Source organism: Dipodomys merriami, unplaced genomic scaffold, assembly GCF_024711535.1.
Source record: "Dipodomys merriami isolate MVZ:Mamm:240054 unplaced genomic scaffold, mDipMer1.0.p SCAF_1587, whole genome shotgun sequence".
In the NCBI taxonomy this organism is placed as follows: domain Eukaryota; kingdom Metazoa; phylum Chordata; class Mammalia; order Rodentia; family Heteromyidae; genus Dipodomys; species Dipodomys merriami.
This window is the reverse complement of record NW_027202923.1, coordinates 1-72089: the sequence shown is the minus strand read 5'-3', so window position 1 is coordinate 72089 and position 72089 is coordinate 1. Positions and strand designations below refer to the sequence as shown.

Here is a 72089-nt window from a genome sequence, read left to right as displayed (position 1 = left end):
TCTGGAGCAGAGAGCAGGAGGCAGTTGCTCATCAGAGCCAGAAAGCACAAAGGGAAGATGCATACATTCAGTCGCCTTTCTGTAGCTGCACGAGGTTGGTTCCAGGACTCCGTGGATTCCAAAAACACAAGAATGTGCAAACATTTTTTAGTATAAAATGGTGTCGTATTTGCATGTAAGATATGCACGTCTTCCCATGGCCTTTGATCCAACTCTAGATTATAGTACTTAAGATAATGTAATCTTATGTAAATATTTTTCAACTGAGTCATTTAGGGAGTATTAACAGAAAAAAAAATAGTCTCTACACATTTGACAGAGACACCATTTTCCCCTGATGTGTTCAGTCCAACTTTGGTTGAGTCGAAGGATATGGACCCAGATACCTTTTGAAAGCAAAACTTAACAAAACCTTGGTTTGCTGTTACATTTTGAAACTGAATGCTATATGTAAATGTCTTGTTTTTTGGTTTTAAACCAGTCTTGGGCTTGAACTCAGGGCCTAGGCTCTGTCCTTGAGCCTCTTTTCCTCAAGGCTAGCACTCTACCACTTCAGCCACAGGGCAGTTTCCAGCTTTTTCTTTGTATATGGTACTGAGGAATCAAACCAAGGGTTTCATGCATGCTAGGCAAGCACTCTACCACTAAGCCACATTCCCAGCCCCACATCTTGTTCTTATAATGGTTTCTCTAAGGAAGTGAGAAAATTGAAGGATGGATACTATTGCTTTGAAAAGCCCCATGTACCAAAATCTCCAGCTTATGGTTTTCTGACTGGCCATTGCTTCTCAAGAGTCAGCCTCTGTCCCTTTGTCCCCTGCTTAGAGGATGACCGTCCCTCCACCACCCTCTCCCTCCACACAAAGTGAATACATCTCTCCTTCTTATGCAGAACCATACCCTTCTTGCTACATTCTGTCCTCTGCTTCAAAATCGTGGGGCTGTGTCTAGCTTAGGAGAGAAGCTTGACTTGGCTAAGTGAAAATTCATTTGCACCCAGAGGGCCATTACGGTAGCAGAGAGAAGAGCACTGCAGAGTGCATGGTTTATGTGACAAGTTTTCAAATTCTGGTTATTCTGAAAGGCAGCACCATCAAAGAGGCCCATGTGCCTGTATGTCACGCTCGCGGGGACAGCTTGTATAGATAGCCTGCCAGGCCTGCCACAGGAAGCGGTCCCCTTCAAAATGAGCTGTAAAAGGGCTGCTGCCTGTTTTCCTCCCTGGTCACTGGTCTGAAGGGGGGCAGCTAAGAAGGTAAAGAAGTCTTCCCCCAGCCCATTGCCCACCTATTGTCCTTGGTATTCCTCACTCAGCACCCTGCTGACAGTTCTGTTCAGTCTCTTCTGCTCCATTCAGTCAGTCTCTCTGGTCCCAGATCTCAACTTACTTTGTTCTCTCCTTTGCCTGCCAGAGTCCAGGATCTTCCTTGGTTCCCACATTCTGTGTTGTATGAATGAGGCTCAGCTGCCTCTGTCTGTTTAATTCCTCTACTATCACAATTCTCACATTTCTTGTTTTATTCGTATATATTTGTTCTACAGCATAATGGGGTTTGTTGTGATATCATACAGGAAAATACCATACTTTTTTTTTCTGTATGTGTCCTGGTCCTTGGGCTTGAACTCATGGCATGGGCGCTGTCCCTGAGCTTTTTTGCTCAAGGTTAGCACTCTACCGCTTGATTCACAGCTCCACTTGCAACTTTGGGGTGGTTAATTTGAGGTAAGAGTCTCACAGACTTTCCTGCCTAGGCTAGCATCATACTTTGATCCTCAAAGATCTCAGTCTCTTGAGTAACTAGGATTACAGATATGAGCCATGGGTAGCCATGGCTACTTTACTGATGTTGGTCCCTCCTATTTCCCTCCTTGTCGTCCCCTCTTCCTTCACCTTGATACCTTTTCTCCTTTCTAAGAGTTTCCTTTCAACTTTCAAGAGTCCTCACATTGAAGGAAATACGTGATATTTTTCTTTCTGAAAAATATGGTTTCCTTCTAGGTTATTTTACTGGACATAAAAATCAGCAAGTTCCACCCAGTTTCCTGAAAATAATATGCCTTCCTTCCTTCTTCCTTCTCTGCCTTCCTTCTTCTTTACAGTTGAGTAAGACTCCACTATGTATACCTACCACATCATCTTTATCCATCTGTCAGATGACAAGCACATAGGCTGATTCTACAACCTAACTATGATGAGGACTGACTGCCATGGATAAATAAGTCTGTGCAGGGATGTTTAGACATGATTGTATCTTCTCAAGAAATCTACAAATTCAGAGCCGGTTGGTGCTTCTCTATGGAGATGTAGAGTGCCTGTGAGGAGCCAGGAAGTCCAGATACCAGCGATGGATCCCCTGGTGGGAACAAAGGTACTATTCCTCAAAGACACTTCCTGATGCCCAGGGCTAACAGGCCCAGCCCTGAGGTGTACCACTGCAGACCTAACTGTTCATCCTGGCCTAGCCAGTGTCCTTCTTTTGGATGGAGTCTATTACATGAGCTTGGAGGACACAGAACTTTTGGGAACCACCATTATTCATGCTTACTGGCTGTCACAGCTCACCTGCAGGAAGAGAGAACAAACCCAAGACAAACCAGAGAAGCAGAGGCAGTGGTAGCCAGGATGCTGAGGTCAAGGGTCAGTGGTCCCCAGAGGGGCCATGGGGACAGCCTTCCTGAGACCCTCTGCTGGATGAGGGTTTCCTTTGCCAATGTTGGTTTTGGCTTTCCAAACTACTACAATTGCTTCAATTATTTTATGCTTCAATGGTCACGAGTTGGTTTGCTATCGCTTAAAACTCAATGGAGCCTAATTAACCAAAGGTCCAGAATTTGTCTTGACCTTTGATATTATGAATTGGTGTTAGAAATTGTGCCAGGCCCAAAAGAAATGGAAACAGACATGGTGGCCTCCACTCTGGAAGATCTCAGAAGGTAGGTGAAGAGACAGGTCAGTCATTCTCTATCCTTAGAGTTCCAAGTTCCCGGACTTCCCACCCAGGTCTCGTCCTGGCCCACAGGGACAGCGGCTGGCTGTCCCCAAGCCCATGTTAGGGTCATAAAGACTTTTTGGAAGCCAGGCACTGGTGGCTCAGGCCTGTAATCCTAGTTAAAACTCAGGTGGCTGAGATCTGAGGACCATGGTTCAAAGCCAGCACAAGTAGCAAAGTCCATGAAACTCTTATCTCTAATTAACCACCAAAAGCTGGACGTGGAGCCATGGCTCAAGTGGTAGAGCACTTGCTTGAGCATGAAAACTCAGGGACAGGACCCAGGCCCTGAGTTCCAGCCTTGAGACTCAGTAAATAAGTAAGTAAATAAATAAATATCTTTTTAGTCTTATGCTCTTAGGAGCATGGGCAGAAATTTTCAAAAGCTTCTCTGTGATTTCAATGCCCTTCAGATAAACTTCATCAAATGTCAAGAAGATCCAATCAGAGGGTCTGGAGAGTAGCAAGTGGATGTTTGTCAAACACTGCTGCCAAGTAAGACTACCCTGCAAGGCCATTACTGTCCTTTCTTCTTCCTCCTTATCATAAGCTGACTTTCTAAATAAGCTTCCATATTAGTGAACAGAATGAGCCAAAGGTAAGGACTCATGAAGACAAGGCAGTAAAAGTACTCAATAGATTTCATTTTCACTTAATTCCTTTCTATGGAAGATAATTGTAGAACCTCAGGTTCCCAAGAGGCTGGTCTTCCAACAGCAGTCTGGCCACCAAAGGTCGGGACCTGCACATTTAAGGCTACATTCACTCATTCCATAAACTCTTCCATGCAACAGTGAGCCAGCATTGTAGGTGTGGTCACAACCCATGCCCTCAGGATATGACAATCTAGTACAGGGGTTTTCAAAGGGACAGAGGTCCCAGCAGCACCTAGAAAACTTTATAAGTGCTGTTCCCTAGATTCTACCCCAAGGTGCTTTTAGAGCACTGTGGAGATTGACAACCTCTGGTCTGCAGCGAGAGGACGATGGATGCTCAGGGAGCTCTAGGAAAAGTTGAGCACATGATGAGAGAAGACTGTTCAAGGCCCTCTCTACTAGACTAGGAAAACACACAAAGTTTCCTCAGGGACACAAAGCTCCGCTCAGACCTGACAGGTCATGGCAACTGGCCACATGATAACATTGGGAAGATGGAAGAAAAGAATACAGCCAGGAGTCTGTGGTTTATGCCAGTAATCCCAGTTATTCAGGAGGCTGAGATGTGAGGCTCAAGGTTCAAAGCCAGCCCAGGCAGGAAAGTCCATGAGAGACTCATGTCTCCCATGAACTACCAAGAGACAGAAGTGGAGCTGTGGCTCAGATGATAGAGCGCTAGCCTTGAGCACAAAAGCTCAGGGTCAGCACCCAGATCCTGAGTTCAAGCACTAGTACTGGTATCAAAAACAGAAACAGACAAAAAGAGAGTTCTGAAGAAAAAGAACATTCAGTAAATTCTGTTACAAAAGTCGGGGGAGGTGAAAGGATAGGGAGAGAGCCTGGTATGTTAGGAAACATCAGAAGGAATTGCCAAAATAAAAGAGGAAAAAGTAGGAAGCAATAAAAATTGAGTGAGGCGAGGTTAAGCAAAGATCAAACCAAGAAGAAGAAGAGGTGGTGGAAGATTATTTGATCTGTAATCCCGAAGGCACCATGAGGTCGGCTGCCAGGGACAGAAGTCACCAGATATGCTGGAAACACAGCAGAGTCTCTCTTTCTCTTCAGAACAACAAGTCCATAAATAGGACTGGCCTGGAATAACAGCCGGCTCCGGTGTACAGATGAGCGTGTTAATGATGGGTCATTTCTCCTTCTAAAATCTTGCCTCTACCTGGTCACTGTGTGAGATATTCAAACACGTCTCTCCTCAGGAGATCAAAGCAGCTGCCATCTTCTCATTAACCTTCCCTCACCATCCCTGAAGAAGACAGAAAGGCAAATTAGATTAGGGGACTTTTAAAACACTTAACATTTGAAAGACTTGTCCAAAACTCAGCGTGATAATATGGGGAGACACCAAGTTCTGCAAGTGCTTTTGGTTTTTTGTTGTTGGTTTTTGTTTCTTTGTTTGTTTTATACCCCTGTCTAGTCTGAGGCTTCAATTCATCTCTAAGATGACATTGTCAAGAGGTCAGCTGAGAATATGTCTGCAGAGATGGCAGCTTGCAGATTCAAGCTAACCTGTCCGTAGAAGAAAAAAAATCAGAGGAGAATGAAATTGCTTTTTTTGCTCAGAGAAACTCTTCAATTTGTGTTTCAGGGTAATTGTTAATGCATAAAACTTAGCTGTGAGAACAAATCAAAGAAAGGTTGGACAAATGGGATTGCATGAAGTTGCAGAGCTTCCGCATGGCAAACGACATAGCTAGCAAGATCAATAGAAAGGCCACGGATTGGGAGAAGATCTTCACTAGCCATACAACAGACAAGGGTCTCATATCTAAAATATACTTGGAACTCAAAAACTTAAATCCCCCAACAACAAATCCTCAAAGAAACAACTGCCCAATAAATAAGTGGGCTAAAGACTTAAAGAGAAACTTCTCTGAAGAAGAAAGAAGGATGGCCAATAGACACATGAAGAAACGCTCAACCTCCCTAGCCATAAAAGAAATGCAAATCAAAACAACATTGAGATACCACCTCACCCCAGTTAGAATGGCTATAATCAAGAACTCTAATAACAACAGATGCTGGAGGGGATGTGGACAGAAGGGAACCTTACTTCATTGTTGGTGGGAGTGTAAACTTGCTCAACCACTTTGGAAAGTAGTATGGAGGTTCCTCAAAAGACTCCACATAGAGCTCCCCTATGACCCAGCAATCCCACTTTTGGGCATTTACCCAAATGTTTACAAACAAGACCACACTAAAGCTACCAGCACAACTATGTTTATTGCAGCATTATTTACCATAGCTAAGATCTGGAACCAACCCAGATGCCCCTCAGTAGATGAATGGATCAAGAAAATGTGATATATATACACAATGGAATTCTATGCCTCCATCAGAAAGAATGACATTGCCCCATTTGTTAGGAAATGGAAAGACTTGGAAAAATTATATTAAGTGAAGTAAGCCAAGGCCAAAGAAACATAGGTCCCATGGTTTCCCTTATTTGCAATATCTAGTATATGTATGAGTCAAGCTGAAAAGGTCAGATAAGGTGATGTTAGGAAAATGAACCCTAAGATATGTATTTAAATGTTTTTTTTCTTTCATGCAATTGTTTCTAACTCATTTATAAGATTATATCTTTGTTGCTTTGTATGTCCCTCCCCCACAGTATAAACCCTGCTTTCACAGTATTTGATGTCATTATAATTTGTGGAGGGGAAGGGGAAAAACGAAAAACAGGTCGTTTAAAAAAGGATACAGGTGGACCCGTTGCAGCAATGAGAAGTACAAGTTGTCATGTTGAAAATGAACTTTACAACTTTGGTGGGGGAAGGGGGGATTGAGTGGGGGGGCGGGGGAGGCTGGGAAGGGATGTGAAGGGTAAAGAAAGGAGTCTACAATGCTTGATAGGAAATGTACTCATTATCTTGCCCATGTAATTGTAATCTCTCTGTACAGTATGTTCACAATAAAAAAAAAGAAATGTATTCATATACTAGATATTGCAAATAAGGGAAACCATGCAGAAAAGGTCAGATAAGGTGATGTTAAGGAAATGAACCCTAAGATATGTATTCAAATGTTTTTTTTTCTTTCATGCAATTGTTTTTAACACATTTATAATATTATTTCTTTGTTGCTTTGTATGGCCCTCCCCCACAGTATAACCCTTGCTTTCACTGTATTTGATGTCAGCATAATTTGTGGAGGGGAAGGGGAAAAACAAACCGTTTAAATAGGGATACAGGTGGACCCATTGCAACAATGAGATGTACAAGTCGTTACGTCAAAAAGGAACTTTACAACTTTCGTGGGGGGCGGGGAGGAGGACGATGGGAAGGGATGGGAAGGAGAAACAAAGGGGGAGGATACAATGCTTGATAAGAAATGTACTCATTATCTTGCCTATGTAATTGTAACTCCTCTGTACAGTATTTTCACAAAATAAAATAAATACTAATAGTTTCTGTAAAAAAATAAAAAATAAAAAATAATAAAAAAGAAATGTACTCATTATCTTGCCCATGTAATTGTAACTCCTCTGTACAGTATTTTCACAATAAAAAAATTAAAAATTAAAAAATTAAAAAAAAAAACTTATCTGTGAGAGAAATGCTTGGCTCCTGGGTAGAAGGGGTAGGGGTGGGGAAGGAACTGGGCCAACTCTTCTACTACTAACAAAAATCACCCTAGACTGTTTTTACTTTTCCCCTCAATGGGTGAGTTGCTTATCTAAAGCTAAAACACTGGTGACTTTGATCTGACCTGATGAATTGTTGCTAACCAGCAGCCACATTGGCTGTATTCAGTTTTGGTCAGTCAACTGTCTTCCATAAGCAAGAGCCAAATTCCTCTATGACCAGAACTGATTTTTCTCCCATCTTTGCCTCAAAGTACTTCTCACCTGATCACTGGAAAAACAGGTGTGAGGGCTGGGCTCAGTGGATCATACTTATAATCTCAGCTACTTGGGAGATATCAGATGTAGGATACGAGTTCAAGGTTGGTGCAGGCATGAAAATAGTTAATGAGGGGGAGGATGGGAGGGGATGAGAAGGGGAAACAAAGGAGGAGGCTACAATGCTTGATAAGAAATGTACTCATTATCTTGCCCATGTAATTGTAACCCCTCTATACAGTATTTTCACAATAAAAAAATAAAAATGAAAAAATATTTAATGAGACACTGTCTCATAAAACCAAGCCAGTGCATCTCTGTAATCCCCGCTACAAGGGAAGCAGAACTAGGAAGAAAGCTGAGTACCAGCGTTATCATGGATTCTAAGTGCAACGCTTGACTTGATTAGAGGGTGACACAAAGTTACCAAGCATATCTATCACTCCTGCTCAATCTTTTTCCTGACCTCAGGCCCTTCTCACCCTGCATGCCCTGCTCTGTGGAGTTGGAGCAATGACAGCTCCTCCCAGGGCCACTGTGGGCCTTCCCTGGAATGTCACTATGTCCTCTCTGTCATTGGAAACCTGCGCTGCCCTCCTGCCCCATCCATGCCCCGCCATCTAAAGAGCATTTTCCCTGGGAGTGAACAGTCCAAGCTGAAGATGGATTCTGGCTTTATGTCTTCATGCTTTTCCACATGTTATGTGTTCACCCCTATTTTGTCAACTCTTGCCCAAACAAATGCTGCCAGTGTCCCCCAAGGTCTAGCAGCCTAAAGGACTGATATTGGAGATACTGGGGTGATTGTCATATTTTAGAGTTGCTCTTTTTCAATCAGGGGTCTGAACAGAGAAAAGTGAAGCTTCTAGGAGGTCATCATTTTCCCTCTATTCTACGTCTGATTGGGGTGTGTAACGTGTTGGGGGGGTGACTAAGAGCGAGGTGTCAGGAGTCACACCCTGGGAGGGGCAGACTGAGGTCTGGACAGGGGCTCTCTCTCCCTTCAGCCCTAGAATTCAAAGAGCCCCAAGGCAAGAATCCAAAGCAAAATTACCAACACACATTTTGCTTCCCATCAAGTGAGGTTCAATTTAGACCAGGATGATGTTTCTGAAATTCCATTTAATATAAATTTTGTTTTGTATGAGCTAACAGATGAGGTCTAAAGGCTGCAGAGCTAAATGGGCTTCGCTTTATATCAGAAGTAACATGGGAAGATGACAGGCTTCCAGGATCCTAGGAGGAAGAGAATAAAGTCTATACTTAGGTATTTTTAAGGTAAAAGAAACATAATTTTGAACTCTAGGGGCTGCTGATCTGAGCTTGTTTGTTTTGTCCTGGTCCTAGGACTTGATCTCAGGGCCTGGCCGCTGTCCCTGAGCTTTATTTGCTCAAGACTAGCACTTTATCACTTGAGCTACAGCTCCACTTCTGGCTTTTTTATAAAAAAAATTCATGGTAGTAATTGGAGATAAGTGTCTTACATATTTTCCTGCCTGAGTTGGATTCAAACTAGATCCTCAGCTCTCAACCTCCTAACTATATAGGGTCACAGGTATGAGCCACCAGTGCCTGCCCCCTCCCATGCCTTCTTTGATAGCCTCTACAAGGCTGCCCTTTAGTTCCACCTTGACCTTGACCGTGTCCTCCAGAGTCTAACTCAGTTACCAGCTTAACCAATAATCAGTCTGAATTCTCATGGCCATGTTGGAGAACATGCTGCCAAGCTGGACATCATCTCTTGTATTACACAAATGACAAGCGTATGCACAAACACAGCCAAAATGCTGCCAATCTCTGGCAGTTGAGGAATAAAACAAGAGGAGCCTAAGAGCAGACAAGTTCCCTGTAATAGTGTCCGATGAGAAACCATTCCTCTTCCATTTGCAATCAATAATTAACAAAAGAGCCATTCCTGAAATTTTATCTTGATGGCCTCAGAATTTAGCCTGCCAGAATAAGTCATAGTAAGAATAAGTGGTCCACATCATTAACTTGCTTTGATGTCATTACCTCTGCCCTGTATGTGTTTTTTTAATGATATATCAATGGTGCATACCAAGGAAATCTGAGTTTCGCTGAGTGACAAGCATTCTGCCTCCCCAGAAACCTGAGCATTCCTCTGCCACTTCTGATTTCATTCCATGGCCACTGACATGCAGATGAGCTTGTTGCAAAAAATGGAACAAGCTTGCAGCCACTGTCACCAGAGGACTGTCAACAGACAAGACCTGAGATGTCATCAAGTCAGCTGGTTCAAACCTCTTATTATATGATGAGAAATGGGAGGAGAATGAACTATATTAAGAGGAGCATTGTCACCAGATGCTGGTGGTTCATGCCTGTGATCCCAGCTACTTAAAAGGCTGAGATCTAAGGAGAGTGGTTCAAAGCCAGACTGGGCAAGAAAGTCCATGAGACTCTTATCTCCAATTAACCACCAGAGAACCAGAAGTGGTACCGTGGCTCAGAATGGTAGAATGCTAACCTTGAGCAAAAGACCTCAGGGACAGTGGCCAGACCCTGAGTTTAAGCCCCACAATTGAGAAAAAAAACAAAAACAAAAAAGGGAGTGTGAAGCCCGAACAAAATATAACATAGCCATTTTAGCTTAGATTCTATCCTGTTAAGGCACTATAACTGAAACTCCAGGAACTGTATCAGCAACTCCCTTTGGGCCCAAATTCCAGGAACCTTTACAGTACCCTTTACGGTACCCTTTACAGTAAATTCCACAAAGTAGAGCTAAGTTCCAAATGTTCCTGCAAGATAAAGACCACTTGGTTGCAGCTCAGATCATTTCAAAGAGCATCAGCCCCAAGAACCAGCCAACCCCCAGTCCCTGGTCGGTTCCTGCACGAGTTAAACTAATCATCTTTTAGAATTATTTTATGAATTTCCCATGGTGTGATATGATTTGCTATGTGATACTATGGTGTATAGAATGCCCCAGAAATCCTGTAAAAACCCTGCTGAAGGAAGGGTCATGGCTCTCAACTCTGACCTGCTGGCGTCGGTGATCGTTTTAAATCCAGGCTGGAGCTTGTAATAAACAACTCTCATGTGCTTGCTTCATTATTGCCTATCAATTGCTTTGCTGAACTCTCTTGTGTTTTGTAGAGAGAATCATTAGAGACATTTGCTTCCGAAAATAAAATTACAGTAGCCAGAAATCACAGCATCCTAACCAACAGTTTTTATCTCTCAAACTACTACCCTGCATACATACAAAATATACATCACCCTGAGTAATCGCCTTGCATTGTGAATAATTAGATATGTGACTCCATAACTGTCCAGGTCAGACAGTCCATACCAGCTGATCCTCCCTCCCAACTGAGGGAAGGGTTCTCTGCCAGTGTTCTCTGGCCAAATGCAGGGAAAAGCCTTTTATTTCTGTCCCTGCCAGCTCCAACAATTCCACACTGAAATCCCCAACCTGCTCTATGTTGGAATGCTGGCTCTCTGCAGAGGTTTAAACCCTAGGACCTCTCCCTGGCCTTCTTTCAGCCCTCAGCCCCAACCACTCATCTGTGCACCTGACTCCTGCTTCAACCCACCTGTACCCCCACCCCAACATCTCTGCTTAGCCTTGTCCTGCAGCAGCTGTTCAGCTCACTGCTGGCTCACAGCTGAAGTACAAGTGAAGAACTTTGGTTCTCACCTCCCAAGGCAAATGCCAGCCCTCTGACAATTCCCAATAGTTTATTTCTGCTTGGTGACAAGCTGGGGGCAGATGCTGGGAATTGTGCCTGAAATGGTTCTGAATTGTGCCAGAAATGTGCTGTGTCTCAGTGGTAGAGTACCAGCCTTGAATAAAAGAAGCTCAAGGCCAGTGCCCAGGCCCTGAGTTCAAGCCCCAGGACTGGCAAAGAAAAACAAAACAAACAAAAAAAAACTGAAAATTTATGCAGTACAATGATCTTTTTTGCTAAAGGAAAACAATAGCTGCTTACAGAGCAGAAGAGCCTTTCTTTCAGAATAGTTTCTCCATGAACATGTAGGGTATATATCTCCTTTAGGATTCTGTTTTTCTATTTTCAGTATTTTTCTCTAAAATGCTCCTTAAGGGCTCACTTGAGTTTACTGCCTGGCCAATCTGGGTGATTTGGGGGCTTGAGTGATGGCATTTTATGTCCTGTCCATTCAAAAGTGACTGCCTTTCAGATAGGATTGTCAGCACATGCAGAAGCATGGTTTAATGATAAGGTCTGGCACAAAAGTGCTTAAATGTTTAAGTAGCAATGAATATTGAAACAGCCCAAGAGTGACCAAAATCCGTGCAAGATTTGGGGTTCTTGTAAACACAAGGGGGAGCCATAGCCTCTAACCATGAAATCAGGCACTTCAATCATTGCCTGGGGTAGTCTGCAAATGGGGGTGCAAGTGCATGTACCCTTTGTTTTGAAATTGTATTCCATGTTTCTTAATATTGTGTTTGCGTGGAAGATTTATTTTTTTCAAATTTTAATACCCAATTATGAGTTTGTTAATATTTAAGTCAAATTAGCATACTTCCAACTTGCATACACAGCCACACAGTGTTTTCATCAGGAAGAATGAAAGGAAAACAATCTGAGACGGATATATTTGTGTGTGGGTGTGTGTGATTGTGTATGTGTATTTACAAAGGCTAGCCATATTTGTATATGTGTATTTGTGTGCACACATATGTGTATTTATGTTAATATTATGTCTATATAATATATATATGGTGTATATGTGTGTTTATATGTATTGATTGAGACATTTCTCTATTCCTTGGTCTTTATATTATTCATCTCCTGCTGCTCTTTGCCTAAGTCTGCAGACTAATGGCAAAATAAATATGAATTTTTTTTTTGGTTGGTCGTGGGACTTGAACTCTAGGCCTGGGTGCTGTCCATGAGCTCTTCAGCTCAAGGCTAGGACTCTACCATTAGAGCCACAGTGCCTCTTCCGGCCATTTCTGTTTATGTGGTGTTGAGGAATCGAACCCAGGGCCTCATGCATGTGAGGCAAGCACTCTACCACTGAGCCACCTTCCAGCCCCAAAATATGAATTTCTGTTGTAGGTTTATTTGGCCTCTTTTGCCCCCAGCTGCTAAAATAAATCTGTCAATACTGTTCATGGTCTCCGCTCCTAAAACAAAATGACCTAAAAGTAACACAGGGCAGAAAATTCTCAGCAGTGTGAGGCTGTGGGCAACCAGGTACAGGAAAATTCAGACACTTGGCTGTGGTGACTCCTGGCACTGCCATCCAGACATTAATTTGTTTGTTCCGGGACACCCAGAATTTCTCTAGGCTGCTCTATTTCCCTGTAGTGAATAATATTGTATATTTGTTGTTAGTTGGTGAGATGACTAATCTTTTTTTTCTTTTCATGTTTGTGGTGAAAGTACTGGGTTTGTATTCAGAGTTTGGGCCTTGCTAGGCAGGCATTCTATATCTGGATCCACACCAATAGCACTTCATGCTTGCCGAGCATCTCAACTATTTGCCTGGACTGAGCTCCCCCTACTTTTGCCTCCTATGTAGCTGGGATGACAGGCGTGTGCCTAGATGATTGGTTCAGATGGGGGAGGGGATCTCACTAACTTGTTTTTTTGCCTGGGCTGGCCTAATATCTTTATCCTCCCACATTTTTACCATCTGAGTAGCTGGGATTACAGAAGGGAGCCACCACACCCATCCATGACTGCCTTAATAGAAAGAAGCTGATGGAAGGCTGATAAACTCAAGTCATCTACCCACAGGACAGTCTGGGTTGCTGGGCAAGATTCACCTATGCCTAGCTTCAGTCTGCAGCATCAGAGCAGCTCCAAAAATGAAGCCACAGCTATGTTTATTAATGCTGTGTGCGTCTTGACCTTGACTGCACCCCTGGATGAAACAGCCCTCAGTGGATTCAACATCCACACTTTCTGAACCAAAATACATCACTTGATTCAAAGAGATTTGTGAATTTTGGGATATTGGGGGAAAAATGAGTGTTGATATTTGTGAAATCTCTTTAAAAAATGCCTTCCTTGTAATACTTCCAAAATTAATATACAAATTCAATGTAATTCCTATTAAAATCCCATTGACGTACATCACTGAAATACAGAAAACAGTCCAAAAATTCATATGGAACAACAAAAGACCTAGAATAGCCAAAACAATTCTAGGGAATAAAGACAACATGGGAGGGCTATCCATGCCGAACTTCAAACTCTACTACAGAGCTATAATAACAAAGACAGCATGGTACTGGCACAAAAACAGACCCGAAGACCAATGGAACAGAATAGAAGATCCAGAAATAAATCCACAGGTCTACAGCCAGCTGATATTCGACAAAGGAGCCAAAGATATACAATGGAAGAAACACAGCCTCTTCAACCACTGGTGCTGGGAAAACTGGGCAGCCACATGCAGAAAACTAAAAGTGGACCCCAGCCTATCACCATGCACCAACATCAACTCAAAATGGATTAAAGATCTTAACATTAAACCTGAATCTCTGAAACTACTGCAGGACAGAGTAGGAGAGACACTTGAACTAATAGGCGCAGGAAGGAACTTCCTGAACAGAGTCCCAGGGTCACAACAAGTTGGAGAGAGACTCGACAAATGGGACTACCTTAAAATAAAAAGCTTCTGCACAGCTAAATCTATCACAACCAAGGTAGAAAAAATATTTACCAGCAATATATCAGACACAGGGTTAAAATCCTGTATATACAGGGAACTCAAGAAACTAATCCCTCCCAAACCTAACAAACCAATTACTAAATGGGCAAGGGAACTAAAGAGGGACTTCTCAGGTGAAGAAATAAAAATGGCAAAGAAACACATGAGGAAATGTCCATCATCCCTGCTGGTGAAGGAAATGCAAATAAAGACAATCCTGAGATACCACCTTACCCCAGTCAGAATGTCCCACATCCATAAATCAGCCAACGACAAATGCTGGAGGGGATGTGGTGAAAGAGGAACCCTATTACACTGCTGGTGGGAATGTACACTTATACAACCACTTTGGAAAGCACTCTGGAGGGTCCTTAGAAAGATAAAGATTGACCTCCCTTATGACCCAGTAATACCACTTCTAGGCATCTACCCTGAACAACAGGAACCAATATAAAAGGACACGTGCACCTCCATGTTTATTGCAGCACTGTTCGCAATAGCTAGGATATGGAAACAACCCAGATGCCCCACCACAGATGAATGAATACAAAAATTGTGGTATCTATACACAATGGAATACTATGCAGCCATTAGAAATGACAAAATAATGGCATTTGCAGGGAAATGGATGGAGCTAGAAGGAATCATGTTGAGCGAGGTAAGCCAAGAGCAAAGAGACAAACGGTACATAGTCTCCCTGATAAGTGGATGCTAAAACCAAAACGTTAGGTGATACGACAGAACTAACAGGACTTAAGAAACAAAGAACTCTGAACCACTACTAAATATCCCCATGCTGCTGATCACATGTATGGGGTATATGTGTACAACTTTATATGTTATAGACTGTGATAGACAATTTGCTCCAGGAAAGTTAGAATGAACTTGTGACTTTAAATGAGCATCATTATTCCACAATACTGTGAAATTTGGGAAATTATGTAATCACTTAATCACAATTTTAAAAAAAAGAACCTGGGGAAGGTTGGGAGGAAAGGGATGGTAGGGGGAAAACAATGGAGGGGGTAACAATGCTCAATAGGAAGTGTACTCATTACTTTATTCATGTAACTGTAACCCTCTGTATAGTATCTTTACAATAAAAAATTTAAAAAAATGCCTTCCTTGGAAGGAAAAAAAAAGAATAATACATTGCAATAGATTTTTCTACCTAAGAAAATCCCATACATGACTTAGAGCCACATACTTCCCCATGATTGGCGAGCACAGATCCAGGATCTATAACTCCCTGGCCTTGGCGGTGCCATCCTTTTATGTACAGTGCAAAGTCTCCTTACCCCCCTACATAAACAAAGGCATTCCTTTCAGTCTGATGGAAAAATACAAGGAACACATCATTGAGCAAAGGCTCGTTTCAATCAAATCTGGAGGAATGGTGAGTCACAACAGGCCTGGAAATCTACCTTTTGAGTTGCACAGTCACATCTGGATGGGTTTATGTTTGATTGTGTCTCTTCTTGAGAGGACCAGAGCGCTGCTGAGAAACCAGAGAATTCTGCCAGCCCAGCATTGGAGGGAATAGTCAGTAGACAGCAGAGGACAGAACGCTGGGATGGCAACATCTGTGAGCCAGGCCTCTGGAGAGCTGGCTTAAATCTTGCAGATAGAAAGTAGAAGCCAGAAAAATAAGGTATCACCTTTGCCTGATTCAGTGGGAACAAATACCTTCCTGAGCAGTCCCCAAATCTTGTAGACATGAGAACTGCTCCACCCATCTTCATGTAGAAACACTGCTCCAAAGAAGAGTCAACCAAAAGATCAGAATGACTAGTCATAATGGAGCCATTTGGCAGTGTTCTCAGTTCTCCATCAAAAGGTCATTGGAATTGCAAACAGCTGACACACATGCCAAGTTGTTTGCAGGAAAAATTGCTTGTCACAATGAAGTCCTCTTGTCTTGGACAGGTTTGCTCATCTGCTTGTTTGCACAAAAGAGAATGAAGCAGATGTTCTTCATGCTCTGACATTAACTTGAAACCAACAGACCCTCTGGCATTAGAGGTCTGAAGTCCCAATGGGCACCTAGGAACTCGGGAGGATCTGGTCCCCCCAACCCTAGCCTCTCATACCCCGTCCATAGTGAAAGAGGAACCAAGATTCATCTGAGTTGTCTTTGTGTAAAACAGGTTAAGTGGTGGTTTTTATAAATCTCCTAGGGTTTTCTCACTACCTGGCAAGGTGAACTTGGACTGTGGCAGGAGAGTCATAGATTTGGTGAATTCCAACATAAGTGACAAGCTATTTACAGTTATTATGTGACTCTAAAGAATGGACGGCTTTTCTGTGGATTTTTTTGACATTTAAAAATAGAGTATTTTTGAAGGGCATGATTTCAGACTCACTTAGCAGTTTCACTTCTCTAGCCTGGACACTGTATGCCTGGGTTCCACAGCCACAAATTCAAATATTTGGAAGACAAAGTAAAGTGCATCTGAGCTGAACATGTATATTCTTGTCATTATTTCCTAAATGATGTGAAAGGGCAACTATTCACATGACATCTGCACTGTGCTAGGTAATCTCAGCAATCTACAGATGATTCAAAGTGTTCAGCTCATATGCAGTGCTAAACTGTGGGGGGCAGTAGTGTAGTTGTGGAAGTGGGAGGAAAGGGATGGTAGGGAAAAACAAAGGAGGAGGCATCAATGTTTGATAAGAAATGTACTCATTACCTTGCTCATGTAACTGTAACCCCCCTGTATTTTCACAATAAAAAAACTTATAAATAAAAAATAGGCCTAAAAACAAAAGCAGACATCTTAACATTAAAAATTAGCAAAAGTCCTGAACAGGTATTTCACATGAGGAAATGGGAAAAACCAGTAAACTTGTAAAGATGTGTTCAATGCCATTCATAGATTATGAGATGCCAGTTCACATTCATCATCGGGAGAGGAGAGAGAGAGCAATGACCAAAACCACACATGAACTGTGGCTACAAGGTGCAATGGCTTTGTAAGTCTATTATCTACCAACCAGGCAGAATTAAACACGTAAGACCCAAGAGTCTCTGTGCTCTAATCCTAACAATGTATTGTTCAGTCTTCTGTGTATTGTAAGCACTTCATATGTTTTCTGAAATCATGACAGCTCTACCCAAACAAATTAAAGCCCAGGCATCAAGCTGAACACAGTAGTTCAGCCCTCTAATCCCAACTATTTGGGAGATAGAAATCAGGGATATCATGGTTCAAAGTCAGCTTAAGCAAAAAGAAATTGACAAGTCTGCATCTCAACCAATGGCTGGGCTTGTTGATTTACACCTATTATTCCCAGCTGTGGGGAAAGCACAATGGCTGGGTGCAGAGGAGCCTGCCTGTCACCTCCAGAAATGCAGGGAAGCATGAGAAGGAAGATTGCAGACCAGGTTGTCCCAGACACAAAGCAAATCCTACCTCAAAAATAAAAGGGGGCTGGGGGCCGGTGGCTCACACCTGTAATCCTAGCTATTCAGGAGGCTGAGATTTGAGGATCACAGTTCAAAGCCAGCCCGGGCAGGAAAGTCCACAAAACTCTTATCTCCAATAAACCACCAGAAAACTAAACGTGGCGCTGTAGCTCAAGTTGTGAAGTGCTGGCCTTGAGCTGGATTGGTGAGGGACAGCTCTCAGGCCCAGAGTTCAAGCCCCATGACCAACATTAAATAAATAAATCAGTGAATAAAAAGCGCTGGAGGCATGTCTCAAGTGGTAGAGCAGCTGCCCTGCGAGCACAAATCCCTGAGTTTATCCTCAGTATTGAAAAACAATGAACAAACCAACAAAAAAGGGCATCAATATTTTTCATCTCTCCAGCTGAGTCCAAGGTACAGCCCAGTTTTCCAGCCAGCTATACACTGTGGTCATGGCCTTTCACCTCCCTTTAAATTCTGGTGCACAGAAGTCCCAGAAGTAATGGGCCATGAGAAGCACAGGAAATAAAGTCTCATCTACTCTCTGTCCTCAGCACAATACATGCAGGAAAGAGCTCCTTCCTCTGTTGATGCATATAAAGGAAGCCTTTCTGCAGCCCTGTCAGTCAAAGTACAGCATGACCTGCTCTCCAAAGTCCAGTTGGGTGGTGGAGGTTCGAATGCACTGAGGAGTGGCTTTTCTGTCCTGCAGGGGCCAAAGGCTGGGACACACGTGAGTGAAAGGTCTACACTGAATACATCTGGCAGTGTGTGGCTCCTGTGATCTTTTCTGACACGCTTTCATCTGCAAGGTGAACCTTCTCGACAAATAAGAACTTCCTCTTCCTTTTCTAAGTTTTCCAATAGTCAATATAAATGTTGGTTGGTTGACCTTGCAATTCAATTGCAGTCTGTCTAACCTAACAATTGTCAATGGAAGAAAAGAAAAGTCTGTTTGGGTTTTTAATTTTTAAAGATATCCTTTTGGAATTATTAAGAAGCTTTAAAATTTGTATGACCTACCTTGGGAGCTAAGTTTCTCACCAGTGTTTCCAGAATGCAAAGAAGTCATCCTAAAAGCTTTGGAGAGAAAATGGCTTGTAACTATTCCATGCATAAAATCCTGTGGTCCTTCAGGTGGACCTGTTGCAACAATGAGAAGTACAAAATGTCATGTCAAAACCAGCTTTACAATGTCGGTGGGGGGGGAGGGGGGTATAATTGGGTGGGGGGAGGGGGGAGGCTGGGAAGGGAGGTGAAGGGTAAACAAAGGAGGAGGCTGCAATGCTTGGTAAGAAATGTATGCATTATCCTGCCCATGTAATTGTAGCCCCTCTGTACAGTATGTTCTCAAATAAAATAAAATAATATTAAAAAAAAAAATCCTGTGGTCCTGCGCAGAGTAAGACTGGGTTAAAGCAAAGTCAGGTATATAGTAATAATTTTTCCTGTTAGTTGTTTTACCAACTTGGTATCAGAAGCCTTATGATACTGAAAGGCTGTCTAATGGTCTTGAAGAAAAGTCCACAGACACAGAGGGAGAGGCAAAGCAGCAAAGATTTATTAAAGAAAAAGATAAGCAGAGCTCTTGCTGGACAGGCAGGGTCCTCAAGGGAAGGCAGGGCTTGAGGTGCATTGTATTGGTGTTAAGCTGTTCTAGTACAGAGCTACATGACTCACTGAAAGACCCCAGACTCACTGGGATGCTTTCTTCTACGGGAGGGTACCCCACGAACCAAGACTCCAAACCAGCAGATGCAACAAGCAAGAGGATTTTATTAGGCGTTTGCGCAAACGGGCTCCCTGTCCAAGGCAGACTGGAAGCCCGGAGCAGCGGTTTACAGGCCCTTTTAAAGACAAAAACCACAGGATTAGCATAAGACCCCAGGCTCCCCAGGATTGGCTCAGCTTAAAAATTATCATATACTCCAGCAATCATTTTTGTAACACTTGTTTGTTGAAAACTGGTTGGTTCCCTAGGGGAGGCTTCTCTGGGGGGGAGTCCACATAGTTATAGGCTCGCGATTGGTTGACATTTGACCTAGTTTGCTGGGCTGGCCAGATGGTCCTTGTCTTGAGCCCCCTGCCGTGAGTTTTTACACAGGAATTCAGGAGAACATATGCTTTTGTTTTTTATCTATGTTTGCAGACCTTGTCCCTGGGCCTGCATCTGGACTTTGTAACTTTTTAACTTATTTCTGGGAAGGGAAGAGTCAGTGTTAGCACAAGCAGGTTTACAGAAGCAGAATTAGCAGTTAGCATATTGTAAAATGGACATAGCCCCAATTTCAATCTTTCATTCCCTCCTCTTGTCTTTGGACTAATTTTAATCTTAAAATTTAGGGTGTCTCTATATTATCTTGTGTGGTGTCAGTTGTTCTCAATGCTTGGTATTTGGATCTCAGAACTAATAGACGGACTGAGCTGATCTTTTTTTTTTTTTTTTTTTTTTTTTACAAGTCTGTTGAGTATACAAGGTCCGATTGTAACAAAAGTAACAGTACCAGGGCCCTTACATTTTTTTTCCACCAGTCCTGACTCCGTGTATCACAGTTAACTTAATTTTATACCAGCTGCACTTGTAAGCTCCAATTTTAAGACATACTCATACCATCTGTGACATACTTAAACTTTCTGAGGTTTGTCTTAAAGACAATCCTTACTTTTCAAATCCTTTCTTATCCAAAGGGGATACCAATTTTTCTCCAGTTCCTTTCCCAAGGCTTTCTTTACTACCTCCCGATCCCTTTCAGTTTATTATTTCCATTGATAACACACTCAGGTTATTACCATACCAGAGCCAAACTAGGCTGTGACCATAGAGTGGATTTCCAGTCACTATGCACTGAAGTGCCTAAGGCAAGCAAGCCAGTGATATCCTTGTCCCCAATATCCACTGTGGGAAGAGAGGGTTTCTGGATATCACCTAAAAGAATGTCCCACAAGTTCTTAGATTTAGCAGCAGTCAACCAGGAAGCAGACTCAGGTGATGGAATCAGGCAGGAGTTCCTCCAGGTGGCTGTCAGGTCATCATTCCCCAACAGCAGCAGCAGCAGCCCCCGCAGCAGCCCAGGCTCTCAGTGGCTCCAAGGGACTATCCCACCTCATGCTGGGCTGTAAATTCCTACACAGACTGGTTAAAGATACATTGCATAGGCTTGGCAGGCTTTGATCCTGCTGGTCTTTAAGATCTTTAAACAATAGCCCAGGACAATTTACCAAAATCACAACCTTTTTACTAACCAGATATTTTTGTAAATAGACACAGAAGGCTCAGTCTTGTAACCATCTCTGACAGATGCAGTCTCCACACCTTGCACACCTACAACAGTTAACACTATTTTTATGTCTTTTTTTTTATTTTATCTATTTTGCCTCATTTCTCCAAAACTGACTCTGGACCCTTGAACTTAAAATGGGGGTAGAAGAGCGAAGGTCTATCTTCTGTAACTTTTTCAAGCTGACTTCAGGGGCGTTGATCTTACCTAGCCAGGAACCTATAACCTTAGCCTATTTTACAAAGAGGCCATCAGGGTTAGATGTCATTAAGAACAATATTTTGACAACTGCACAGACCTTTTCTCCAGCTACAGCAGTGTAGCTTGTTTAGCACTCTGGTTTGCAAAAGCATCTTCCTAGATGGCTTAGGAATGTGATCTCTAATGATCCCAAACAATGCCTAAGACAGATATCAATAGAAACACACTCTCTGTATTTTTCCTGAGCAGATGAACTTCATGTAACTAGTGTCAGCTCAATTAGAGCTGCCAATTAGAGCTTTTGGCACATAAAGGGGCTGAGATTTAAGCTATTTCCCATATTTTATAACATTAGCTTTTTACTATCACAGAGGACTGGCAAGTGTCTGTCCCTTACAAGGTAGATAGTCATGGACATTAGGCATGCTTACAAACTCTTCCCATGACCTCCCGGCTCTGACCAGTTTTGAAGGGCCATGCACAAGTGACTCTAGGATCTGACATTTCTGCCATCCAAGCAGTGGTTTACTGCCTCTGGATGCTCCTCCATTGCTCCTCCATTGTGTGCATGTACACGTGTCTATAGAAGTTTTAAAAGGAAAAAACACCCCAAAATGACTTACGTTTTCTAACAAGATGATTTTTGTCAAGTTGAAGCTTTTCCCTTTAAACCCACTTGTTTTAAAATATTTTATGTGGACAGTATTCTAAAACAAAGTATTTCCCACACTCTAATTCCAACCAGTTGAAGAAAAGAATGGGCTCATTTCACCAGCAGTGTGACAGCCTGTGGTCTCATGGTGTTTGAAGACAGTGGTGTTTTCAGAACCCACTGAGGGGCTGAGGACATGCTGAGCTCCACACTTCAACCCGGGCTCCTCTGCTGGCTTCCTGAACCTCCCCATCATTTTCTACTGAGTGATTCTTCTTTTATTATATAACCTTGTTAAATATTAAAACTGTGTATCCTTTGCACCCACTTGTGGCTAAATACTGTGCCTTTAATTGTGTTCTGCTTTGAACATATGAGCTGTTTTATTCCCATGCAGTCAAATATATTGATATTTCTATTTGTGATGTAGTTTTTTCCTCAGAGAGTCACTCCACGTCCAGAGATTAAATCAGTATGAATTTAAATTTCTCCTAAAAAGGCAGAAAGTCTGGCTGACAGCCGTGGACTTCTATTTGTCCTTATTTCCTCTGCTTTCAGTGGTGACTGCATGCTGCCATCCACAGCACAGCTGTAGGCTGGGCCCCTTCCATTTCTGATGGGCAGAATCCTTGAAGGCTGATGTTCACGTTAGCTTGTTTAGAAATGAATGAAGGATGTGAAAATGGAACCAGGTAACTTGGGATGGGTGGGGAGGGGAGAGATGAGAGAGAACTATGGGTGGAAGGGGTGGCATTGACCAAGGTGCATTGTACTTATAAACTGACATCTTGAATTGAAACCCCTTAATACAACTACTTACAGATAATAGAAAGGAAACAAAAATAGAAACAAAGAGGAGACCGAGAAAAAAAAAAGAAAGAAAAAGAAGGAAAAAAAGAAGGAAAAGGAAGGCAGGAGGGAGGAGGAAGAAAGGAAGGAGGGAAGGAAGGAAGGAAGGAAGGAGGGAGGGAGGGACAGATGAGGGAGGACAAGATGGAGAGAAGACACAGTGGACCAAAGCTCTGTCAACACAGTTAAGCCACTCTTCTCCATTGGGCCTTGGCTGGCTCTGCTTTCTAATTCTCTCTTCTCTCCTGATTGCTTTCCCAAAAGATGGAACTGCAAGGGGTTGAGTTGTGGGCAGTTTGAGCAGTTACTTCAAACAAATCGCTCTAATTTTATTTCTTTTTACTTGCGGCTATAATCATAACCCTTAGAAAAGCTTAGTGAGCCCCTTGAGTTGTATCAATCTTAAGTGTTTTACTCTTTTTTTTAACCTGCTAATAGCTTGGTGTGTTTGTTGTCTTAACAAAAATGTCCAAAATGTGCTTCTGAATTTTCATTTATAGGAAGCATAGCTGCATTGTTTTGACGTATTATGAATTGGGAATATAATCCAAGGCCCCTTCAATGCCTGAAACCATGGATAGTACCCAATCTTATGTATTCTGTATTATTTCCTATATGTCCATACCCACGATCAAAGTTTAGTTTAGATTAAGGCAGAGGAAAAGACCTATCTGATAGGTATAGGCCACTCTCCCAGCAGCAGATAGCAGCTGAACCATCACCATGCTAAATGAGTTCTGTAGACTAGCTCATTTAATTCTATCCACAGCCACACACTGGAAGTATTCTTTCATACCTATTTTACAGATGAGAAAACTGAGGCAGAGACAAATAACTTACAATTCAGACCAGTACCTAATTGTGGCCCCATATAATCTACCACCAGGGCCTGGAGGAACCTTTGTAGGATGGAAAGGTAGACCAGTATTTTAGTGTATTGTGACAGTCTTATAACAGTGTTTTCATGTTGTTGCTAACCTACTAGAAAAAAAAAAAAAAGATGTATCACCATCATTTCTAAGCCTCTGAATTGCATATTAGCAGTTTTTGTGGTCTGATCACCAGCCACTTGTATATCTTCCAGTGTGAATCATCTCTATCCATCATTTTCTACTGAGTGATTCTTCTTTTATTATATAACCTTGTTAAATATTAAAACTGTGTATCCTTTGCACCCACTTGTGGCTAAATACTGTGCCTTTAATTGTGCTCTGCTTTGAACATATGAGCTGTTTTATTCCCATGCAGTCAAATATATTGATATTTCTATTTGTGATCTAGATTTTTTCCTCAGAGAGTCACTCCATGTCCAGAGATTAAATCAGTATGAATTTAAATTTCTCCTAAAAAGGCAGAAAGTCTGGCTGACAGCTGTTGACTTCTATTTGTCCAAGACTGCTTCATTATAATCAAAGTGGAAATAAACATTCTCTGGGATTTCTAGAATTTGGAAAACACAATTTATAGGCATTTCAAAGCAGCAAATGTATTTTCTTCCCTCTACCCCTAACAAAAAGGGCAAAGAGAGGAAATGCAAATACACATTGCTCATGAGAACTGCATCTGGACCTGGCTTTGAGTCCTAGAATTCTGCTTTGTTGGGTAAATTAAATTGGCTGCCAAGGAAAGAGAGTAGTACGTGGTATTCAGGCAAAGAAAAGGTTTCTTTGCAGGCTGCTTCTGGTCAAGTTGGAAGCCCAAGCAGCAGGAATAAAAAAGGGTTGAACCACAGGCAAGCTAAGGGCAGAAGAAGGTGTGGCCACACCGGCTGGGGATGTGACCTGGGGTGGGGGGAGGGGAAGGTGACTGCCTCCACCTGTGTTGGTTACCTGGGTGAAACAGCTATTGGGCGGAGTCTGAACCAAGAGGAGGGAGGAGTCTGCTCTGCCTTCCCAGGGTGGACCTTACAAGAATCTTATTGACTTCCCTGCCCAGGCTAGCTTGAACCATGATCTTCAGACCTTAGCCTTCTGAGGAGCTGGGAGTGCAGGAGTGAGCCACTGGTGCCCGGCTGCCCACCTCTGTTGGCACTGCAGCCCATTTGGGTAGGCTAAGCTAAAAGTAATTTGGAAGTTGTTCTTTTGAAGTTTAAACTCTAGGAGGAAGCACTGGAAATCAGAATATCTGTTCTCCACATTTACAGATTACAACACCAAATGTCTGTTTACAAAGCTCAGAAATAATCTGATTATCTGACCACAAACCCTTTGTATTCCACTCCTGATTCCTATTCTGTCCTTGCTGTTGGCTGACAAGAAAAAGCTTTGAGACAAACTACATTTTTCCCCACCGTCATTAGGAGTAGAATGTTCTCTCTAAAATGAACATAGCTGTGTTTTAGAGGGAAAGGGCACGGTGATACCATTCATGCTGAAGTCTAAGCCTGAAATTATTTCCGTGTTGTTTTCAGAGATTTCTTCATTTTGTCAATTAAAGTAGGAGTGATGTTGAAAGGGTTGATTTGCTGTTGCTTACAAAAGCTAGTCTTTAAGTGCTTAGAAGACAAATTATGATTAAAACCTAGACACACTAACCATGATAACAGATATGCCCATTTTTTAATAAATTTGTTTTGAATAAAACTTTCCAAACCAATTAATATTCCATTATATGTGTATGCTTTGTTCATTCAATACCATACTTTAATTTCCAGGTACCAATGAACCAGTTCTATTACCTTTAGATTAGTTAAATAAGCCTAGAGTATATTAATTTTAGACATTAAAAACCTACAGCTATTGTATGATCCAATTTTAAACCCTTGGTATTGCAAGTCATTTATCAGCAAACAGTTCATAACTTGGAAGTTACATGGTAGTTTATAATGTTTTATAGGATACTGAGTTATTATGTTTGAAAATAATAATTGTGATGGATATCAAAATGACCAAGTCAAATGAACAGTCACCCACTTCCAATGGCTTTTCACACCACATCGCTAAAAGATACTTAAACAATTATGCTACCACCAATGACAATACTTGAAAGTGCCAGACACATGTCTTTAATGCCAGCTACTCAGAAGGGAAAGAGCAGACAGATCACAAGAAGTTCTAGTGACAAGAAGTTCTTGGGCAAGAAGTTTTTGAGACATCTCTGTAATAAAGCTAGACATGATGGTGCATGCTTGTCTTCCCAGCTAAGTGAGAAGTACAAAGAAGAGGATCATGGTCCAGGTTTAGGCATAAGCTCAAGTCCATCTTGGAAAAACAACAACAGAGGGGAAAAAAAGGCTAAGGACAGGAATCCAACAAGAAGTAGAAGGCCCTGAGTTCAAATGCTCCCCATCGAAAAAAATAAAAGGAAGAAAAGAATGCATGTAAGGGTCTGGAAAGGCGGCTCAGTGGTAGAGTGCTTGCCTTGTATGCATGAGGCCCTGGGTTGGATTCTTCCGCACCACATAAGCAGAAAAAGCTGGAAGTGGTGCTGTGGCTCAAGTGGTAGAACACCTGCCTTGAGCTGAAGAGCTGAGGGACAGTGCCCAGGCTGAGAGTTCAGGCCCCATGACCTACCAAAAAGCAAAAAAACTAAACCCCCAAAAAACAAACCCCCAAAACAGCAAAGACTTGTTGAAGAAAAAGTTAAGCAGGCTCCTGCTAGGCAAGAGGGTCCCAAGAGTGAGCTTAGCCTGGGGTGCGTTGTGCATGAGTGAATAAGGTTCAGTTAGGAGAGAGCTATATGACTCTTGAGATCTGCATCCTTACTCCCTCTGACCAGGTGCTCCATCCTGGATAACTCTGGGGTTCCTTCAGTCTACTGTTCACTTGCAGGTCTTCCATTACCATGGGCCATGATGTGATGCCTAGTGGCCTGCATGTGTTATGCTCACAACCATGGTGCTATGGAGTTCAAGGGCCTGCACACAGGACTTCTCAGGACCATGGTGAGGGATGTAGAACCTCAGGGGAGGGAGTTGTCCTGAGGACCCTAGATGTCCCTTTTTCTGATCTCACTGTGATTGGCTTTTAGAATACATCTCTTAATTCTGAAGCAAATTCGGTTTGCTGTGAGATTCATCTGCATCCCTTTCTTCCCTGATAAAACCCCAAAGCTAGAAGTTTTGCACCCCTCCCCCTGTCTCTTTTATCAGTCATGGGGCTTGAACTCTGGGCCCTTGCGCAGTACTTCAGCTCTTCAGCTCAAGGCTAGCACTCTACCACTCGAGCTATAGGGCTACTTCCAGTTTTCTGGTGGTTTATTGGAGATAAGAGTTTCACGGACTTTGCTGCCGGCTGGCTTTGCCCACGATCCTCAGATCTCAGCCTCCTGAGTAGCTAGGATTACAGGTGTGAGCCACCAGAGCCTGGCTCTGGTGAAGATTCTTGCAAGAGCAAGAACCACACACAAATGTAGAATTTTTTTTAGACAAAATAAATAAATAAATGAATCACTGGGAAATGAATCTTAATAAGTTTCACCACATTCCTACAAAAATTAGGTTACATCTTGACAAATACTCAATTTATAAAAACTCCAAAGATCTTAAAGACAAGCCTGTAGTGCATTATGTGGTATAGGATTGGAAAAAACAATCACTCAGGTCTCTGTGACACTAAATGCCAAAGACACATCATTGGCAGAGTTCTTTTTGAGGGGAGAAAATTTTGCCATAATTTTACCATATGCAAGATAATTTTCCAGTATGAAATCAACTGAAAAATAGTCTCAAATTTGCAACTATTTAAAAATATAATAGCCCTTCACCCTTATTTTAAAAGATGAATCTCAGCTGGAGTGTGGCTCATGTGGCACGGCACCTGCCTAGCAAGGGCAAAGTTCTGAGTTTAATCCCTACCATAGTCAAAAAAAGGTTTTGTTTGCTCTAAAAACATCATGTATTCCATTTAAGTGAAAGAGAAAGTGAAGACTCAATAATGTATTTATGTGCCCATTTATTTATCTATTTATCTATTTGTGTTGGTCCTGGGGCTTGGATTCTGGGACTAGGCACTTCCTCTGAACTTCTTTTGCTCAAAGATGGCATTTGAGCCACAGTTCTATTTCTAGCCTTCTGGCAATTAATTGAAGATGATTCTCATTTACTTTTCTGTCCCGGCTGGCTTTGAAGCAGGATCCTCAGATCTCAGCCTCCCAAGTAGCAAGGATTACAACTATGACCCAACTGCACCCAACAAGAATGTATATTTTTGTGCCCAAGATAGGCTGCAATATTGGGTACCACTTAATTCAAAGACTTACTTCAAAAACCAAAAGCAAATCTCAATAAAAAGTAAAAATAATATTTTTTGCAAAGAAGAGATATACTCCAAGAAATATTTGGTTGTCAAAATCTTAGTCACAAACAGAATTATGTTACAAAAGCCAGGAATTAGGGTGATTATGACAGAAAGGAAAATCTTGATAATTTTCACCTTTCATGTAAAGATGATTTGAACAATTGGTTTTCATTCTGGATCTTGATAGAAGATGATTCTGCTGTTTTACTTTTAAAACATAAAGGTAGCAAACAAGTAACAAAATCAAAACACAGCATGCAACCCTTAGGTTTGTGGTATCATTCTACTTTTGTTTTTCAAAATGCCTCTAAAAGATTTATATTGAACATATAGGATGTTACCTATATGGGATGTTTTTTGTTTATTTTTAATGTTTAGTGTTTTCTACAGTAAGCATATATTTATTCATTTAAAACATAAAATAAAATTTAATTCAACACATACACAAATTAAAAAAAAAAGATGTAAGAAAATTCCCAAGGAGCCACAGTTATTTACCCTGTGAAACTCACTATGAGAAACCTTTCTTATTACATGCAGACTGAATTAAACATGCACCAGAATATAAGTTTTAAGTCAAACATTTAGTTAGAGCTTTGTGGGGAGAAATAAGAACTAAGGGCAAGAGACAGTATATAAATTTAAATCATAACCATGCCCATTTTGCTAATGATTTGGTAGCAAAAGACATGTCTATGTTAGATAACCTTTACCAGTAATTTAGATAATCTTGCTAATAGCTGAGAACACATCACTCACTTATTATTTTTTAATTTTTAATTAATGAACTAATTAATTAATTAATGTATTTATTTTTGTCGGTTTTGGTGCCTGAACTCTGGGCCTGGGTGCTATTCCTCAGCTCATCAGCTCACTAGCACACTACTACTTGAGCCACAGTGCCACTTCTGGATTTTTCTGTTTATGTAGTACTAAGTAATCACAACCAGAGCCTCATGGATAAAAGACAAGCACTCTACCCTGAGCCACCGGGAGGAGTACTGAAGAACTATAGTTAACACCCTCCTCTAAATCTGGAATATTTAAGACTAAGTGTTCTCAATACAGTCTCTGACTCTATGCTCAAGATGTTCAAAAAGGAAGTATCTAAGTGAAAGTTATCTATTCCTGTGTACCGGATTTATGAAGATGTTCCTATTGGAATAGCCTGTGGGAGTGGCTTGAAACAAAACAAAACAAAAAAAGTACCAGTGGGTTCCTTGAACATTTTACTAACCTTTGAGCAATCCATTGCAGCAGCCTTGAAGGCACATTCTAATAAGAAAAGCTGAAATCCATCCTTTGCCTAAGAGATCACTCAATGTGCACTCAATGGGAAAAGAGAAAGAAGTTGGGAGATGAGGCCTGTCCAGAACAGTTGCCTCCTCAAGGCAAATACCTTTCAGCTGTGTACAGTAGCTGTTCTATTCTGAGAGCAAAGGGAGACAACTCAGTCATGCAGAATGTTTAAGATAGGCAGGCAGACAGGCAAGCCACCATCCATACAAATAGTCATTTTTTCTGGTAAATGATTTGGGCTTTTTATGAATCACGTAGCATTGCACAAGAAGTATCTCAAGGTCTGGATGAATTTGTGGTTTTCTTGGGGGAGATGGTTGCATTGGCTTATTTGCCAAGTGCCACTAGGATGACAGACACTCAAACAGGAAGTGAGGAGACTGAAAGGAAAGATGATATGTCTAGAAAGGCTCATGGCCAAAGTGTTATAGACAATGTTTTCAATTTTCAAAGAAAATATGTGCCCATTATTTCAGTTACAAAGGAAAGAAGTAAAACAAACACAATTCATATACAGAGCTTTGATGCTCTTGAGTATATATTTTTTTACTTGGCAAGTAATATCCAGACAGACTTCTGTTCAGAGCTGTTTAACATTTCATTATATGGGTGCACTGAGAATGATGATATCAGTGTGGGAGACCAATGTAGCCAAAGTATGGAATCATACTGAAAAACCAAAGAGTTAAAGCCATAAGGGACAGGCTGGCCTAGGACTGGAAGGGAATGAGTGTTAGCCAGTGCTTGGAAGGATTTGTAGATAGTGGATAACTTGTAAGGTTTTAGAAATTAATAAAAATAACTGACAGGAAATATTGGCCTAAAAATGTGCAACGGGCATTTAGAAAGAGAGACAGATGTGAATAGGAAGTTCACTTATGAATTTATTGCTATTATATTTCCAGAAGACAATTATATTTACCAACATATTCAACACATCCATGTTTTGATTCAACAATTGGTCTGAAGGGCTTTTGTGTTGTTGTTGTTTTTGCCAGTCATGGGGCTTGAACTCAGGCATTGGGCACTGTCTCTGAACTTTGTTTACTCAAGCTAACACTCTAGCACTTGAGCCAAAGTGCCACTTCCAGTCTTTTCTGTTTATGAGGAGGTGAGGAATTGAACCCCTGGCTTCATGCATGCTAGGCAAGCACTCTACCACTTAGCTACCTTCCCAGCCCTAAAGGTTTTCTTTGTTTTGTTTTGGTTTTGTTGGCTGTGGGGCTTCAGCTCTGGGCCAGGGTGGTGTTGCTGAGCTGTCCTGGCCAAGGCTAGCACTGTATCACTTGAGCCACAGCACCACTTCCGATTTTCTGGTGGTTAATTGGAGATAAGAGTCTCACAGACTGTCTTGCCCAGGCTGGCTTTGAACTGTGATCCTCAGATCTCAGCCTCCTGAGTAGCTAGGATTACAAGGGTGAACCACCAGAGCTCAGCACTGAAGGCTTTTGGTCTTTTAAAATAACATTTTAATGTTTTGGTTCTGGATATTGAACCTGGAGCCTCTCATGCTGCACAAGTTCTCTATCACTGAGCTCAAACCCAAATGAATTTTAGGATATTTTTGGAAATAATGAGATAAAATAGAGAATATGTAAATAATAGAAAAATGGTTAAGCTGTTTATGCAAAGATGTTCATTGGATTATTATTGATAATAAAGAAGAATTTTTTTTTACTAATTCATGATATGAAATCCTGTGAAGTAGTTAATTCAGATGAAACTTCATTTATTAACACTGACATGGCTTCATATATGTCACTGAAAGCAGAGGCCAAGAAGTAGTATAATCAGAGTATAATCTTTCGCCTTTACATTCATCCATACCTAACATCTCTGTCAGCTTTTTGTGGCTGTGATAACCTACCTGAAATGAGTGAGGAAAAGGTTTATTTTGACTCATGTGTGCAGAGGCTTCTGTCCATGTGCTTGGCTTTTACTGTTTCAGGGATTGTAGAATGGTTTGTAGAATAGAGGAACAAAGCTGTTCATCTCATGGCAGCTGAGGACAAGAGGATTGAGAGAGAGATACACAGACAGAGAGAGACAGAGACAGAGACAGAGAGACAGACAGAGGGCAGACAGAGAGATATAGGAAGACAGAGACAGAGAGAGGCACACACACAGATGGCTTGGGGTTCCTCAGGGCTCGCCCCCAATTACCTAACTTCCTTCCACGAGGCCACACCTCCCAGAGGCTCTCAATAGTAACACAGACTGCTGACCAAGCCTTCAGAACACCGGCCTTTGAGGGATGCACCACATCCAAACACCCTATCCCATCCCTGTGATTCTTACAAAACTGTTACCACAGTGGTGGTTTGCTTTACTCAAAAAGTAAGGTGGCTGGGCACCCATGGATCACACCTGTAATCCTAGCTACTCAGGAAGCCAAGATGTGTGGTTGGAAGCCAGTCTGGGCAGCACAGTCAGTGAGACTCTTATCTCCAATAGACCACCTGAAAAACCCTCTGAAAGTGGAGCTGTGACTCAAGTGGTAGAATGCTAGTCTTGAGCACAAAACCTGAGGGACAGTGCCCAGGCCATACATACACAAATAAGATGACCAGCCTTACTCAACGGATGTTTTAGTAAATAAATACATGTAATTCCCTTGTTTCCTTGCCATATGGAATGTACTAAAATACATCAGGGGTCTTGTCTTGTTGAAGCACAGTCCCTGCTCCTAAATGACACTAAGTATGTACCTACTAATATCAAATTAGTTCATGTTCAGTAATCTGTGTGTCTATAATATACAGGCACTTGCCAATTCTGCTTTCTTCTATGACAGGAAAGATTTTTCCCCAGGTCCAGTTTAGTCATGTGACAGTCTCTGGCTGGAAGACTCTGCAGTCTCCATGAGACTGGGTCCATTTCTGTATGACGCTATTGCAGCATGAAAGTCACTGGCTTGGAACTGAGAAATCTGACTTCACTTTCCTTCTGCCACTTGATAACACCGTCAGTTGGGCAAGCCACTTAACCTCTTCGGCTATTTCATTTATAAAACGGGTATAATGGAAGATCTTTCCTCGGGTTGCTGTGGAATTGGACTTCAATAAAAGAAACCTTTTCTTTACTTCATTCTTACATCTTCAGATGTAAAGTTTCAGACAGGAATGTTAGTGTCTGCAGTGTTTCATTATTATTTACCTTATTAAAAAGCAACATAGCCACAACACACTGCCTGCCTGGATGCTGAATTCCTTTTCCTTTATAATTAGTCTCTTTGAAATAAACTACAGAAATATCTTTCCCAAATATTACAAAACTTTCCTATTTTCCATAAATGAATATGCAAATGATTATTTAAGATAATGTAACTTTGCCATTAATCTACCTCTTTCTTCTTTTCAAATCCATAGTGTAGTAAAAGAAGGCCTCTCTTCTTTGTGTGTGTGTGTGAGGGGGTGTTTGTGTGTGTGTGTGTACAAAACCCTTTGCTCATGGATATAATATGCTATTTAAGTATTCTGCCTTCAGGCAGAAAACAAACAACCTAGTGATTTTTCCTTACTCTTGACTTTGCTCACTTATGCCCGAAATTCTAGACTCATTCGAGAACAGATTCTCAGGCTTAGAAGAAGTTACTACAGGACACCAGGCCTTTGGAAAGCAGCCCAAGGTGGCTACAAATCAAACAGGTTACATGTTCTTTTTTTCGACAATGTCACTTCTTTTAGACAATGTCACTATTTCTTTCACTTTCCTTCAGTTTCTTCCCCAGTCCCTTCCTGTGAGTTATTTCTCTACTTTTTACAAAAGACATATTGACTAAGGAGTACTGAGATCTTTACTGGGTATTCCTACAATACATTAATAGCCATTATAAATGCATTTTCCCATTGGCTCCATCTGTTGGGCAATTAAAATAAGCTCAGCACTGTCTGAGAGAAGCATTCGGATCCTAACATCTCTCATCTTAGAACTTAGAAGAAAAGACAAAGCCTAAAAAGATGTCCAATGTCACTTGGCTACAAGTGCAGGTGGGATTTCCACCGTGTCCCCCCCAATACCTGGGCCTTGAAATATTCTGCATCATTTCTCTGATAAGAATGGATGGTCAGTCTATTTGTTAACATTTATTGTAAAGTTGGAAGGATTCTTAGGTTTTGTATTTGTTTTAAAAGCTATTCTATTACGATTTTTAGACTCTATTACTACTTTCAAGTAGTTATGCAAAAGAGTTTCAATTTAGCATATTGTAACACCCAAATCTGAGACCCCCCAAAGACACAGAGTAGTTAAGTCCATTGCAAAAGCAAAGAGCCTTTTATTAGCAAGCTTGAGCCCAGACCAACGCCAGCATGGATACAGCGAAAGGCGAGGACCCCGAGCTCAGTTCACACAGGATTTTTTATAATGGGGTACAAACAAGTAAAGGGGGTTTCCAGTTTGACAAATACAGGATTGGTTGACATTTACAAAACAAATAATGCTCTCTTCCCATTGGTGGCTCCTGGTCTGCCTGACCCCAAAGTTAACTATTGGGAACATCTGGTCCTTTCCCAACTTTCCAGCTGCCCTCTGATTGGCTAGTTCCAGCGGTGTTTATCTGGCAGGAGGGCAGGCAGGTGGACATGCTGGTGGTTCCAGTGACTGAGCACACGCAGGACAACCGGCTCTGTGTTGTTTCTGCCCTGCCGAAGGGGAGGAGCTGAGTGAAGCCCCGCAGTCGTCTCCGAGTGCGAGGCTGAATGGAAGCCTGTGCAGAGCTGCAGGCGCTGCTGGCGGCCCCGGCGGCTCCGGGGGGTGAGGTGGCCGGTGGCCGGCCTTCTCCCTGCGCCCTCGGTGCGTGCGCGCAGTCTGGGCGCGGGCTGTGGCCGTTCCCTCTGTGTGAGGTGGGGACGTGGGGAAGTCGGGCCCCGGCCTCCGCGCGGTGGGCGGCGGGCGGGGGCGCGAGCGCCGGCCGGGCGGGCGGGGCCGGCGGTTGGCGGGAGTTCCCGGCGGAGCGCGCGGTGCTCTGCGCGGGTGCAGACGCAGGCTGCGGCCGAGGAAGAGGAGGTGAGAGCCGCGGCGCCGCCCGACCCGCAGAGTGAGTGCGAGCAGAGCGGCAGGACCGGCGGGGAGCAGCGATCCGCCGGCCTCCCGGTGCGCTGAGCCCCGAGTTCGCAATTCACTGCACGTGGGGTCGTTAGGGCTCAGGATGCCGGGAACCCCGCCTCCGCCTCCGCAGCCGCCGCCGCTGTCTGGAGACCCCGAGGCGCCGCGCGGGGTCGCTGACCTCGGGTCGGCGGGGAGGGGAGAAGGCTGCCGGGGCCGACGAGGAGGTGCCGGGGCCGGGGTTCGGCGTGGAGGGCTCCGGGGTGCGAGGGGCGGGGACCGGCGTGGGCCGGTCGGGATGGCGGGCTGGAGGCTCCAGGGGGAATGGAGGGACTGGAGCGGGGCAGGGTCTGGGGAGCGGCAGAGGGGGCCTGGTCCGGGGTGGGCGTGGACCCGGTGGGCGCACCCTGCAGGACGAGGCCGCCGCGCTAGCGTTCCCGGAGCCGGAGCAGAAGCGCGGCCTGGTGACCCTGGGGCGGCTTCGAGAGCTTCGAGGGACTCAGGTCCCAGGCCGAGCCCCTGGCAGGAGCGCGCTAGGAGGCGGGTGCACAAGGCTGGCTGACCACACAGGGGGCTCTGTCTCCAGGGCCTCCCCTCCCACTGATCCTGTCGCCCATGGAAGTTGGTCAGGAGGGTCAGGGGCCTTTGGTTTCAGGAGCAGCCCTGGCTTATTGCCAAAGGGCCTTCCTGCAGCAGGGCAGGTCCCCGCAGGGCCAGCCCAGGGCCCTGGACAGCTCCCCAGGCCTCAGCCTGCACAGGCCTCCCACCTCTGCTGGGGACGCTTGGATCTCACTGTCAGGGGTAGGATGTCCCAGAACCCTAGAGAGGGGGTTGTGGCCCAGAGGCAAAGGCTCCTGCCTGTGACTTGAGGTTAGGGACAGTGGGAAAATTTGAGCATTGAAAGAAGATAGCTAGAAAACAAGAGTAACTGAGTCTGCAATCTCTGGGAGCAATTTAGGGACCTGAGGGCCTGGTCCAGTTCTCTGCACCTGGAGATTGCAAAGGCTGCCAGAAGCTATTGAGGCCTTCTGTGCTCCAGGTTTGCATGGTTCCAAGGTTGTTTCAAGGATTTTTGTCCCATCATTTGTAGAACCGGGGAGCCTGCTAAGTTAGCAGGTGAGATCTTCAGCAGACATACAACACACTTAATTTTAACCCTCAGTAACCTCTGTCCTATGTATTGAAGTGTAGATTGAACAGATCGTGTGGCCTGCTGCTTTTCCCATTACACATGTCCTCAGTTTCTGGTGTGTTTGTTGTTAATTAGGTGAACTGGTAGTCTGTGAAAGAATAAGGATGAGGACTCCAGGTGGGGCTGGGGCTGGGGCTGGACTTGTGGGGAAAGGTAGGAACCAGACTCTTGGGTGGTGTCAGCCAGGGGTAGGCTCAGGCAGCAGTCTGGGGAAACTCAGGACCTGCTACTGGCTGCAGTGCTGGATGGCATGTGTCTAGTACAGCCATGCTGAGCACATCCCATTTTTCTTGTTCACTGAGTTCTCAGCCCAGGGCCTTTGCACATTCTGTATTTACACGTGAGTTGCTTTCTCTTATTTCCATTACTTTAGTCTGCTGAATTGTGGGTTTGCAAAGTTTCTCTGACCATTCCATCTAAAACAGCTACTAGAAGTCAGGTGTCTGTGGCTCATGCCTCCAATCCTAGCTACTTGAGAGGCCAAAATCCGAGGATCTCAGTTCAAAAGTATCCTGAGGAAGAAAGTCCTTGAGGTTCTTACCTCCAATTAGCCAGAAAAAAGCTGAAGTGGAAGTGTGTCTCATATGGTAGAACAGCAGCCTGGAGTAGCCTGAAGCTCAGCAACCACATTTGAGTGTCCCCAACCACCAAGCAGATGGCTTGTCTTAGCAGACATCCTGTTGAAATTGGAAAAGGTTGGGAATTGTTGAACCTGGCTGCCTTTTTTTTTTTTTGTAAAAATACCATATAGAGGGGTTAGAATTACATGGGCAAGGTAATGAGTACATTTCTTATCAAGCATTGTAGCCTCCTCCTTTGTTTCCCCTTTCCATCCCTTCCCATCCTCCCTGCCCCCCCCCAATCCTCCTCCTCCCCTACCAAAATTGTAAAGTTCATTTTCGACATGACGACTTGTACATCTCATTGTTGCAATGGGTCCACCTTGCAGAGCAGAAGGTGCTTGGGACAGCTGGGCACATTCAGTTTGGCTTCTGTCTACTAGGCTAGGGCTTGCAAGCTTAAGGAGTATGTGACGTGATAATACTAATTTGGTTGGTTCAGACTAGCATTGACTAACACATGTAGTAGGCCCAGCATAGGTATGCATGTCTCTAATTGTAACTATTCAGGAGAGATCTGAGATCTGAGGACAAAGGTTTGAGGCCAGCACAAGCAGGAGAATCCAAGAGAACCTTATCTCCAATTAAACATCAAAAAGCCTAAAGTGGAGGTGTGGCTCTCAAGGGTTAGAGCACCAACACAAGGGACAGGGCCTGGGGCTAATTAAAGCCCCAGTACTGGCACAATAAACAGAAAACCAAATGATAAAACCTGCAGTGGAGGTGAGCAGAGGAGAAATTGTTTCACAAAATATACACTGAGGTTTTTTAAAAAAAGTATTATTACCGGAAAGGTGATGTACAGAGGGGTCACAGTTACATAAGTCAGGTAACGAGTGCATTCCTTTTTGGACAATGTCATCCCTTCTCTTGCGTTCTCCCCACTTTTCCCTCTAGTCCCCACCCAATAAGTTGTAGAGTCCATTTTCAACATTGCCTATTGAATACTCCTGCTGTGTTTGTTCACTCTTTGTCCCTCCATTTTGGTGTTCCACCTTACCCTCCCAAAGACAGATAAATGAACAAGACAAGAGGAAAGGAAAATGAAAACAGCAACAAAGGAAAAAAAGATCATTTTTCCTGGAGTTCATTTTGATAAATATTATTTTATATGACCAGATGTACATAGTTGTTGAGCCTCTGTGACCCTCTCCTAAGAATATCCTCCTGGTGTTACTCTGTGCATTCACTCCATCTTATTGACCAATGTATGGCTTGATATGTGGTGTGAGTGTGTGTGTGTGTGTGTGTGTGTGTGTGTGTGTGTGTGTGTGTGTGTGTTTAATACCATGCTGGGATTTAAACTCAGAGCCTTGTGATATTGCTTGGAATTTGTCTGCTAATGCTGGCTCCAGACCTCGATTCTCAGCTCTCAGCCTCTTTAGCAGCTAGAATTTTAGGTAAGAGCAGCAATGTGTCTTTTCTTTTCTTTACTTTTTTGGCCAGTCTTCGGGCTTGACCTCAGGGCCTGCCCACTGTTACTGAGCTTCTTTTGTTGAAGGCAATTAATCTACCACTTGAGCCACAGCACCACTTCTGGCTCTTTCTGTTTATGTGTTAGTGAGGAATCAAACCCAGGGCTTCATGCATGCTTAGGAATCACTGTACCACAAAGCCTTATTCTAGGCCCCTGCTTTTTTAACTCTTTTTAAAAAAATAATCCAGGAACTTCTAGGAATTTATACTTTTTTAAAATCAACTTTGTAGTGACTCTGTGAGAATATTGACATAAGAAAGACATAGCTGTGTTCTGTAGACCACGTCCTGTTGGTTTAATCTGTAAAAGTCACTATTTCTAAAGGTTGAAGCAGCAGCAGTAAGTGTCAGTCATTGGCTTAACTTTAAAAAATGCCTCTTTTGAGGCAAGTTTTTTCTTCTACACTGGAGTTTGAAGTCAGCACTTTGTGTTGCAAGGCAGGCATGCTACCATGTGACCCAGGCCCTTATTTCTTTATTTTCTGTAGTTATTTTTTGAGATAGCATCTCACTTTCATCCCTGTTGGCATGGACTGCTGGTCCTAGGCTGGCAGGTGCACATTGCTGCTCCCTGCTGAATTTTCTGTTGAGGTGGGATCTCAACAACTTTTTGGCTTGGGGCTGACCTGAACCCTTGATCATCCCGATTTTTCTGTCTGCTTATGGAACACAGCAGTGTGCTAGGCCCAAACATCACCCTCCTGGAGGCATCAGAGATCCAAGGACATGCTTTTCACTGTGGTGATACAGAATTACTTAGTTACTGCACTTAGAAGTATATCTGTGTGCTAGTTTAGAACTTTGGAAGTCTTTGGAAATTTACTCTGCCATGCCTTTCGTTTCCTATTTTATGCTGAGCAGTCACTATCTCTGTGATTTTAATTAGATTTGCAGAGACCCTATCAAATCTCTCTTGCTAGTAGCCACAGTGCTGCAATATATGATTCAGTTAGGCATTTCAGCCAGTCAGAACTTGAGACCCTTTATGTAGAGAAGCAAGCTAAGGGTTTCTAACTTCAGCACTGTCCAAAACAAGGATGTGAAAGTTCCAGTGTGGCCTCTGGACATTACCTGACCCCAGCCTTCCGGTATATCAGCATTGTGTTTGGGGAGGAAGCAAAGCTCAGGTGCAGCATGCACAGAGGTTGTTCTGCTCAGTCAGTTCTGAGCATAATTTAGGCTGAGCATAATTTAGCCAGCATGACCCACCTATCATAACCACAACTGAAGCCTACCAGGGTTCAGTTCTCATGATCTACAATTTAATTAACGGCCTGTGTCTTTGCAGTATATCTTCTGATGTTTTGCAAGAGTCAGTGCATGGATAATTTGAGCAGAGTTTTGTCACTGTCCTCAAGCTGTGGGAGGGAAGGCGGGTGACAGGTGAGTGGAGTAGGAGGAGATAGAAGTTCATGTGGGCACAGGAACTCTAGCTCACCAAATGGAATTAACCTCAGGCACAACCTGGCATAGTGGTGAGCGGAGGAATGAATCACATGTATAATAGAAGGAGATGCTGCTCAAGGTTTGTGAGGCCCCCTTTCTTCTCTTCATTCCCCTAACACTGGCCTCCAGAAATGGAGCGAGGTTAGTATTGGAACCACAATTTTAAGAATTGAGGCTACAGTTGGGGCTATTTTAGTTCTAAGAGTTAATAATGTAGCAACAAAACTTTTCCTCAGTTGAAAATGCTGGAAACTTGGTACTTGATGTGCTCCCGGGAGAACTGTATTTCTGCACAAAGAGCAGTATTTGGCAGGATGGTGGGTCCGTAAGCACAGCACATGGGTTGGAGACCCAGTGTGGACTTGATTCTTCCTCTGGGAAGGAACCCTTTACCCTCATGCAATTTGGAAGCCACAGGAGAGTCTGTACATAATGTCCTTATACCTATGGCTTGGAGGGGTGAAATGTCCCAGGGGTATTTGGAGAGCAGATCTGAGCCTAAAGCCAATTCTTTTGATTCTTTTTTCTGCTACCCTTTTTCTTCCTCTACATCCTTGATGTCTGCATGCACTGGTTGATTGCTGGTCTTGTTGGTTTTCCAGGACTTGCCAGCATCAGAGACTAGGATGCTTGAGTCAGACTTTTCCTGCATTAGTTTCTGGGGAGGATCATCATCATGCATGCTGATACAAATGCTCACCTGTGGTTGATAGCATCTGTAACCCCAGCTACTCAAAGGCTGCAGCTGGAGGATTATGAGGATGAAATTGGTCTGGTTCAGCTGAGGGAGTTGCTCAAGTTGCATGCCACCTTGGCTTCAGTCCCCAGAATCATAAAAAAAACCCAAAACCTCAAACAACAGAAATGAACGCTGTTGTTTGTGAGGGATGTGCCCTGGGTTGCCCTGGAAACTAAGGCTACCTGCTGCCACTGAGGCAGACCTCTGCAGAGCTGATTCCTCTTTGGATGTGCCATTCTTCAGATGATCTTGGTTTTCACTTTCCTCTGGGGACAGTGTGCCCATCAACCTAGCCCAGGATAGATGTACTCTGGCATGTGAGCCAGAGTGCAATTTAATTAATCAAAAGGAGAAATATTTGCCATGAAGAACGAATGTGCGTTTTTTTTCTTCTTCTTCTTCTTTTCTGTGTGTGTGCCAGTACTGGGGCTTGAACTCAGGGCTAAGTTCTCTCTTAGCTTTTTCACTGGTACTCCACCAGTTGAATCACACCTCCACTTTGGGCTTTTTGGTGGTTAATTGCAGATAAAGAGTCTGATGCAATTATCCTGCCCATGTAATTGTAGCCCCTCTGTACAGTATGTTCTCAAATAAAATAAAATAATATTAAAAAAAAAAGAGTCTGATGCACTTTCCTGTCCAGGCTGGCTTGGAACAGGGATCCTCAGATCTATTTCCTGAGTAGTTAGGATTACAGGCCACAAGTCATGCTGAAGACAGGAGCATAGGCCCCATGATGCCTCTGGTGTTTCCACCATAGATGAATACAAAGTCTGTTAGGAGGATGGCTTCCCCATGGGGGAGGCTCAGGTCTCTGGTAGCCTTCTTTCTCTACTTGCAGAACTGCCCTTGAAATCGCCCCTCTATTTCACAAAGTCTGGGTCTCAGTGCTATTGACATTTCAAGCTTTTTAACCAAAAAGTTCCCCTCCCCTCTTCCTGGGGTTGGCTTGCCCATTGTTTTGGGATGACCAAAAATGTGTCTACACTTTCCAGATTGTCTTCTTGGGGAGCAGCCTATTCCCTTTCCTGCCCCTGCCTAGCTGAGAACCCCTGCTTTGTTCTCCCTAAGAAGTGAGAGCAGTTGTGTGATATCAGAGCATCTAGACTTTCTGCAGCAGGTGGAAGCTGCGTTTTCATTCTTTGAGTCTAGAAGTAGGACTCCCACGTGAAGGATTCCCACTTGACGGTTTGTCCTTTGTGTTCCCTTAATTTCCCTTGGGTTCTTTGCCCTTTGTGTTGCTTTATTTTCCTAAGGTTCTCCACATTTTCTCCCCATTTGATCGTATCTTGGCTCTTTCCAGGACGCTCTGCTTTATCCTGATGCTTGAGTGGTTGAGCTGCTCCCACTTCTTTGAAACCGAGCAGCACGCACAGCCAACCCCAAAGTTGAGTCTTTGAGTTCACTCTGGAAGCAGAGCAAATCTGGGCCCTTTGGTCTCCTGCCTCTCCCAGGGCCTTTTGCTCTCTCAGGGTTGGGGGTGCTGCTGTGGCTGAGGGTGTGTATGTGCTAATTATCCATCCTGTAGCTCAGAGACAGCCCTGGGGGCCACCTCTGTTTTAATTATGCATCCTGAAACTGGAGACAGACATGAACCCAAAGCCCACCCATCCCCCTACCCCCACGAGCCCTTCTTTGTCGGGGCCACAGTAATGCTTTGATATTCTGGAACTTTCAAGTGGTCACTGGAAACCCTGACTGGATGTCTTTTGATCTCCTCCTCTTATAAAATCACCAATATTCTATCTTGATAACCTTAGCTACTTCCAGTATCCCCTTCTTCCAGCAACCCCACTTCTAAATACAATAGGCAAGTTAAGCACCTTCCTCCAGGTGCACAGCTGCTGTGGGGAAAGGTGCTTTGTGTGTGTGTGTGTGTCCTTTAGGAAAGGTTTCCCAGATGACATTATTATTATATTTTTTGTGGATTCAAAGGCACTCTACCACTTTGAACCACAGCACTACTTCTGCTTTTCTCGTGGTTCATTGGAGATAAAGAGTCACATAGACTTTCATGCCTGGGCTGGCTTTGAATCATGATCCTCAGCTCTCAGCCTCCTGAGGAGCTAGAATTTAGAGGTATGAAGCACTAGTCCAGGTTAATCATTCTTCACTTGTTGGAGAAGCAGCCAAGTAAGCACATTGCTACTTGTTTATATTAACAGCTTTACAATGAGATTAACATTGAGGGACTCCAGTCTTGGATCCCAGCCAATTGTAATTTTATTGCTAGTGTAAATTTTACTATGTGTTTGTGTAGCAGGTTGTTCTATGCATGAGACATTCAGGAAATGTTTACTGAATGAAAAGTATCCTAAAGGTTTGTGAGAGACGGTTGAGCTGTGAGAGATCCTTTGGCTTGAGTGCTGTGTGATGGCTTGTGATCTAGTTCTCGGTCACTGTTGTGTGACAGATGGTCTCAGAAGCTTAGCTTTGCCCTCCCTGGGGTATGCTGTGGGAATGATGGAAGGAAAGAGAGGTTGAGACTTAATATCCATTTACAGGTTTCAAAAGCCTCTAATGTAAGATTCTAGGTGGTTTTCTTCATTTTCCCAATTTGAATATCATGGTAACTCTATTTTTTATGACCTCAATTCTGCTTCAGAATTACATGATGTTTTCTTCCTGGGTATAGAATGCAGAAATGATATAGCAAGGTGAAAATTCAAAGGAATACTAAATGATACAGGGCAATTTCTGGAGCTTACTCTTGAATGTAAGGAAAGGTATGTTTGGGGACGGGGGGTTTTGTTGACAAAGAGATGTCATCAGCACACTAACATCATTTCATTTTTTAAAAAAATTATTACATTTTATTTTTTTTTTGTTGGTTATGGGGCTTGAACTCAGCGTCTGGGTACTTTCCCTGAGCTCTTTTGCTCAAGGCTAGCACTCTACCACTTTGAGCCACAGTACCACTTCTGGTTTTCTGGTGGTTAATTGGAGATAAGAGTGTCACGAGATTTCTTGCCCTGACTAGCTTTGAACTGCAGTCCTCAGATCTCAACCTCCTGAGTAGCAAGGATTGCACCAGTACCTGGCCAACATCACTTTAATTGATTTTCTCAAGTGAGTTTTTTCTTTTTCTTCTAAATTTTCCTACAGTCTACCATTCCATCCAGGGTTATAGGCTATGCTTATTGTCATGACTCTCTGGTCTCCAGTCATTGGGAACAACCCCTTAGTCTTCCTTTACCGTTAGTGACATCTTTGTGGAATATATGATAACTATATTCCCCCCATTAGTTTTGGGCTTTGCATTTTGGGCAGAAATACCAGAGAGGTGATTGATGTCTTGTCCTTCGCAGTGCATCCTATCAGGAGGCCTGTGATGCTCCCTCCTCTCCTTCTCGGTGATTATTCTAGCTTCACAGATGAGAATATTGAATTAGAAAAGGCAGAATTTGTTCTGGAGTGACAGGCTAGGCCATAACCCCAGGAACTGGCTTTAGACTCATGTTAGAAGCAGTTGGCTAAATTGCAGGCCACCAGGAAACACCCTCATTGAGATTGAGGAGCTCAGACTCCCAGTGCCCTGCAATGGCTCAAGTATGGCAGTGTGGGTGGCAGGTGCTATTTCATACTGGAGGGAGACCTGGGCACAGCAACTGGAAGCACAATCCATGTCTTCCACGTGCACCCACGTGGTCAACCAATGGTTGTTCCTCGGGTAGTCTGCTACTGTTTGGTCAGGAGCAGGAAATTGATCTCTCTCCGTCCCACTGTTTTGCTTCTTTTTAACCTGGGTAGGTAGATGCTGTTTCAGGAAGAGCCGTTTTTAGAGGGTAAATTCGACACTGCTGTGCTGTGTTCTGTGGGATCGTGTGTGTCCCACCGTTGATTCCAGATTGCATGTTGTGTGTGCACAAGAATCACTTGGAGCTGGGAGCTGGTGGTTCATGCCTGTAATCCTAGCTACTCAGGAGGCTGAGATCTGAGGATCACAGTTCAAAGCAAGCCCGGGCAGAAAACTCGTGAGACCCTTATCTCCAATAAATCACTAGAAAACCGCAAGTGGTGCTGTGGCTCAAGCTGTAGAGTGCTCGCCTTGAGCTGAAGAGCGAAGGGACAGCGCCCAAGCCCAGAGTTCAAGTTCCACAACCAAAAAGAATCATTTGGGGTCTACATCGAGTGTCCAGTCTTCCTTCTGCAGGGGTCTTCCCTCTGGCAGCCTGGGGTTGGGTAGTGGGTGATGGCTTAATGCCATTTGTGATAAGCACCAGAAGGATGTGATGCAGGGGTTCTGATAGCTTGAGAAATGGTTGTAGACATTTAGTTGTTTACAGAACATGGACAGTCTCCCCATGGTGTTATTGAGTTAGTGAGAGAAGTTTTTTCATTGGTGATTATCAGCTCCCTCAGCCTGTTGTGTTCCAAGGAGACTTTTGATCAGCCCACAGTGGACTCACATGTAACTTCCCATCTTTGTAAGTTTGAAGATGACAGTTGTGTGTTTGCTGTCAGGAGGAAAAAAGTCCCTTGGAGTTTTTAACCAATAGACTTTGCGGTACACTGTCAAAGTCTGTGCAAGGAGCTGTGTCAGCCATATTAGCTAGCTTCTTCGTGGCCTCTGCTCTGGCTGATGTTGGCTTTCCACCTCAAGAGGCCACATGAGGCTAATAAGATGGGTGCTTCTCTGGATACACAGAAGGTAGAAGCCTCATGCACCCTTGCATTTCTCAGTCCAGGGCCCAGAACTCTGTGCAGGGAGGTGAACCACAACTAAAAGTCAGTTGAGACTCAACAGCATAGTATGGGCTATAGCGATGATGATGAATCTTCATGTTTGTTCTTCTAGTCACTATAACCAGGTACTTGAGGTTGGATAATTGAAAGCAGCAGACATGCAGGCTTCCCCGTGCCTCTTCAGGAAGACTCTACTCTGTGCCTACTCACCTTCTAAATTTAGGAGCCCAGAGGTCCATCCCACAGCTATGGAGGTTAGTTTCCACCCCCACGTGACCATGGTGACATCTTCCTAGATTTTCTCTGCCCCTCTGCTTCTCTATGCAGTCAGGTGTCCTGTGATCCCACCCTTGCTTCATAATATCTGCTGATGCTCTACTTGGTCAGGGTGGAGGGACACAGAAAGAACTTACAAAATCAAGTGTTAAGTTTCCTCAAGGAGAGAACTTTGAAAGACAGGGAACGGTACCCATAGAAGCAGGACATGATGAACACTAAGTACTCCAGTGCAAATGGAGAGCACGTGCACCTGGATAGAGCCAATTAGAAATCTCAAAAGTGAAAACCTCCATGGAACAATAGCAATTACTTAACGATACCTAACCATTTTTAACAATGTGTAACAATTATATAATAATTTAACTCTATAACAATTATTTAAAATCCATAAGGTACTTCATGATGAGCTTGATTTAGCCAAAGAGAGAATTGGAATTGTGGACTCTGTGAGTAAGAAATTGACCCAGAACATCACTGAGAGATAAAGGAATAAAAACTATGAAAGCCAAACTGGGCTGAAAAGGAAAAGTTGAGAAGTCCCGACCTGCTTTTCATTGGAAGTTCCACTAATGAAGAAGTGAATCCATGAAAGCAAGGCAGTATTTAAATAGGCAATATTTAAATGTTTAAATAGAATGGGGGGTGCTGAGGAGAATTTCAAGATTTCCGTATGGTCAGGCACGTTGATGCTGGCAGCATCCACCAAAATATGGCAAGCTCACTCACAGTGGGGATCAGGAAAATGGACTGGGTGTTTATACAGTCAGAGCTCCTTTCAAAAGCTTGTTACATTTTAGCCCACTTGCCAGTTTGTCTAGGTAACTGGTGTGTCAGCTTTCAGTGTAGTCTCCAGTCCTTTGAGAAAACGTATCCAACTGTTACTTCCCATCCAAAAGCCTGTGATGAGCTGGATGCGTGGCTCAGCAGGCTTCACCCTTGCTAAGTTCAGAACTCAGTACTGCAAGTTCAAATCTCAGTGTCAATAAATGAGTGAATGAAAGAATGAGGCACTTTGGCTGTGTGCTGCTTCTAGCTTGCTTTTTTGGCCACACATTTCTTTTTTTATTTATTTATTTATTTTTTGTCTGTCATGGGGCTTGAATTCTGGCCCTGGCTGTTGTCCTTGTGCTCTTTAGCTCAGGATGAGTGCTGTACCACTTGACCATAGTGACATTTCTGGTTCTCTAGTGGTTTATTGGAGACGAGTCTCATGGACTTTCCTGCTGAGTAGCTAGGATTACAGGCATGAGCCACTGTCAGCTACTCATTTCTCTGACATTGTTAGGTCCCCTGTATCCCAACTGACCTTCCATTCAGTTAAGCCTTTGTGTTTGCTGCTCTTATAGAAATACTCCACACAGTCCAATTACCATCTGCTTTCCTCGCTAGCCACAGGCAGAATAAGAAGGAAAGTTTAGAGCCTGACCTCAGATTTAAGCAGCAAACTGGAAATAGACAGAACAGGGAGGATGAGGAAGACATAATGTTCATTCCAGGTTGAAGTTCTGGCAAAGTAGAAAATGAACAGAAGTTGAGAAGTCAGAGTTCAGAGCGTGACTTGAGATGGAGTTTACATGTGTCTATATTCTCCCCTTGAAGTGCCCTGGGCCCAAAGGGACCACAAAGGAGTGGCATTGGTGGGGGGAGGGTGGGAGGATTTTGGTTTTTGAAGTAAAACAAGCAGGAGAGGAGGGAAGACCTTTGACTTCCAGAGTAGATGGTGTGAGAAGTTTAATGTTCACTTAGGAGTTCATCATGATTTATTCAACTCACGGGTAAGAAAAAGTCATCTACGATTACCATAGTCATGCCCATTGAACTTTAGATATTGTTTGTGAGGAGCTTAGCAAGCCTGGATCAGTGGCTACTGCTGGAATCTCAGCTACCCTGATGTAGAGGTAGCAGGAACACAGTTGCCCAGGCCCAGGCCACAAGTTCTCAACAAAGAAGCCCAGACTTGTTGTTGTATACTTGTGATCTCAGCAACTTGGGAAATCAGACATAGTAGGATTGTGATCTGAGGCCATCCCCAGACAAAAATGTGAGATCTGAAAAATAATTGAAATGAAAAATAGATGATTGGTATTGGACTGTGGTTTAAGTGATAAAGTGCCTGCCTAGCAAGTACAAAGGTATGAGTTCAAACTGGAGAACTGTAAAAACAAACCTCTGTACTTACCTTTGTGCTGGAGTCTGGAGTAACAGCGTCCTTCCTCTCAGATGGGACCTCTGGGCATCTGGGCTTTTTGCTTCTGGCTGCAACTACTCTAAACTTAGATGGAGTTCAAGAGCCAGGACTGTAGAATTACATGAGTCTCGTTCAGAGTCTTTGTTACCTATGCAATGAGTCATGGAACACATCAGGAAACACCTCAGGAGCCTCCTACAATCTTCTCAGTAGTACAGCACACACAGCACTGAGAGCGTTCAGGGGATATGGTGTATTTTACTCAAAAACTGTAACTACCGGCATTAATATTTTTTTTCAGAAGGCTCAGCTGAGTGGTGATAGGTAATGCAAAGTGTGATTGAGCCAAAAGTGTAGCTGTAGCTCAAGTGGTAAATTTCTGGCCTTGAGCAAAATGAAGCTTAAGAACAGCAGCTAGGTCCTGAGTTCAAGTCCCAAGACACACACACACACACACACACACACACACACACACACACACACACACACACTTTGTCTTTCTCTTTCTGTCTGTCTCTGACTGTCAGTCAGTCTGTCTTTCCGTCAGTCTGTCTTTCTGTCTGTCTGTCTGTCTGTCTGTCTGTCTGTCTGTCTGTCTGTCTGTCTGTCTGTCTGTCTGTCTCTCTCTCTCTCTCTCTCTCTCTCACACACACACACACACACACACACACACTTTGTCTCTCTTTCTCTTTCTGTCTGTCTCTGACTGTCAGTCAGTCTGTCTTTCCATCAGTCTGTCTTTCTGTCTGTCTGTCTGTCTCTCTGTCTCTGTCTCTCTCTCTCTCACACACACACACATCAACACAGAGTGATTGAAGCTGGGGGAGTTTGAGGAAGGTGAGGTTGTGCCATTGTTAGGATAGGTCCTTTCCTACAAAGCCTGCCTGGTTTTTCTTCAGGGCTGGGGCTCTGGCTCAGCTTGCTTTGCCAGTGTCTCATTGAATGGACATTTGTTTGAAGTCTCTGTCCCTTCACACCCTACAGGTGGCTGGCTCAGCATATCTGTTAGCCATCAAGGAGCTGAATTTAGTGCCTCCACTTACAAACCTAGACCCCCTAGGTAGTGAAAAGAGATGAGTGCTAGAGAGGAACGATGAATGAGAAATAAAACGTTATTGTGATTATTGTGTGTTGTTATACTGGAGTTTGAAACCAAGGCTTCATCCTTTTTAAGCAGGCTCTCTACCACAGGAGTCATGCTGCCAGCCCTTTTACTCTGGTGGATTTTGAGATAAGACCTTATGACTTCTTGAGCTGGTCTCTGGACTGTGAACCTGGTATTTATACTTTCTTCCCTAGCTGAGATGACAAGTGTGTATCACTATACACAGCATTTTGTTTTCTTTGGAGATGGCGTCTTTGTAACTTTTTACATAAGCTGCTCTGGAAATCCAGTCCTCCCAGTATCCAGAATTACAAGTATATAGCACTGTACCCAGCTTGAACTCACTTCCTTATTTTATCTTTTTTTTTAGGGGGGGTGTCCAGTCATGGGGCCTGAACTCTGGGCCTGGGCACTGTCCCTCAGCTCTTCAGCTCAAGGCAAGCACTCTACCACTTGAGCCACAGCGCCACTTCTGGCTTTTTTCTTTTAGCTTATGTGAAGCTGAGGAATCGAACCCAGGGCCTCATGCATGCAAGGCAAGTGCTCTACCACTGAGCCACCTTCCCAGCCCCTCCTTTTTTTCTTATTATCTTTAAGTATTGAACTCACTTCTTAATATGCCGTATTCCACTAGTTCTTCTCAGTATTCTTTTCACTGCTGTCTTACATCCAGTGTCAGCTTCTAGGTAGTTGACAGCCTTCCTAACCCTGGGTGGAAGTTGAAATTGCCTTCAAAACTTAGCTAAATTCCTCCTGTCTCTTCACCTCTTCTGTAAACAGAGGTGGTGGATGGCCTGTCCGAGCAGACAGCTATTCCTGGGAACCCTGCTTTATCCTTCTTATTTCATCCCATGTCTGTAAACATAGCCAACCTTCCATGTAGGAATTTACGAAGAGAAATACATTGCTTGGCATGGATGAAGGGAAGCAGACCTAGGACCAGGACTGAATCTGTGTGAACCCTGAATTACAATGTCATGGAGTGAGACAGTACAGAGTTACCTGCAAATACTTTCTAGAGAAGACTGAGATTAAAGAAGATTAAGAAAGAGGGAGATAGAAAAAGGAAAACTGGTGCTGCTATCAGAGAAAGTGCAATTTTAGGGAAAATGATTCCTTGTCACCATAGCAGTATTGCAGTGGAATAAATAAAATAGGGATGAAGAGGGAGCTAACTAAATATTGTTGATACAAACAGTGCTTTAATTTTGAATGCATGTCTTCTACTATTGCAGTGTCTCTTCCAAATGAAGAGAAATACACTCTCTATAGACTAGTAGTATGTTAGAATGTCAAAGAGTATGTGTGGTTCGTGCTTCTCATCTTAGCTACTCAGGAGGGTGAAATTTGTAGGATCATAGTTCAAAGCAAGCTTGGGCAGAAAAGTCCATAAGACTTTTTAATCCTCCAAATAACCAGCAAAATGTTGGGCTGGAGGCATGGCTCAATAGGTAGATAGAATGCCAGCTGGGCATGCAAGCTGAGCAAGTACAAGGCCTTGAGTTTGGATTCCAGTACTGCCAAAAGAAAACAGCATGGAGACTTTCTATCTGCTTTTTATCTTCAGCCTACCCATTCAGTTATGTCTCATAACTCATAATCAGTTATACCTCTGCCCCTCTTCACAGTCCAGTGGTTTTATGACACAAAGATTGAATTTATCTTGGTGCAAATTTCCTGTTTAATTAGCTTCATGAAGCTTGAAACAAGTCTTTTTTCATAAATCATTTTTTGAACCAAATCAGCATTCTTCCAGGGGGTAAAAAAAGTGGCCTGTCCTTTCATCTTTCACTTTCCAAAATTAATTTGATAACCAGGTTTTCCAGCCTTGGAGGGTGGTTGTGAGCCTCTCCTGTCATTTCTGATGATTACTGGAGTCTTCAGTTGGTGATTTACCTCACAGCTGGTGTCAACACCCTTGCTTTCCAAACATCCAGCTAACTTTGCCTCAGGAAAGCATGGTTTAGGAATCATCCTGCAAACTAAAGAAACTGCTCTTAAGAAAACCCCTCTCTAAACAGCAGATCCTTCTGTACCAGCTCATTGTGTCTCAGAGAGTGTCACTGGCTCATCAGAGGAGAATAAAACTATAATAAAGTGGTGTCATTCATGGGATGTCCTGCGGACTGTCTAAGGGTGGACGGATTACTGAACCTCAACGTTTCTCCAAGCTGTGGTCCATCTGAGTATCCTTTCTCAGTGTTTTGGGAGCTGTGTTTCTTTTCTTCCCGGGCCAACATTACTCAGAACTGCCGTGCAGAATATGTTTAATGAATTTCAATCTATAAAAGCAAAGGGAAACCCAAGTGCTTTGCTGTGCTCTATTGCCTCAATGTGACAGAATAAAGCATCTGCCAGATTCTTTCAAAGCACAAGAGAAAAGCTTTTTGGTAATAGTCTAGGACCTAAATCTTTCAAACCTGTGGTTACAATGGAAATGGTGCAAGAGGATGTGGATGGGAGAAAGGACAGATGAGAGAATGGGGAATGGGGGTGAGACTGTCCTGGTCTGTGCTGGTCCCAAGGCCAGCTGCCTGCCTGAGCCTCAGGAACAATCAGAGACTAGATAAAAAGGGAGAGAAGCTAAAAATCTGAGAACAGATGTGTTCTTAACCTATGTTTATTAGCTACTTGCCTGAGTAATGACAGAGTATCTCGGAGGCTGCTCTGCCTTTAAGTTGGTAGAATCGAGTTATCAAACAGATGAAATTGACTTTAGGAATAAAGACATGATGAATGAAGGACAAAAGGTAGCATTTAAAGGCCAGTCACTTTAAGGAAGAAGGAGGAAATAGACACTTCTTCATTTTTTCCCCTTTCCTTTAGCAGCACTGAGGTTTGAACTCAGGACCTCCTGCTTGCTAGGCAAGCCCCACCCCAACCATTTCTTTCATTGGCTGTTTTTTGACGTTTCATTTTGACATGTCCTTAATGCACACCGTGCTCCTGGGTCAGACTCATCCCTTCTATCGCTCCCCTTCATCCTCTCTCCTCCTTCCTAAATCAGTCTCACCATGCTTTATTGCTTATTTTCATACACATCGACATAAAACATGGTGAACCCCTTGGCTACCTTTCACCCTCTCCATTCTCCCACCCCTTTGCACTGGCTCCTACACCACAGACAGGACATGTTCCACCTTCCTAATGTTTTTGTTAAAGTTCATGGTACTTGTTCTCAGGAACTTTATTATGGCCCTTCACGCATGCATCTATGGTACTTTAATCAGATTGATCACATATTTAGGTACAGGATTTGGTATGTGTTTACTTATATGTTTATCTTCTAATTCTAGCAACCAAGTATAAGAGTGAATTTGTGTGTGCTGGTTATTTCTGAGCTAGGGTCTCACTTCGTGCCCAGGCATGTGCCTGGACTGTCATCTGCCTGTTTTCTTTAAGTTTCCACTTGTTGTTTACACATGTGTACCACTTTACCCAAATCTCAGTGGCAAAGGTAAGCTGAAAACTTTCCTGCCTAGATCGGTCCTGGCCAATGTTAGCCCTCCAAGTAGTTAGAATTATGGGCATGGACCACCTTCCTTGGCCATTGATTTCCTTATCCCGGACATTTTTTAAGGGACCAGTGAAGTGTCCAGACAGAGAATGTAAGAAGTAAGTGGTCTCTTCGGAGGTGCCATTATATAACATCTTACTACATATCAGGTCTAGTCTAAGAAGCTTACATCATTTGTGACCCTCTTTTTTTTGTGGCATTGTGTTTACCCTTAGGGACAGAAGAGAAAACAGGAGTATTGAGAAGGGAAGTAATAGGTCTAATGTTACAAAGTGAGGGACTTAAAAGCTGGGGTTTAATCTCAGGAAACTTTTCACAACTTTTTATTTTGGCAGTTTGGAGTTCGAGCCTAGGACTTGATGCTTGCTAGGCAGGTGCTTTCCCACCAAGCTACATCTTGAGCCCTTTTTGGTTTGTTGTTATTATTGATTTATTATTGTTATTATTATAATACTGTAACAGTATTATATTATTTATAACATAATATTACATGTTATATTTATAAATGTTATAACTCATGTAGTACCGTAATAAAATACTGGGTCTTAAACTCAGAGTCTAGAACTTTTGCTTGACTTTTCACTCAAAGCTGGTGCACTACCATTTGAGCCACAGCTCCACTTGTGGCTTTTTGCTAATTAATTGGAGATACAAGTGTTTTAGATTTGTCTTCCTGAGCCATGATTCTTGGATCTCAGCCTCCTGAGTAACTTGGATTATAGGTATGAGCCACCTCTGCCCTTCATGCTTAGGCTAGATGGGCCCAGAGGCTATTTTTCTAAAGTCAGTCAAAAGAAAAGTAAGTGTCATGTCACCTTAAATGGCTTTGTGGTATCTGTTTGCTTCCTAGCATCCCTAGAACATTCCATCTGTGTGGTTAGACACACTGGCAAGGCCTAACCCAGACTTTCTTCCTGGGTCTGCCACACTGGGCAGTGGTGAGATCCATGGGTGGTTGTCACTGCAGAGAATTGATCCTGCAATGTGCAGTTGCTAACAGGTGTGTGGTCTACCAGTGAGCTGCTGCCAGCTTCAGCACATAGGAATGAAGTTAGAAATGTGTGGGCAGCTATGGCCTGGAGAGCCCTGAGGTGCTTCTTGGGGCTGGGTGAAGCCTTGGATGTGGTGTCAAGGCCAACAGGCAGGAGTAGGTGGTTCAGCTGCCAGGAGCTGCCAGGCCTGTCATGGTGAGATGAGGTGTCGTGGGGGGCGGGGTTCTGATGAAGGACAGCAGCTGGACAATTCTCCTGGGAAGGAACCTCCTGCCAGGCTGGCCTGTCCACCTCCTCCATAAAAAGCCAGGTATCCCCAGGGGTCTCTCTGTGCCTGAGTTGGGAGTGGTCATGATGTTTAAGAGATAGAAGGTAGACAAAAAGAGAACATGGCTTATAGCAAGGAAGAAACACAGAGGTTAGAATTGGCTTAGGTGGGCGCTGGTAGCTCACACTGTAATCCTAGCTACTCAGGAGGTTGAGATCTGAGGATTGATTTCAAAGCCAGCTGGTTAGGAAAGTCTTTGAGACGCTAATTAACCCCCAGAAAATGGGAAGTGGAGCTGTGGCTCTAAGTGGTAGAGTGGTAGCCTTGAGCAAAAAAGAGCTCAGAGACAGCTCCCAGGCCCCAAGTTCAAGCCCCATAACTGACCCCCAAATAATAATAATATAAAAAAGAAAGCAACTGGATGTGCATGGGATCAGAATTTATGATGTCAATTCTCAAATTTAGGACAATTTTTGTGAAAGTTGAGAGAGGGAGAGAGAAGCAGAAGGAGGAAGAAGAGGAGAAAGAGGAGGAAGAGGTGTAAGAGAAGACTAACATTCACTTCTAAGGAAGAGGGAGTCATGCCAGCTAATGGCTTATAAACTAAAGATGTAGTTTAGAAACAAACTGCCAAAAAAAAAAAAACCCTAAATGTGGCCATTTTCAGAAACCTCTTTATTTTATGAAAAGTAAGCAAAAATCTTTTTGTTTAGGAAATGTGGTGTCTGGACTTACTGTATTCTGTGAGTTAAATCAAGAACCGTTGGGGAATAGAGCTGAGAAAGAAAGTAAGTTCTTTAAAAGAAAGCTAAATCCTTGAAAATGATGGTTCTTACATGGTGCACTGCTGATAGATTCACATAAAAATGTTTGCTTTAACAAAGAAAGTTTTCTAGGCAGGAACTGATATCTCGTGCCTATTATCTTAGCTATTGAGGAGGCTGAGATCTGCAGATTGAAGTTGGAAGCCAGCCTGGGCAGGAAAGTCCATGAGACTCTTTATTTCCAGTTAATCAGCCAAAAGCTGTCAGTGGAAGTGTGGTTCAAGTGGTAGAGTGTCAGGCTTGAGTAAAAAACCTAAGTGAGAGTACAATGCCCTGATTTTCAACCCCAGTTCACAAAGACACACACACAGACACATACAAAGACACACACACACACATACAAATTCCTAGAATAACTAAAATGAAGAACAAAGACTTGTGTGCTGTAAGGTGATCTTCCTATGGATAACAAGAACAGTGAGTGTGACTTGGGAACTACTGCTTAGATAGAAGCCTGGCCACTAAAGTACTAGTCCTGCAAAACAAACTCTTTTGAGGCTGCAAATGCAGCTTTGGAAACAGAAGGTTTAAGGATTGTGTAAGTTATGAAAACTTACTGAAGCAGTTAAGTAATTGTGATCTGATATTCTAAATCCAAATATTTTCCCATTGAGTGTAGGAATTCACTTTTTAGATTTGTGGAATACAGGGAATAGAACCAGTTTGCTCATCGTAGACCAAAATTTCTTTGAGTCCTTTTCTTTCTGTCATGTGAATGGCAAATTTCTCAGTGAGTGTACAGAATGCTAGCCATGTATTATGCAGGATGTCCCAGTCCTTGAAATTGGGTTGGCAAAGTAGACAGGAATATTTTTGGGTAAAAAAGACAAATGTTCATAAATACGACCACTGGGAAAGACTTCTGACTGAATTTACTAGTCAGACAAGTTGCTCATGTCATCCTGAGGGCTTTATGCAGGCAGAGATAAAGCAGTGGGACTAGACGAGTGTGGTCTGTGCAGAAGCTTTGATCAGGGTTGGCTCCTGGAGAGAGGGCACGAGTGCTCACCTGGTTGATACAACAGCCATGGAGATGGCTGTGGTACTGGTGTCTAGTTTACCATCTGCTGGCTACACAGTGTTCTTCCAAGTTGAGCCTCCCGTAATTCCCAGGAGACTGATTGTGGTCGGAGTGGAGTAACAGTTTTTGTGTTTGTGCCAGCCTGTGGCAGGAGCTGCTTAGAGCCACCAAGCCATAGTACATGTGGTAGGAAATAGGGAACATGCTGATGGATTGAAGCTTTCCGTAAAAATATTTTGCTTTATGTCAGGTGCTGGTTGTTCATGCCTATAACAGTCGCTACTCAGGAGGCTGAGAGTGGAGGATCATGGTTAAAAGCCAGCCAAGCTTATAGAGTCCATGAGACTCTCAACCCCAAGTAACCACCAGAAAATTAGAAGTGGAGCTGTGGGTCCAAGTGGTATAGAGCACTAGTCTTAAGTACAAAAGCTCAGGGATGGGGCTTATTTTTTGAAATGGGGTCTTTTCTTTTCTTTTTTTTTTTTTTGGTGGGTCATGGGGCTTGAACTCTGGGCCTGAGTGCTGTTCCTGAGCTCTTCAGCTCAAGGTTAGTGCTTTACCATTTGAGCCATAGGGCAACTTCCAGGCTTTCTGCTTATGAGGTGGTGAGGAATTGAACCCAGGGCCTCATGCAGGCAAGGCAAGCACTCTACCACTGACCCACCTTTCCAGACTGGGGTCTTAATTTCTGCTGGGACTGGCAGCCAACTGTGATGTTCTCAGTGTACACCTCTGGCCTCTCTTCTTAAAGGCCTTAGTCCTTCCTAACATTGGCACACTGCCAGGGTTGGGGTGTAGGGGGGTGGGGGGTGAAGGTTGAGAGGCTTGGGGGACACATTTAAGCTATCTCCAAACCTAAGAAGCAATTCTAGGAAAGATTGAAAGTATATTGGCTGTTTTTTTGGGTGGGTGGGAGCTGGAGGGGGTGGTAACTGAGTGTTAGATCTCTTCCCTAGTTAGACCTCAATATAAAAATAATAAGCTAAAAAAGTGTCTCACACAAACCCCTCCTTTGTAGTTGGGATTGCCATTGGAGTGGTTCATCTGGGCCAGTCTCTTCCTCTTTGCTTTGTGTCTGGTACCAAGGTGGTACCTGGTAAGGCAAGTTGGCCAGTGAGGGCTTAAAGTTAGGCACTGTGCAAATCCTTCCAAAATGCAGTACCCTCTCTGTGTCTGTCCTCATTGGCAAAGACCTCCCTGCCTCTATGTGGGGCCCCTGGTTCCTCCTCCAGAGGGAAAGTGGGGGGGTGCATCTGGCTACAAACAGGAAGCTTGGCTTCCTGTGCCCCCTCCCCCATGCTGGCACAGTGCTGGGTGGGACCAAGGCTGTTTGCATCTCAGAGCTGCTGGGCCTGCCAGGCTGACTCTTAAATTTAAACACTGCCAGGAGGAGGTATAGAGCCTGGGAATGGGAGAGGTAGCAGGATGCTGCACATTTTGTGTTTTGCTTCTGCCTTTGGATTAAGGACAGACTTTGTTGGTTAAAAAGGGGAGAAAAAGAAAAAAGCTCATCTGGTGAGCAGGGTGAAGTGGTGAATTGCGCTTCTTTTTTCTGTGGAGTCTGTGAGTTGGTGAAAACATAAAAGTGTGGCGAGCATTTGGTTTGAGGTGTTGGTAATGTGCCCTTCCTTTACGTGGGTTTCATCTCTTAGGTTGTATGTGGACTTGGGGACTTGTATGAGGACTGGTGCATCATGTGTGGGCCCGGGGCCCTGGTGGTTGTGCGGAGGAGGTGGGAGTCCTGGGCTTTGCAGCATGTCCCTGCTTGTTCACTGGGGTGTCCTCTCCCTGTGTGGACCAGATGTCCCCTTACTCAGAGCTGCTAAGTGGCTGCAGAGCAACCTTCATTGTCCTGAGGATGGACAGCTCCTCTGAAGTTTTACTTTCACCTTTCCACAAGTTTAGTATCTGGGGACAGGTGCCCAAAGTCATCACTCACTTTTTCCCCCTTTTATGAGAGGCAAGGTTAGCTCTAGAATCTTGTACTACTTTATAGACTGTTTGGTCCCTCTGACCTGCTTCCCTTTTTCCTGGGATGTGTCCCCAGAGGAAGAGGCTTACAGGATTAATAACCTGTGGAATATTAACTCCTCCCTTCCTATGAGAAGTCTGGAGTCTATTTCCTTAAACTTACGAATATGTGTGCACACACATGCACATACAAACAGGGATGCATGCATATATGCCCACACAGCTGCCCACTCATGTGCATATATACATGAATATTCTGAAACGCATGCACACACATGCACACACAGGCTCATATGCACACACATGCCTACATAGGTGCGTGCTCACACACATGTGTACAGAGACACACACAGACACATGCATACACAGATTCATGCACCACGCTCACAATGCCCACACAAATATACACTCACAAAGGCAGATACATGTATATATGCACACATGCACCAATACACATGCACACACAGATGTATTCGTGCATAGATGATTCACACTCGTGTGTAACTAACACAGCTTTTTTGTCCACGAAAGGGCTGAGCCTTGGGAGTCCATAACAGATTTTCCAAATTTCATCCTAGGTCATTGTAATGATGCTTACTTTCCCCCATGTCAGCAGTGGCTTTCCATTTGCCACATAGGAAGGAGGGTCTCTGTGGGCATGAGCTGTGATTATGTTCTGTGCAGGTTGCTGCCACCCTATGGTGTGATGGCTGCTGCTGTTTCTTATGGATGTGACTAGGCTCTGAGGTTTTCCTGGAGGGAGGCTGGGCCTCTCATTCTTGGCCAGGACCATCATATCTATTGCATGATTTTTGTCAAGTCCAGAAGTTGGGAAAAATCTTAGCCCAGCTTATATCTTTATGAAGTGCTCCTCAGCCAGATGTCATGGCTCAAGCCTGTAATCCTAGCTATTTGGGAGGTGCAGATTGGGGGATGGTACTTTGAGGCCATAAAAGTTCTTGAGACCCATGCAGTCAATCACTGGGCTTGGTGGCACATGCCTGTCATCCGTGAAGGGAAGCACCAATAGGAGGATCACAGTCTACATTGATTGGGACATAATTGAGACCTCACCTTGAAAATAAACTGCAGCCTGGTGCTGGTGGCTCATGCCTGTAATCCTCTTTACACAGGAGGCTGAGATCTGAGGATCATGGTTCAAAGCCAGCCCAGGCAGGAAAGTCCATGAGACTCTTATTTCCAATTAACCACCAGAAAATTGGAAGTGGCACTGTGGCTCAAGTGGTAGGGTGCTCACCATGAGCTGCAGAACTCAGGGACAGCAACAGGGCCCAGAGTTCAGCCCCATGACCAACAAAAACAAACAAACAAAAATAACACTGCATCAAGCAACTGTTGGAGTGACTCAATTGGCTGAGCACTTGTTTAGCCAATGGGAGGCCCTGAGTTCAAACCCCAGCACCACCAAAGAAAACTTTTTCTCTCCTCTCTCAGTGAATACAGCTCATTACAGAGATTTCCTATTATTCTAGCAACTGAACTGCAAAAAAAGTTGACCATGAGTCAAGCCATTTGATTCCACCGAAGTACATAGGTTAATATTCTTGACAGGAGCAGTCTGGGTGTCAGTCTGACTTAGGAAAGCCATAGGGTCGGCTCCACACCTGTGTTACCAGCTTTTTGTCATTGTGACAAAACACCCAGATCAGCCAAACCCTAAGGAAGAAAGGTTTATTTCGGTTTCAGGGATTTGGGTCTTGGTGTCTTGGCCCCTTGCCTTTGGGCCTTGTGGCAAAGCAAGTCCTCATGGTGGAAGCACAGGATGGAGCAAAGCTGCCTACTTTATGGTGGCCGGGAGGCAAAAAGAGAGGAACAGGAAGGGGTGGGGTCCCACCATCCCTTAGACAAGTCTCCAGTGACCTGACTTCCTTCCACTAAGCCCTTCTTGCTAAGGTTCTAGAACCTTCCAGGCTGCCATCAGACCTAACACGTAGGCCTGGGGGCGGGGAGCTGTCAGAGTTCACACTGTAGACAGTCAGTGGCTTGAAGGTCATTTCCAAAGACATCCCTGGAGTTCTGAACTCTCTCCACTGCCTTAGGAGGCTCAGGGGAGGCTTTACAAAGATTGGCTTGTGATTTTTCCCGAAGGAAGCTACAGACTTTTTAGGGATAGGATTCTGGATGAGGATGCTGAGTGAACAGTTGCCAGAATGTGGAAGAAATGTGTGAGACCTTCCTGCTGGCTTAAAAGGAATACTTAAATGTTTGTTTGTTTGTTTCTGTTAACCCATATTTGATGAAGCAGAGTGAGCACAGCAGACCTGTGATGGAGCTAATGTTCTTGCTACAGATGAGACTAAGCTGCAGTGATTTTAAGAGACATTGAAGTATAATTGGGTCTAGAAAAGGCCTGGGCAGCACTGATGCACTGCAGAGCCTGTGTGGGGCCTGAGCTGGTGCAGAGGCTGGATAGGACATAGCTTGAAACCTCAGTGTTGGTGATGGTGATATTTGCATTTGGAGCATTCACTGGAAAGAAAGGTGCTCACTGATGGAGTCAGCTTATCTCATTTAATTCTCACTGTAGCCCTTTAACTAGTAGTACTCCTGTTTCATATGAGAAAAGTTCACAATTCAGAGAGGATGAACTTATGGAAGGTGGTGGATCTCAGCAGAGGCTGGAGTTGAATGGAAAGATGGCCTGAAGTTCTCTGAATTGTGCTTGGAAGGGGGTGTCCTTTTGTTAGAAGATTAGAAAAGCTTTGGGATGGGCATTCACTATAGCTCCTAGCTCCTTAGGAGGCTGCAATCTGAGGATCTTAGTTCCAAGCCATCCTGGTAAGGAAAGTTCATGAGACCTTTACCTCCTGTTAACCAAGAAACTGCCAGAAGTGGATCTGTGGCTCAAGGGGTCTCCCATGAGGGAGGATCCTAGACCACCACCTCGCAGAGCTCTCAGCCCCACATCTCCCATTCATTGATCATGAAAGCAGCCGCTCTCAGGTACAGGCTCTTACACCTTTAGGAAGAGGAAGGGAAGGCAATCTGACCCCCATCTTCCAGGTTCATTTGCAGGATTCTTGAGGTAAAACCTCAGGAGGGCACTTTCAGGAAAGAATGATTTCCCTCTACATTGTTATATAGATTGTAGCAATAGCAGATCTTTATATCTGAGGAAAGAGCTACAATGAAATACATAGGAAGATTAAGAAGAGAGGTGTGAGAAATGAATTGATAGGTATGAGTTTCTTTAATTTCAGAGGGAAAGTGAGCCTTTACAGGTTAGGTATGACATAGCTTAGTCATATGCGCAGTTTGCCACAGCTTGTAAGAGGAATGTCTTTTTGTGTGTCTGTGTGCCATTACTGAGGTTTGAACTCTGGGCCTCCTGCTCTTGCTTAGATTTTTCGCTCAAGACTGGTGCTCTACCACGTGAACCACAGCTCCATTTCTGTACTTTTGCTGGCTAACTGGAGGTAAGAGTCTCATGAACTTTTAGTTCAGCCTGGCTTTGAACCGTGATCCTCTTATCTCAGCATCCTGAGTGGCTGGGATTACTGGCATAAACCACTGGTGTCTGTCTTAAGGCAGATGGCATAAGAAATCATGACATATGTTACTGAAGGAAAGTGCTGAGGGTTTTCCTCTTCAATATTCTTAGGAAATTGCCTGTCATGGGGAAAGATATCTGTGTGGGGCAGAGAGCCTGGAGTCAGGAAGAGGCAGACCTGGATCCTTTTTCAGTGTCATAGGATTGAGACTCTAATGTAGGTAGTGCTTGAAAATCTCCCATTCTTCCCCTGCAAGATAGGAACATTCAACACAGACTTGTAGCCTCCCTTTCCTATGAATTATAAGTAGAAAAGTGTACAAGTTTCCAAGTGTTCATAGCCAGCCCACAAAGGAACTCCAAAGCATCCTTGGATTTGGCGAGTTCTTTCAATGGGACACCTTCCAGTACTGATATACACTACTTGACAATTGGTGAACATGTTCTAAAATCCTCTCCTAAGCAGGAAGGTGACTGTCCTTGCCTCTTTTGCTTATGCACCTGTTCACCGGTTAGAACAGCCACAGGAATGTGGCAAGCCAGTGAAAACCAACTGCTTCCTGATGAAACCAGATTCCCTAAAAGTGTTGTCTGTTCTTGCCAAGAGCCAAATCCTCCAGCGGAAGCAGGAAAACCACATGAGTTTCCCAATTAATGCTACGCATGTGTTCTGACTTATACTAGACCCCTGAGGCCAAAGTAAAGCACATGAAAATTTAAAAACCAACCTGATGAATTAAGTCAATAATATCCAGCCTGTTGGATAAATTCCCTGTGGAGATTTAAAACTAAGGTTCTTTCAGGGCTGAATTAAGACGATGATGAAGAAGGCATCCATGTTTCTTCATTGATTTATTTCTCTGGACAGTATGAGTGTCATCAATAATGAATAAATCCTGTTTTGCTTGTGTGGTGTTTCAGGTTGGGGCTGAGGATGCATCTGATGCTGATATCAAGGTGGGCCCCTCTACTTTGGCTGAGCCTGGCTTTGTTCTTGTTGGCCAGATGTCCTAAGCATCAGAGCTTATGAGTCTAACAAGGGCACAAATACTTCAGTTGCACAATACACTAGGGTTGTAAACTGCACTTTTTAAAGGTTACCATTTGGATGGGGACAGAGATACCCCTTGTCTGTATTTGTGGAGAGTAGATTGGCTTCTTGGTCTTACTCAGGACTGATCCACCCACCCATCACTTCTGGTCCTGCTCCTTGTAGTTAAACCCCATAGTATATTTGCAAACTCCAAGCACTAGGCCAGTTTTGGGCAATGAAAGTGACTTAATCCTCTGGCTAGCTCTGTTCTGCTGAAGTTTGTGATACCTGGTGGTTTTCATTCCTGCCTGTTGGGAGAATATTCTGAAAGATCCATCACAGTGCCCAGTTTTGAGAAAGACTTTACTTTTCTCCTCCTACCTTTGATGCTTCATTCATTGGCTTCAGATTCAAATCCTGAAGAAGCAGGGGGTGAATTGAGGTATCAGCTTCCAAAGTCTTGATTCTGTATTCTCTGCTTTGTTATGTGGAGAGAATCCTCACAGGAAAAGGTTTATGGTATGTGGAGGGTGACCCAAATGAACCGTGATAAAAATTTGATAAGGTTGTTGGCTGGAGTACAGAGGTTTCTGAAGGGTACTAGTGACATTGAGCCTTCCTGGCTGATAATCGCCAAGTATGTGTGCCCTGGGAGATCACAGAGTTGGTGCTAGGTCAGGCAGAAAGAGAGTCACGTAGATCTGGTATTTTGTGTCTGTTTTTCTCTGCCAGTGGGCTGATGTGTTGGCAACAAATTCTGGCTGTTGTCAGAGATCAGAACATCTGTGCTCCTTTGCAGACAACTTTGGATTTTAAACTATTTGGAGGAAATTGTTCAACTTAGCCTCTCACTCTGCCTCCTCAGTAGACAGCTAAGCCTGGTGCAGAGTATATTTAGGCCTAAGGAAGACGTGGCTAGGAATTCTGCGTTGTGCTTATGCCCTGATATTAGGAGGTTCCAGCTCTGAAATGTCACAGCCAAGTGGGCAGACTGGATGGCTTGGCTGGAAACAGGAACAAAAGATGCCAAGTGAGCTAGGTAATTTGGACTTGGACGTGCCAAGAGAGCCATAAAGACTGGCAGGACTTGAGAGTGGTTCATTCTTGGAAGACATTGCTTTCCTCCTTAGTTACCTAGGTAAGGCTAAATGCTGTTTCAAACAAAAGAAAAAAAAAAGACCCTCTTAGACTAATTACATTCAGCAGAGTATACTACAGAGCAATTAAAAACAAAAGAAAAAGAAAAAATAATCGTTAGCCCTGAGTCACAAACAAGTTAGGAGAACTTGGGGCCTGCCTGATTAGACAGAAGTCAAAATTAGATATCGACAGGTTCTAATTGGTGACAGCATAATTGTCTAATTAGTTATGTTTGACATTATTCTAATGAGCTATCTGTCCTTCTGCCATTAACTGAAGTCAGGGCTGCCAGGATAGGCCAAGAGCTCCTTCTTGGATCTATTCGCTTATTTATTAACACGAGTGAGTCCATTACTGGTTTCATCTGTTCCAATCAGTGTCCTCTTAAGAATTTTATCCAATAAAATGACCCCAAACTATTGATGTAGTGCGAATGGGGCTGTTCAGGGGCATTGCCAACCTGGGGCCTACATTCTACTTGTGTTCCTTGAAGTTGTGGCAAATTCCAAGGTGCCTGGGAAATGTGTGGCTATGGAAAGTGCCATTGGCATAGTGCACTTAGCATTATGTTTGCCACAGCCCCCCAGTGGTCTTGCTAGACAATGGATCTAGGGTTGCAGGGCTTGCAAGAAAATAACACCAAAGTAGTGACAAAAGGAAACAAAAATGACCTAGAGTGAGAATGGCAAGGGCTCAATCATGGAAAGGGTTTTATAAGCTGGATGGCAAATGCACCCCTGTGCCTAGATGATCATATTTAAAATGTGTTTGTCCCTGGCTCAAAGCCTAATAAAACTGCTGTCCTGCTGTTGGCCATGCCAGGACAGCTCTGCTGGGTAAAATCGCTCCGGCTTTTCTAGGAGGCAGTTTGTCCATGTTGGGACTGTGAACTTGGCCTATGTGGTTTCCCCTGTGATCTGTCTAGATGACAGATCCTAGCCTGATGGGGACCCAGCTAGTGTGCTGGTCCATGTACTTTGCCCTCCCTGACCTGAATGCTCTCCTTCCTCCTATTTAATGGGTGAAACCAGAGCACATGCCTCAGAGCTGCTGGTAAGATGACTGGGAGCAAGGTGCAGAAAGTTCCAGGACATAATGTAGTGCCTGGAACTTGGTAAAAGTTTCAAGGGTTTTATCTTGCACTCTGGACAAGGATTTTTGTTTAAAGAGTTTGACTCTGCTTAGCTGTGTGGGAAGAAATGAAAACAGCCTAGTTTTCCAGTGAGAAGTAAATGGAAATGTGATTGTCTTCCTGCATTCAGTTTTAGAGCAATGACTGAAGCATTTTGTGCAAGGGAAGATGCCTATAAGGACAAGCCATGTGGTTTGAAAGAGTGTGGTCTCAGTTCCATAAACGATGAGCAAAATAATATGAAGATGTTAGCATAGTCATATGTGGGTGACAGACGGTCTTTCCTGCATCTAGCCCACAGTGTGCAATTATTAATGACAAAGTAATGATACTGACCCCTACAGTTCAATAGACAAGGAAATCTTAAGTTTGCTGAACTGTTTCTCAGTATAGTCACACAGTATGAGGTTTCTTCCTTGTAACAACTAGGATATAGATAAAAACAGCAACAACACACTTTACCTTTTATTAAAAAGCAATTAAAATAAATCCAACTCGACAGTAAATTAAAGCCCTGGAAATTATTCGCACCTCGCATAGCACAGTCACAGCACTCTTATCTTCTAACACTTCCCTGACTTGGAAGTGCTGCTTATAAATACTCAGTACTTCTCTCTTCCCCATTATTGTAATTTTCTCTTCAGATGTTGATGTTGTGGCAGTATTGGGGCTTGAATTCAGACCCTGGATGCTGTCCCTTAGTGTTCTTGTTCATGGCTGTTACTCTACCCCTTGAGTCGTGCCTTCGATTCTAGAAGTTGTGTTATGGACAGAGGTGGATGGTAGTGGAAAACGGTGAAGTGGACTGTAATTAGAAAAGAATCTTCTCTCTGGAGCACAAATTATGTACATAGTTGCGCATCACTTAACCAATCCAATATTCATCAATCATCCATCATTTGGTGGTGAACGAATGAGTCCTAGGTGTGGACGATACCTGTGTACCTGTACAAACCTGGTTGTTTCAGGTCAGGTACTCTATGTGGTCTCTGGATGCAGTAAGTAGGGGGAAGTGGCATACAATTGAAATCCTAGCCCTTAGGAAACAGAGGCAGGTCGATTGAGACCTTGAATACTGCCTGAGCTACACTGCAAGACCTTGTTAAAAACAAGCAAACAAAATATTTTTTAACAGCACAGAAAAATGCAACAATAAACACAAATATGAAGCTGTGTCCATAGAATGGGTGCTGATTTTTTTTTTAATGGAAGAAGAAACATGCTGTAAGGGCTGGAAAGTACCAGGTAGTAAGCACATAAAGGAGCAAAGGCATTCAGGGCACAGCAGGGTGGTGTGCTTATAGAGTGGAGAGAGTGCTGGCTTTCCATGGTACCTGCAGGCACCTGGCCTCTCACTTGTCATCACAGACACTGAGGCCTGCCTTGCTGTTTGAGCCTGGGACATCAGTGGGTGGTAGGAATTTCCCAGCTCTGTTACCATCTTAACATATCCTTCTTTACCTCATGACTGAGGTGTTGCCAGGCAGCTGATAAGGTGCCAGGGCCTGAATCCCCAGGCAGGGCCTCACAGTGGAGGAAGACTCAAGCTCCCTCCTCAGTAGTCACACAGCTGCAGCCATGCAGGGACTTTGTTCCCCTACCATGCTGAGAAGTGCAGACTGTGGAGGTGCTTGTTGAGTGCCTTTGATAAAGCACAGCAAATTACTACAGACCAGACAAGGAAAAAACTATGCTCACTGATCATAAGAATCTTTCTCTCAACAGTCTTAAACTCGGGGTCTCAGGAGTTCTCACTTGGCTTTTTTCATTCAAGGCTGGTGGAGTTCTATTACTTGACCACACACACCTCCACCTCTGGCTTTTGGATGGTTAATTGAGGATAAGAGTCTCACGGACTTTTCTGCCTGGCCTGGCTAGGAATCATGATCCTCAGACCTCAGCCTCCTGAGTAGCTAGGATTACAGGTGTGAGTCATCACTAGTACCCAATATTTTGGTAGACTGTGTTTATGAAAAGATACCTTTCAACACAATAGAGAAATTAGACAAGAGAATGCATTACCTCTCTCTTATTTCTTCATTTATTTTCACAGCATGCTATTTAGTAAATGTTTTATAAATCTACATACATACATACATATATTATTCAGTAGTTGTACAAAGAGATTTCAATTCAGCATTTCAATTGAGGTCAGTTTATGACCTCCCTCTAAGACCCTTAAGGGTCAAGACTCAGCAAAATTAATTGTTGCTGAAGGAACTCTGAGAAGGCAAAAATAGAAAAATAGAAAATTTTCTCCACGATCGCTCCACGGTTACAATTCATTGTGCCACTCATTGTGGGAAACAAAAATGTGTGTACCTTCCTGCAGTGATTTCTTTTCAAACCAAGAAAGTGTGGTAGATGGGAGAAACCAGGTTTAGATTGGCATGGTAAGTAGAAGCCAGAGGGTTTTATTTATTTACAGAGATGTGTGGTAAAGGAGAATGAACCTCTGAGTTACTCCATTAACAGTTCAGGATAACTGTGGGATTTCCAATGTAGAATCTTGGTGAACTGGAATTGGTTGCTGCATCTCAGCTACTTCTTGTCCCTACTTCCAGTTGCAGCTGCCTTCCCCCAGCCCCATTTCATTTCATTATGAAACTGTCTAAGTAGGAGTAAACGCCCAAGCTTCTACTCAGCAGACAGCATGGAGTAGAGAAGGCATCAGGGAACACTGACTGCTTCCTCCTCCTCTTATCCTTGTGTCTTCTGCACTTAACCACAGGATCCCAGTAAGGAGAGTGTTAGAAAATGTCAGAGAAGATGAGCAGGCTTAAAGATTGCAGCAGTGTTTCACCTCTATAATGCTATGAAGATCACGGTTCAAAGACAGCCAGGTCAAGAAAGTACATGATACATTTATTTTCAATTAACCACCAAAATGCTAGAAATGGGGATGTGGCTCACATAGTAAAGCACAAGTCTTGAGTGAATAAGCTAAGAGACAGTGTACAGATCCTGTGTTCAAGTCCCAGTACCAGCATAAAATGAAAACAACAAAGCTTACATCCTTTCTCTCTTTCAGCTAAAAACTCTTTGCACTGCCATCCTCTGTATGATGCATCTTTATCTGCTTCTTTCCAACATGAGGCCCACTGGGTTTAATTTTCCACCAAAACATCAGGTTGCCTTGTCTTAGGCTTGGAGGTCTCAATGAGAAGGCATTGTCTATCTCTTATGCTAGATTTTGCTTGTTTGGATCAAGAAAGTGATGATAAACCTGGAACACTACCCCACTTAGATCCATCTGTCATTCATTCATGCGTGCATACATTCCTTAATTCATTCAAGGATTATAACATGAGGGGCTATATGTGAGTTGAGGGATGAGGAGGTAGAGTAGGAGGTATAAACAGGCCTCCAGCCCCTCTCCCTGTGCCTTTTATTCATAGCGTAGTGGAGAGTCAGAGACCCAGGCTGGAAATAAATAGGTGCATCTCAAATAGGAGTTCATTGAACTCCTGTTGTGCCCATGGAACCGGATCAAATTTCAAGTGGATACAAGGTATTACTGAGCTGCTTCCTGTCTTGCAAGCAGTTCAGACTTTAGTTGAGGAGAAAGGACAGGTATCTCATTTAGCAAAATCTCCCATAATGGGAAGTTTACCTTCATCTTCCTGTTAGTGACATGACATAGACCCTTCCCAGAAAAGGAAAGTAGAGGTGATCCAGGCCAGATTAATTACAGGAGAAATTTTAGAAGAACTAGAAGGCTGGAGAGTTGCTGGCAAGGACTCTGCCTTGTGAGCTGTGTGCTGCCTAGAAAACTGTGTCTGAGTCTGTGTAGGACACAGTTTCTTCATTTTCCAAATGGAGATGATACCAAGGACCCTGTAGCATATTGAATTTTCCAAAGATAGCCATGCATGGATCTCTGGACACACATTTCCCACACTGCTCCCTTTTTACTCCTCTCACCTTGTGGTAGGGTTGATGTGTCTTCTCTTTGGTCTCCAGGATTATGTTGTGACAGCCTTGACTGACAGACAGACTGTAGTGAAATCGATTATTATATTCCTAGCAAAGCTCTATGATCAAAATGCTAAGCACCTAGACATGTATTGCTCTTGGAATCCAGCCGCCATGCTGTGAGGAAGCCCACACCCATGTGGGAATCATTGAGCCCTGTGGCCCTCAGGCCTGGCTGAGCTCTTGGTAAATGCCTGGGACCAATCCTGACCATGTGAATGACGGTCTTGCAAGTGGATCATCCAGAAAGCCTGGGTTTAGTTGACTCTGCTTGAACACAGACCAACCCTGGCCCTTTTCTAAGAGGACTAAAACTATTGTTATTGTTTGAAACTACTGGGTTTAGGATTGTTTCCATGCAGTAATATATAAGTGAGATGCTTGTCAGAGAAAGTCACTAAGGAGTGTCCATGAAATAATGCCTGTAAATCAGCACGAACCAGTAATGATAGCTTTTAAAATAATTTGTGTTACTAATAAGTAAGTTTTAATAGAAATCATCAATAGTATCCAGTAGGTTTTAGGGAACTTTATTTGTTATGTGCAAAACCCTATTGTGTGTGAGCTTCCTGGAGGTGCTTTCTGCCGAGATTCTGCTGAGCTCTATGTTCTTTACTGGGTCAGAAAATTATTTGGTTGTCTTTTTTTGGGTCCGGTTGTGGGGCCTGAACTCTGGGCCTGGGCGCTGTCCCTCAGTTCTTCAGCTCAAGGCTAGCGCTCTACCACTTGAGCCACAGCACCACTTCTGGCTTTTTTCTTTCTGCTTATGTGGTGCTGAGGAATCGAACCCAGGGCCTTAGGCATGCAAGGCAAGGGCTCTACCACTGAGCCACCTTCCCAGCCCAATTACTTGGTTTTTAAAGTCTTTTTTTTCCCCTTTTGTTTTTCTTTTCTCTTCTTTGTTTTCTTTTCTGATTCTCAGGAATGATCTATATATTGATCAACTTCTTATTTTATCTGTTCTTTGCAAAAACATAATAGGAGCTATACAAGTACTATTTATCCCTTTAACTGCTGTGAATTGGATACTAGAGTTTGTATCTGGAATATCGTATAAGGCTCATGTGTGAAAGGCCAAGTGACAAGTCAGAGGCACTAGGAAAGAGAAGTGGAACCTTCAGGAGGAAGAGCCTGATGGAAGGGAAGGTAGGTCAATGGTGGGGCGTGGGGAGCAGCTTGCTCTTGAAGTGGATCCTGGGATCTTGAGCCCTTGTCTTTTTCTCTCCTTGGCTATTATGTGTATACTCCCACTATGGTGGTACTCCTTGCCACAGACTTGAAAGCAAAGGGCCAAATGACCCTGAACTGGAACCTCTAAAACTAAACTGAAATAATACCTTTCTTCTGTATAAGCTGATTCACCTCAAGTATTTGTTTTAGCAATGCAAAGAAGACTAAGCTGTTAGACCACCCAAGTGCATTGTGTACTTCCCTTATACACCGCTAGACATGGAAATTGTTTTTAATTCCACCAAAAGAAGCATTCTGTAATTCATATTTTTATGTATTTAACCCAGACGGGTTATCCTAGACTCTGAATAAAGGCCCTGTTGAATTTGTTCAACTTTATTCTAGTAAGTGAATTGTTCTCCACACAGGTTATGCTAATTTACACTTCATTTAGCATTGTGTATGTGATCTTGGTCATTCCATGTGTTTTTGTGCGCATGTGTATTCTGATACTGGGCCTTGAACTTGGGACCTTAAACTTTCTCTTGGCTTTTACACTCAAGGTTTGTGTTCTGTCACTTAAGCCATACCTCCACTTCTGGCTTTTTGATGGTTAATTAGTCATCAAAGACTCATGAACTATCCTGCTTAGGCTCACTGGGAAACCCTGCTACCTCAGATCAGCCTCCTGAGTAGCTGGGATTACAGGCACAAGCCACCAGTATCTGGCTTATGCCATATTTTTGTTGATGCATGGTATTGTTGTATTCTTTGCGCTTTTCTCATTTGAAGGGTGAACCTGGCATTTTATTGTATTCTACCTTCCTTTTTGCTGATGACTAGTGAGTCATGTTATCATATTGGGAGGACCTTTGAGACCATCCACTCAACATTACCTCTTAGAGATGCCAAAACCAAGAATGAGACTGTTTCCTTATTTCCTTACTACTTTTTCTTTTCTTTCCTAAGGAGGTTACATTTAACCTCCTCTGCCCCTTGTTGTTCTAGCCTACTGAGTTCAGCATCTCATCCAGTAGTAGAAGTGTTGGGTACAGGCAGCAAAGGTGGAAAATTACAAGGAGAGAAAATGATGACACTTCAACAGCACAGATTTCCCCCTGGCCATCAGTATTTTTTACCCCAAGAACAAGCTTGTTTCCCATATTTGTGATCTTCTTTGTGTTTGACACAGGATCTAGATCTCAGGGAGGGAGGTCAAATGTTTGCAAAATGATGGAACGGACTCTAATGCACTACGTGGCTTACAGGGTCCTCATCGCAGGCTGCAAATACTTCTGAGGCCAAGAGGTATCTCATCTCTGCAGCTTGCACTGCCTTTCCTGCTTCTGCCTGTGGCTGCTGTCAACTGGGAACGACTGATAAGGAGCAGTAAGTATTGGCTTTGTCCTTATAGGGATGGGTTCCCTAGCACATTTTGCCTGATGCTCTGGAGGTTAGCCCTCTTGAGTGCAGCCTCCCAGAGGCCAGCTGTTGGGACCAGCTAGGTCATGATGTCGTAGTATGGAGTAACATGTGTACTGGCCCTGGAGGGCCGTTGGACACTTGCTCGTCCTTTGTAAAGCTTTTGTATTGCAAGACATTATTGGGCTGTGATTCAGCCAGTCTTGTGTTTTCACTACCATCACACCAATAACTATCTTCCTGACTCCCTAATTCCAGTGAAGGAGCCTGACATTGAGTCCCAGAGGGCCTGTCCCATATGATTCCCGTTTCCCCAACACACAGGCAAGTGTGATTGCTTGGTACTTTTCCAAAGATGTGAAATAAAAGAACGCATTGTGAACAGAGTAGCATTGTGATCCTTTTTTCTTTTTGTGCCATTCCTGTGGCTTGAACTCAGGGGGAAGGCACTATCTCTGAGCTTCTTTTGCTCAAGGCTAGCACTCTACCACTGGAGCCACAGCTCCACTTCTGACTATTTTTAGTAGTTAATTGGACATAACTATACTACCTGGGCTTTACTATCTGGGCTGACTTTGAACCTTGATCTTCAGATCTCAGCTTCCTGAGTAGCTAGAATTATAGTTGTGAGCCACTGGTGCCTGGCTCTGTGTTCTATTTTATTTTATTCTAGATAATTTGTGTAACTCAAACAACCTGTGAGCCTGTTTGTTTTACATACAGGGAAACATCACACCTTGATATGAAAATTCCACCACACATCAAAAACTGTTAACATCTTACTTGTACAACAATTTAAATAATGTTTCTCAGTGATCCTGAAGACATGATCATTTGATAAATCATGGTTCCTTCAGTTTTAATAGAGTCACACATTATCTCCCTTCCTCAGGTCATAGGTGTGTGTGTGTGTGTGTGTGTGTGTGTGTGTGTGTGTGTGTGTGTGTGTGTGTGTAACTGAATCCTTTCCAGAACCCAGATTAACCCCTTGTGGGCTCTCAGACACTTCTGAAGTTTCATGGTGTCTTTGGAGACAGGTGGCTACCGTCGTGCTTTCTTAGAGTTTTATTTGTTTTGAGCTTCCACCTGGAGTCTCCTTCCAGCTGGCACGTGGGTGGAGGTGTGCGGAGAGCCTAGACACCTGGCCAGGGATAGTACTTGTTTCTGTGCTGGTCCAAGGATCGCAGAGTAGCTTGGATTACAGTAGTGAGACACTGGGACCTTGCTAAGAGAAATATTTCTAAGGGACACGTGTCCTGTCCTTTCCTGAGGCTGACACAGCCTCTCAAGATGTGCACCTGTACCCAGTACTTCAAATTGGCATGTGTAACCGATTTTTGTCATGACAGGAAAAGTCATACAGGAAGAACACAGAGAACTCTTGATGGAGGAATTTGCAATCCTGCAAAGAGAAGTCCTGGGGAAAGAACTGCTCAAAGGGTCCCTTCTCTTCACAGGTCAGTTTTAGTCTGCAGACTCATTGAACACTCAGCTCCTTTCCTTGTCCGGGAAATTAGAGGAACATTGGCTGGGTGCACAGTATTTCATGTATTGTACATTGGATCATTTATTGTATGGTAGTCATTCTTTGAGCAAGAATAGGAGAAAAGGACCCTGTTAGAGATACCTGCTCTTGTGCTTGGATGAATGCTCATATGGGTATCAGGACCATCTGAGTGGCTTTTATTAGAGAAGGAAAATCTTTAGGATCCTGGACTTCAATGGGTGATAAGATGCTTTATCTCCTCATGAGTTTCAAAACAATGGAATATCATTGTCCAGATGTTTGAAAATGATATAGGAGACTTATGACAAGGAGTATAACAATATGTGTCAGAAACTCACATAATAGCCAAGTAAAGTTGGTAATTATTACCTTCAGAACAGGTAAAGCAATAGAAGGTCACAGGCATTGAGCTCACATACCAGTCAGGACCAGGTTAGATTCAGTTTGTGGCAGGAGGTGGTAGGAGCTGTTGTGTAAGGTGTTCAGAGGAGATGGACTTCAGGAGATGGTGAGCAGCCTGGAGGGAGCTGATTTTGCTTCTAAGTTTGATGCTTCATTTAGGTCCTAGTGCCTCCATGAATTGTTATGTGTGCTTCCTTAGAATTTTTCTGTGTGTCAAGGCTGGGGCTTGAGCTCAGGGTCTGTGTGCTCTCCCTTAGCTTTTCCTCACAGGGCTAGCACTCCACCATGTGCCACAGCTCCATTTCTGGCTTTCTGTGGTTCATGAACATGAGCGTCACAG

The 72089-nt window shown here is 43.5% G+C and overlaps 2 long non-coding RNA genes across 5 annotated transcripts; one reads left to right on the top strand and one right to left on the bottom strand.

Moving 5' to 3' along the window:
• Positions 1-8604: 8604 nt before the first annotated feature.
• On the bottom strand, positions 8605-19365 carry LOC138827618 (uncharacterized). Its single transcript, XR_011372144.1, has 3 exons — positions 19252-19365; positions 18595-18714; positions 8605-8738 (listed from the first exon to the last, which is right to left on the bottom strand). It is a non-coding gene; the product is annotated as an uncharacterized lncRNA (long non-coding RNA).
• Positions 19366-33433: 14068 nt separating this feature from the next.
• Positions 33434-72058, top strand: LOC138827621 (uncharacterized). 4 transcript variants are annotated; one of them, XR_011372148.1, is made up of 3 exons: positions 33434-33881; positions 69687-69807; positions 71190-72058. It is a non-coding gene; the product is annotated as an uncharacterized lncRNA (long non-coding RNA). The 4 variants fall into 4 exon arrangements; XR_011372147.1 differs by having other exon boundaries at positions 33434-33931; XR_011372149.1 differs by lacking the exon at positions 33434-33881 and adding an exon at positions 34071-34125.
• The last annotated feature ends 31 nt before the right edge of the window (positions 72059-72089 follow it).